Genomic DNA, 59,896 nt, shown 5'->3' with positions numbered 1-59,896 from the left:
AGAGAGGAGAGAGAGGAGAGAGAGAGAGAGGGAGAGAGAGAGGAGAGAGGAGAGAGAGAGGAGAGAGAGAGGAGAGAGAGAGAGAGGGAGAGAGAGAGAGAGAGAGGGAGAAAGAGAGAGAGAGAGAGAGAGCAGATGGGGCAAAATGAACCCAGGTGAAGGCACATCGATGTTTGCTGTATTATTCTTCACACCTTGAAAGTTTGACATTTTCCCAAACAAACAATAAGCAAAGCTTTTGGGGACACCACATCCAAACCATAACAGGACATCAGACTTGTGATTCTGTTACATCCTGAGGGAGCCGATCTGACCCGACTGACTGGAAGTGAGTGGCCAGGATGAGGGAACCCGCGTGGCCAGCGACCGCGGGCTAGTGGCCTCCAGCCAAAGCCAGGGCCCCCAGCGATCCCCCTGCAAGGAGAGGAACCCTGCCCACACAGATGAGCTTGGGGGAGAACCTGACCCGTCCAGCCACCAGCTGGTTCCACAGCCCCGACTGAGCTCCTGACTGAACCCGTGCGGACCGCACAGAGGCCCCGGCCGCACTGCCAGACCCTGACCCCCAGCAGTGGGGAGAGGGCACGTGAGGTGTCGAAGTCCACTGCTGGACCGAGGCCTGCGCTGGGCACACCTGGCCTGTGCCTTCCCACACTGATGGACTCCTGGGCGCAGGCCACAGCGGCCGAGCTCTGACCGGCCTAAGCAGGAAGGAAACCCGTGGGTTCGCCTGCTTCAGTCGCGTTGGACACCGGGGCTGGACCAGGCGGTGCTGTTGCCCTTCCTTCTCGGCTCCCTTCCTTCTGTGCCAGCTTGATCCACAGGCGGCAGCTCCCCAGAGGTGGCCACGCTGCTCCAGTCCACATCCCAGCTGCCTCTTCCCCACAGGCCCGGGGGGAAGTCCGCCGGCCTGGGGACCTGAGCCTGCGGGCCACGACGGAAGGAGAGCGGTGAGTGCCCAGAGGTAACCAGGGGCTGCCCTTGAAGGTGGGCTGGGCCGGGCTGAGGTGTAGCACCGCAGGACAGCCCCTGCCGAATGCTCGAGGCCCTGGGTCCAGTCCTGTCCCCCGCAGCCCCCAAAATACGAATGGAAGCTGAAGGACAAAAACAGCAGCCATCCGCTGTGGAGCCTTGTCCAAATGCGCATGCAGTGCGAGAAGCTTTGGAGGAGAGGTGACTGGGCGATCGCCCCACGGGATTGACTGAGTGCTATGGAGGCGGGTGGGTGTGGCTGGAGGAGGGGGGTCATTGGAGGCGTGACTTTGGGGTACAGGTTTTGTATCTGACGAGTGGAGTCTCTCTGCTTCCGGACCACCCACCATGTGAGCTGCTCCCCTCCACCACACTCTTCCGCCATGATGTCTGCCTCACCTTGAGCCCCAAGGAGTGGAGCCTGCTGTCTGTGGACTGAGACCTCTGAAACTGTGAGCCCCCAAGTAAACTTTTCCTCCTCTACAATTGTACTGGTCAGGTCTTTAAGTCACAGTGTTGAAAAAGCTGACATGTCCCCTCACCTCTGCCATGTGAGGTGACCAAAACGTAAGAGTAACCTCACCTCACATTTGACAAGTCAACATTTAGTAGGCTGGAAGCAAGTCACAGGGTCCACCCTACCTCACAAAGACAAAATTGCACCAGGGCCCAGCACCAGGGGACAGGAAGTCACTGGAGGTTGGCTGTGGGTCTGTTCATCATGACGGCATGGGAAGAATTTGTTCAAAAACCACTATGGCTACCCTTGCCTCCCACTAAACACTTTAAAAAAAAAAAAAAAAACTGAATATTTACAATGAGCACTAAAGCAGTATGTGCTTTATCCTGTGCCTGCCTAATTCAACTCGAGTTACCCCTGGGAAGTGGGGAGAAGGGCCAGTGGTGAGGACATCAGAGCTTTCCACTCTGCATTTGGTATTGGAATTTTTATGATGAGCATGTATTTGGATACTATATAATTTAAAAATGCAATTAAAAATGAACATTGTAGACTGGGGGTAAAACTCAGTGGTACAGTATGTGTGAGGCTCTGGGTTCCATCCCCAGAAAGAGAGAGGGGGAGGGGGAAAGGGAGAGAGAGAGAGAGAGAGAGAAGAAGAAGAGGAGGAGGAGGAGGAAGAGGAGAGGAAGAAGGAAGGAAGAAAGGAAGGAAGGAAACAAAAAAGGAAGGGAAAAAGAAGAAAGAAAGAGGAAAGAGGCATGGAAAGAGAGAAAAAGGATCTTAATTAGAATAAGTTATACTTTATGTATGTATGTCAAAATATGCTCTACTATCATGTACACCTAAAAAGCAAAATTTAAAAAGAAAAAAAGGAAAGAAAGAGAGGACGGAAGGAAAGACTTACATACAGGATGACTTCACCAAGGCTCCTCTCTCCTTGTCCCCGGCTTCCTGCACAAACAAGACTGCAAGGAAAGAAAGGCCAAACGTGACGACGGATTCGTTTGGAGGATGGTATTTTCTTCCTTAAACTGTATTTTTCACACTAAGGAATATTGCTCTAATAATCAGGGAAAATAAACTAAAGTGCGTTGAAATGTTTTTAGTCCAATGTTATAACTAAAATGAAAGCGAACACTCTTGTTTCCCTCGGCAGAAGCAATTTCCTGCTCAGGTGGCTGGCGGCGCGGCTGCTCCTAGGCCGACATCAGTCAGATGTAAGCGGGGGACACACACCTGCTTCCTTTCACGCTGACAGAGAACAAGTGCCTCCCATCAGCACACCTGGCCTTGTCCCGGACGGAGTGTTACTTGAAAAAAACCTGGCAGCTGTTCTCCACGCCGGGACGTTAGCCGAGACCAGGAGTAGGAGGCCGTGTGCCAGACGGGGTGGAGGAACTGCCTTGTTTTGAAACCAGAGTCCGAACCCATGGCTACGTGAAAGCAAACAGAAGACATGTGCCATCCGCTGTAAGGAGTCGGGGGACCGGGGGACCTCAGGACCTGTCTGCTCGTCTGTGAGATCATCCAGTGGAACAGGTGGCGCGTCTATCTGAGTCAATGGGCCAAAGAGCGGGCTTGACCCGCGGTCCACGCCAACAATACGGAAGGCGACTCCTGAAGCCAGGACCCCCGCGCTGGACCCAGCACGGTGCGGGGGCCGCAGGGCTGTGTCTGGTGGTGGTGAAGGAGGTTGGGGAACCAGGAGCCAGTGCTGGGTGGACGCTGTCCAGCAGGGGCAATCGGTGACTGAAGACCTCAATAATTGTCCCTTAGAAAGAGGGTAAATGTGCGGGTGCTCCTCCCGCGGAGCAGTCGCGGTTACCCAGGAAGGAGTGCTGCGTGGTGGGTGCTGAGTGACTTCCGTGCTTGCGGAGTGGCCTCGTCAATGTCCTGTTCTGAGTTCTGCTCACGTTCTGCGGGCAACGCAGCTGGCTGGTTGTCAGCAGGGCTGTTTTCACCTTCTCAATCCCAGGTTCCACTTTAAAATAAACTTACCAATAAAACCAATGCTGAGTACACTCTGCAGCTTAGAAAAAAGCCCTTTTTACCCTGGTGGCCTTTTCTCCAGTTCCGAGGAGGAAGCCAAGGGTGGGAGATGTCGGGTCTCCTGCCTGGCACCACAGCTAGAAAGCCAGCCAGGCAGGACGGCAGCTGCCAGCTTCAGATTTCCTTTTTGTCACGAATGACTGTTTCTCATTTGTCCTGGTTTTGAAAAGTGATCATTCATTCCACAAATTGGTTCTTACTAAGTGGCTTCTACTCTTCTAGGTTCCAAATAGAATCGTGTTAAGAGAGATAATGCTACAAGCCTAGAGTCCAGCAGAGTGACAGAGAAGGAAGAGGCAACTACTGAAGCACAGGTTTTACGATTAGGGGGCTCCTGTGTGCTCAGGGCACTGAGACCCTGAGAGGGACAGTATTGGTACCCTACTGCTGCTATAACAAATTACCACCAATCCTGGCTTGCAACAACACAGACCTCTCAGAGTTCTGGAGGTCGGAATTCTGAACTGAGTCTCACTGGGAAAGAGCAAGGTTTGGGCAGAGCTGCATTTCTTCTGTAGGCTCTAGAGAGACCCTGTTTCCTCTCTTTTCTAAATTCTAGAGTCTGCCTGCATTCTTTGGCTCCTGGCCCCTTCCTTCCTGTTACAGTTTGGGTATGAGATGTCCCCCAAAGTTCCTGTGTTAACGCAGGAATGTTTGGGGTGAAATGGTTAGGTTGTGAGAGCTGTAAGTTTGTCCATCCTAGTTGGAATGGCCTGGTAACTGTAGGTGGAGGGGTGTGACTGGAGGAGGTGGGTCACAGTCCATCCTCCCTGAGGACCCTTCCCCTCTCTCTCTGCTTCCGAGGCACCACGTCCTGAGCAGCTTCCCTCTGCCATGGCCTTCTGCCATGTTGTGCTGCCTCAATCTGGGTCCAGAGTCATGGACTTGGCCGACCATGGATTGAGACTCTGATATTTGAACCAAAATGAACTTTCCCTCCCGAGTTGTTCTCATCAGGCATTTCAGTCACAGTGGTGAAAAGCTGCCTAACACTCCACCTTTAAGCCAGCCACATGGCTCCGCCCTCTGCGTCCCCTGTCACATCTTCTCTGGCTCTTCTGCTGCCCTCTTCTGTGTGTTCCCAAGACCACGGAGGACAGAGCTTCTGCTTGGAAGGGCACACATGGCTTGGAAGGGCACACATGGCTATTGGAACACAGTCCTCCAACCTCAGGGGCCCCCAAGCGTGAAGACTTCCTTTTTGTCAAGCCGTATGTCCACTGTGGACATGCCCCAGGACCCGGGCGAGGGAACAGCCCCTCCCTGGGGCATGCTGGACTCCTGGAGAAGGGACAAGTTCGGTGGTGAGACCTGAGAAGGCCAAGCCTCAGCTTAGGAACGGTGCACGTCTCTGCCTCTGTCATCTCACTGGCTGTCCTTCACGTGGCCCAGGCTGACCTCAGGGACAGGAGGCAAAGTCCCTCCAGGAGAGGCAGCGCATGATTGCGACCCGAGAGACTCATATGGTTGGTGAGAGATCTGAGTGTAGACCAGGAAGTGGCGTGTGGCCCATGCTAGGCCACACTCGGCGAGGCCAGCAGCTGGGTCTCTGCCTCAGCATTGCAGCCTGTGTTTCTGGGCGGTTTTCCATTGGTACTGTTCTCCATGACCCTGAAGCCACAGACACAGTGTCTGCATGCATACCCGCACTTCACATACAATAGCAAGAAGGTAGTTTTGCCCTCCTAAAAACAAACTTTCATCCACTTGGGGTGGCCCCTGTAGAGTGCCTGTTCTATACTTGATTATATTTAAAGTTTTAATTATGTCTTGGAGTCCACTGACTTAGACCATGTTTGTGAATTAAAGAAAATTACTAGTAGTTGCTAAGTTTCCAGCACGAATCTAACTATTTTATATATAATAATAACTCAGTAATAACTAGTGCTGGAAGGCAAAAAGCGAAGAAGAGAGATGAAGTGTGGGAGAGAGGAAACTTCATAGGACATTAGCAAATAGCTGCGTTGTATCCAGGGCTTTCGAAAATTCAATGTACATATCTCGTTCTCAGATGCCTTCTGCACCAGAATGCACCCTTGCCTCTTCTGGAGGAGTCCAGAAAGCCTAATGGAACTTTATTGGATGCCTTAAGGTTTCACTATTGCTAAGGTCTCCATTTAGGCCTCCTCAAAATTTGTATGTTGAAACCTCATACTCTCCTTGGAGTTGGGACCTTTGGGAGGTGATTCAGGTATAAGGGCAGAGCCCTCATGAATGGGGTTAGTGCTGTTGAGAGGCCCCGGGGAGATCCTTTGCCCCTTCCACTGTGTGGGTTGCAGGAAAAGGCAGCTGTCCATTAATCAAAGAGTGGGCCCTCACCAGACACAGAATTTGTCTGCACCACCATCTTGGGACTTCTTGGCCTGCAGAATTCAGAGTCATAACCTTTTGATGTTGATAAGCTACCTGGTCTGGATTTTCTCTTTCTTTTTTAGTTATCAGGGATTGAACACAGGAGTGCTTAACCACTGTGCCACATCCCTTTTTATTTTGAGACAGTGTCTCACTAGGTTGCTTACAGTCTCACTAAATTGCTGAGGCTGGTTTTGAACTTTGATCCTCCTGCCTCAGTCTCCCGAGCCACTGGGATTATGGGTGTGTGCCTCTGCACTGGGCTTTGGGTATTTTTAAAGTAGCAGCCTGTACAGACCAAGACTACTATAAACGTCTCTGACCAGTAATATTTTCTGGTCAACCACTGAGCAACACCCCTAGTCCACTAGTTCCACATTTTAAACTCATATGGCTTTTCCCTCTCAGGGAAGTCCTAACAAGTTGCCCAATCTAAATCCACGCTACTGAGCTTTGTGCTTTGCCCAATTCAGTAGTGAAATTCAAAGGTCAGTGCAGACCTGCTAAGTGCCAGAGCATTCTGGGCCCTGGAGACTCAATGGTGGCTAAATAACATCTTTCCCTCAAGAGAGCAGAGCTAAGGTTGCTGGTCAAAGGATGGGAGACACTGGCCCTCAGATGTGAAGGGCTCTGCTACTGGATTTCATTTTTTTTTCCTTGACGTGAACAAAGATGAGGAGTTAACTGTGAATGTGGTGACCAAGAAGTTTTGCAGGAATGTCCAAATTCACTGATTTGGTCACTACACAGGAAAACAGCCCCCCTGAGGTGTAGCCTGTCTACTGTGACAAATTATCAGAATTCAACATTTGCTGAATATGGTGAATACACCGAACAGCTGAGTCTGTGGATTCCTAAACATAAGACTTCAAAGTTTTTCTGTGTTTCAAGGTGATGGTTCAAAGGCAGAGGGGGTTACCATGCAGAAACAAAAAGGGAAGCATCGAGTCCTTACCCTGGTGGACCCTCAGTCATTCCCTTCTGACTACACTGGTCTTGCTGTCCCGGTCCCCGAGCACTTGAGCAAGCATGCTCCCAGAGGATCGTACTTCTTTCTAGAAAGCCCATCCCATATTCTGCATGGCCCACCCCTTTACTCAGACCCTGCACTGGGGCCATCTCCACAGACAGGACTTCCCTGTCACCTGCTGTCTCACCCACATCCTTACCCATTTAACTTTTCTTCATAGTGTTTCACACTGAGTGAGTGACAGGCTAAGTGCATTAGTCTGCCCTCCCCACCTAACTGCAAGCTCTGAAAGGGAAGGACCTCTGTCCACCACTCTGTCCTTGCCCCTAGCATGGCCAGTGCTCAGGGCACTCAGAATTCAGATCACTCTGTAGTCTTATTATGGTTTAAAATTATTTTACCACTCATCTTTTTTCCTTTCAGTATCTTCATAGATGTGGCTCCTACGTGTGACACAGTTGATGCTCCAGTGCTTGTTCTGAGGGACAGCTGAGTCTGTCAGGGAGGCACATCATTGAAGTATGGCGCTCAGAATCACTTGATCCACATTCTCACTCAGGAACCAGCAGGAACACTGTTCTCAGTGTGCGCGGAGTAGCCCCTGGGGCAGCATCTCGGCTCTCTCTTCTGGCCAATCAGAGCTCAAAGTCCCTTAGTCCTCGACTAGTTCTTTCCTCCTTCTGGCCAGACCAGGAGGCCTACCCTGGTCTGCCCCAGCACTCACAGGCCTCTCGCGACAGGGAGCTGGAGCCTGTTGGGTCCTGGTTGAGCAATTCCCCCGTCCATCCCACAGGGTGGGCTGGACGTTGGGCTTCTTAACACAGGGCTGGACTTGGGCCCTGCATTGTCCTCCCTCACCTGCAGAACTAACAGGATGAGCCTACTCCCACCACATTTTAACAGAATCCATGCTTGGTCTGAGGTTTTTGTTCCACAGCAATAGAAACTGTAGTTTTCACGAAAGGAAATTTTATTGTATTTTGCTGTGGTGCAGAGGTTTGAAACCAGAGCCCTGTGCATGCTAGGCAAGTGCTCTGCTACTGAGCTACGTTCCCAGCCCAAGAAAGGGAAATTTGAAAATAATCTTACCTTCCAACTTTCACCTGTATACACAGAGCTGTGGAGAACTCTGCCTACAGGTACTAGTGTGTATGTGTATGTGAACATGTTATTTTACATGCCTTTCAAGGAATACACTGGATTGACTCTCATGTAAGCCCTTAATTAGGTCAAGGTTTCATGTGCTCTTGAAGATAAGTGAATGGTAATACTTTAAAATTCTCCAGTTCATTAGTGGTCAAGAATAATGAACTGAAATTAAAGATTTAAGTTAAGTGCAGAAAAATAATCCTGGAAACAGTTAAACTATTTCCAGTGTCAAGAATGTGCAAAGACTGAACAAGATTCACAAACACCCCAACAAAAGCCAGGAGGACACACAGAGATGGCCCGTCTGGCAGCACACAGTGCCGAAGTGTGTTGTTTTCCATTTTAAGTATGTCACATTCCATTTTCAAGAACTGTTTCCAAATTAGAAGGGAGAGCAAGAGAGAAAACCCTTCAAACTACCAATAGGACTGAACTCTTGCTTTACTTTGTTTGAAATGGCACCTGATTTCCCAGCTCAGACTGCTGTCATTCCCAACCAAGAATCTTGACACAAATTCTATGCAGATTTATGAGTGTTCTATGCCAACCCCTAATATTTACTTTTATATGGTATGGAACCTTTTCATTCATGACAAGTTGAAGAAAAGCCCAAACACACCTACCCTGACCTTTAAAACTTCATTTTATGATGAAAAATAAGAAACACACAAATGCCATAATGCACCAAGACTTTTAAAGGATTTACAGGGCTTCTGTGTGGACTGAAGTCATGGTAGTGATATGGTTAGGAATAAACTGGTCAGGTTTTCAGTTAGGTACTATGTGATTGCATCAAAGTTATTTCCCTGATGGGGAGAAATACTCCTCACACAGCCCAAGAGCCACATGTATTAGTTACATGTGAAGGGTCATCAAGCCTCAACTGACAAAACACTTAAGAATTTGGATGGGAAGACGAAAAGCAAAGTCAAACAGGTATTATACTAGACTTAAGGAAAATGGCTCTTCTCAGAGAATAACTCTATTATCTCTGCACTGTAATTAAAATGCACAGATGCTAGAATAGATTTGTTCCTCTATGCTACAAATGGGCCGTGGATGCCATATGCTCACCCAAGGCACAGGCTGGAGAAATGGAAAAGAGGAGGAAGACAGTGGTGTGCAGACAACAAGATGGAGGTCAGCTGGGATGGAGGGGCCTCTGGCTCTGGGTGGAAGAAGGCAAGAGCCAGGGTTACCAGTCGAGAGCTTCCTCAGGAGCAGCAGCAATCCCCTAAGGTCACCCATGAGGGATTTCAGCTGTGATTTCTGGCACCACTCACTGAAATTCATCTGCAAAGGTCTTATTTATTTAATGGGGATGAAAAACCATTATTTAAAAAAGAAAAAATGCACAGGAAATTTTATTTATGTATTTACAAAAAGATTTACACCAATCGGGCCTTTAACATGTAAAAAGTAAATCTGCAAAGTTAAATATATGAAAATACAAAAGCAGACTGAATTACCAAAAAAGAAAACTGTTTATTTTTATCACTAAATACAATTCATTTCCCTGATTACAACCCATAATCAGTGTCACCTAAAATACAGGGAGGTCTGTACAAAGGTGAACAACCCCAGTATCTATATATATTAAGACCACTGGACTCAGAAAAAGCAGAGTTGAGCTTGTTAAATTATTGTTTGTCTGTTTTAGAAACTCTTACCATTTGAAGGAAATAAGAGGGAGATTTAGGTAGCAGAGTAGTTGTATAATAACTTAAAAAGTTAAAAGCTTGTAGTGATAAAATCATCATGTGCACCCTTCTTGGCAGTTTAGGCAACTGGCCTTCCCACAGATTCCAGGCCTAGTGAGACAATCATCACAACGACCAGGCTCAGTTCATTTGCCATACGGTTGGTCATGGTGCATTTCTGGTGTATAAGTCAACAGGACAATCATGACCCAGAGGTGAAGCAAAGCCTAAAAATGGGGGAAAACAACAACAAATTTATGAATTAGTCAATAAACCAGTCTTCCCCACAGGCCTGCTGAGCAGTGCGCTGAGGGCAGGGGCGGTGCCTCCTGTCTCTAAATCCCCTATGGGAGGCACCAAGTCTCAATGGGAGCTCTGCACATGCTTCCTGGATGAAAAATGAAGGAACAACTGAACGACTGCATGAGCTCAGTGCAGGCAGGGTCATCAAGAGTTGTCCTGCCCACAGAATTCTCTGTGGAGAGGAGTCAACCCATGAGCTTCAACACCCTCCTAACATGCACACCAGAACATAGACGGCCAATCAGGTGATCATGCAGAGCAGACGGCAGGATTAGTCATTAGATATACAGGGAGTTGATGGGAACAGCTATGGCTGGTGTTTTGAGAGAGTTTAGCAAAGACTTGGTAAAGAGGATATGGGGAAACACTTTTTTTTTGGTTCCAGGGATTGAACTCAGGGGCACTTAGCCATTGAGCCACATCCCCAGCCCTTTTTGTGTTTTATTCCGAGACAGGGTCTTGCTGAGTTGCTGAGGGCCTCACTAAGGTGTTAAGGCTGGCTTGAACAAGTGTCCTTCTGCTTCAGCCTCCTGAGACATGTGCCACTGCGACTAGCTGGGAAAATATTCTTTGATAGGTGTAATGCCTTCAGTGTCACAGGCTGACTTAGGGCTTCTGTGCGATCCAGGGACAAGTCTCTTCTAATTCCCTCAGGGTAATGCTGAAATGAAGTGAGAGTCCCTTAGTGCCTTGCCACCTTGCAGTGTTCAACATGCGGCGTCATGTGCTGACAGATGGTATCTGTGTCTCAGTCTCCAACACCTGGAAGGGAACTGGTTGCTGTGGGGTGTGTTCTGAATCCTTTCTGATGCCACTCTTCTTTTTGGTTCTCCCCATCCTCCCTCCTTAACAAGTTTTTATTTAGAGGAATAATTCTTCCCTCTAGTGGTTCATATGGAAATTTCTTTTAAAGTAGATTTTTAATACTTTTCAAGAAAACAGCCCATCTTAATTCAACCCATCCATTAAGAGACACACCCACCCGGCACTGTGAGTGGGCTTTTGAGGCACACAGGACATATGCAATGGCATCCTGAATTACTGTGACCGTTTTATTAAAGCTTAGAAATCTGGAAGGAAGGACTGGGATTTGGCTCAGTGGTGGAATGCTTGTCTAGCATGTGTGAGAGCTCCCGTTTCATCCCCAGCACCACAAATAAGTAAATGAATAAACAAACTTAAAAAAAAAGAAAAAGAAAAATCTGGAAGGAAATAAATGAGCTTTGACATCTGTTTGGAAAACAAAGCAAAACACATGAAAATAATTAAAGCAACTTTATTACATGAAGATAAAAATGGAACTAATCATTTTTACTGTACTTTTATCATTAGAGAGGTTTAAAATGGAGGTAACTATTAAACTGAACTTAAATTTATTTGTTGTAAAGCCTTTGAATGGTCTACTTAAAAAGAAAGTACTTTTTCTTTTTTTTGGTACAGAGCTGGGATGGAAGCCAGGGCCTCAGGCAGCTGAGGCAAGTGTTCTACCACAGTTACACCATAGCCCTAAGGAAAGAAAACTTACTACAAAAAATAAGAGTTATTCTCTTTTAAAACTGACTGCTAAAATATTAACAAGATTTGCACCTAGAAAAATTTAAAAAACCCACATCAAGTGCGGCACTGTTACTTACCATATATATGATTACAAACACTCGCGCTATGGGGTATCTTCGGAGGAAAATTCCCAGACGAATACTAAATGGGTGGGGAAGAGAGAGAAGAGAATTACACGCAAGACAAACCTTTCTGTGTTAATATTTAATTATTTTTTTTTTAAATTTCACAAACTTAAACTACTTATATGGTCATCATAGAAGAATGATTTTTATAGTAGATTGTTAAATGGTTACTTCAGATAACCATATAAAAATGTTGCAGTTGTTATTTGGGCTTGGCTGTTAAACTTTAGCACAAGGCATTTCTTTTAATTCTATGACCACAAATACAGAAGATAAACTTGGTCCCTCTCTAAATAATTTTTCTGTTTGGAACTAAAGAAGTTACAAAAGATGAGGCAAGCCACATGAACAGGGAAAAGGAGTCTGGTTGGCATAACTGGTAAATAGCTCATCTGGAAGCTTTTGCATGGATATGAGCTTTTAAAGGACGAGGCTGTAGAAACTCAGTGAACATCTGAGTAAATGGGCTGGAAGCGTGTGGCGTCCTGACCATATTACTTACACCTGGCCTGTTCAACCTTCCTTCCCTATGAAGATGGACACATGTATGCACACCTTCTGATTCTCTCACTGACACCACACAACACATTGCGCTATGCATGCTGAGTAAGTGAAGAGCCGAAATTCATGCACTCAGTTTGGAGATGATGACTGTGGCATCCTTCTCCCATCCTACTTCAGGAATCTTAGTATATTATTCTCATTATTTTCAATAATATAGCTCTATTCTGACACAGAAAGGTCAGAGAGACTATTTTATTATGTAATAATTCATTAAAACTGTCTAATTATAAACATCAAGAGGCAAAAGAGCATAGGTTATTTAGACATGAACTTTATCAAGGCTATATATGCAAACTGCTAAAACATTTCTCAATAAGGTAAATGTCTACTAGCACAAAAAATTTACATGCAAATATAATACTACACAAATTCTATGTATTATGTGCTTTGAATAAAAATATGCTGTTCAGTTAGATACAGCAACATCTTTTCTTCTATTCATACATAGAGTACTGGGATAAGACAATCAAATGGATAATTTTACATGAGGTAGAAAGACTTCTCAATGAGATTCAATGAGAAATAGTTTGTTGTACAATGAAGAGAAATGGTCAGGGTTAGTAATGTTCCATAAAGTGTAGGCACTGGCAGACCTCTTGAAGCAACCTCCTGGCATTGAAATATTGCAAAAGGAACAAGGTTAATGTCACTTTAAATATCAGCTCGGCCAGATGGAACTCACTGTGATTGTACCTACTGGAAGGCATTCTAAAAAGAGCTGATCACTCATCCTGACAGGTACTGCTTACCTAAATTGGTCAATGGAACTAGCAGCTTTGCGAACTTTCCCATACATTCCTGCTAGGTTAGTTTCTGCATCATTAAAAAGAACAGGAACATTTCGCAAACGTGTGCCTATTTAAATAAGAAAACAGATTAATGTACTGACACCAAAATCAACTTTCCATATCCACAAAAATAAAACAAATAAAAATGAAGAAAATAATTTTAGCAAAAGTCGAAGTTTACAAATAACTGGTGTGGCGAGAATCAGTTCGAATGACCTCTGCTCCTGTGCAGCAGGACTGAGGCTGGACAGTCGTTGTATGACGCTGAGGACTTTGACTCCCAAATTCCTATCTCTAGTCCTGACTCCCCCGCTCAACCCACCCTTGCCTGTGTCCCTCCCTCTGGATGTCTAGGACACCTCAGATGCTGCAGGTCCAACACTACAGATGTGACTTCTTACACCCCCTGCCAACCTTCCTCTCCTGCTGTTTTCCCCAACCCACTGTGACAACATAATCCAAATGCTCAGGCCCAAACCCTTCACTCCTTTCTCTGCAACTTCGCACCCAGTCTGCCAGCAAACAGTCAACTCACCTGTAAGTATGTCCTCAACTGACCCCCCTCCAGTCCCACTCTGGTCGAAATCACCATCTCTCATATGAACTGATGCAATGGCTTTCCTCACCTCCCTGCCTCAGCCCTCAGCCCTCTGCAGTCCATTCCTGATTTAATCTACTTTTACACAGCAGCCAGAGGCACCCTGATAAAATGTAACTTAGATTAGAGGCTCTCAAGAGCCTCAATGGCTTCCTGCTTTATTCAGAGAAAGAGTCCTTATGCAGGCCTACAGAGTTTCATTCAAGCTCTCTGAATTCTTACCCTTCTTTTTCCCTCACCCAGTCCCCTCTAGCTGCACTGGCTTCCTTTCTGTTCCTGAACATTCAGGAACACACCTGCCTCAGGTCCTTTGCACCTGTTTTTTTCTCTGCCTGTTCTCTCTAGGCGTCCTCATAGTTCACTTCTTTTCCTCCTCTGGGACTTAATTGTCACTTTCCAATGAGTTCTTCTTTGACTACCCTACTTAAACTACAATTTCTTTCCCACACTGGGTACTCTGTATCTCTTTAAAAATTTCTTTTTGTTAAAGAATTTTTAAGTCATAGAACTGAAAGGTTTGCTGAATGACTGCATGTAGAATTTATGAGGTTCAAAGATTAAAAATCTGATCTCTGATACTTATACTAGCACATTATTTTTGAATATGTATTCTGGAAAATTATAAATTTCTCTTTTAAAATTATAAAGCATGGATGAACTACTGTGAATTGCATATCACCTTTCATACTCATAATTATTGGAAGATTACTAAAACAAATTGTGCTTTAAGTTTCCCGACAGCTCTTCTCTATGAGTTATCTACTTTGTCAGCATCATCTGTTAAATACCTTACAGATTTCAGCATGATGACCAGTGTTCAGGATTCCTTCCTCCAAGCCTAACACCTGTGAGGACACTCATTAGCCCACTATCCATCTTACTATACTAACACTCCAGCACATGGCCCAGGTCTCACTTCAGGAGAATGCTGGGTTCTTCACGGAATGAAGTTTCTTTTCGAACAAAAATGGTCTTTCTATAGCTTTTCAAAATCGTGTTTGAGTGCTGTGTTCTTTTTGTGGGTTACCTTCTCCATTCTCAATTCCAGACATGTTGACGGGACTTGTGGAGGCAGAGCTCATCTGCTGCTCTAGGCGCTCCAGCTGAAAGACCAGGGAGTTCTTTTCCGTGCTGAGACTCTCCAGCATGGTCTGCTTCTGGATGAGGGTCTCTGTTAGCTGATGGAGTCGACTTTCTAACTCAGACTGACTGCTGTTACTTAAAGTTTTATTGGTAAGCTGAAAGACAAAGTGTTCATAAAATTATTACAGAAAATTAAAGTAAAACAATATACAAATCATATTACTACATTCTCACATGTATACTGTGGCATTATTTTTTCAAAACTTGAATGATTCATTAATGTCTACAGAAGAGATTTTCGAACTGTTTCTGTCATAAGATGAATTTGGTAGCTCAAAATGAGCCCTTAAAAAATGTAATAGAACAGAATGGAATGTTTGCTGACATTCAGATATCACTTAGCCTGTGGAGGTATTATACTATGAAATTTCTGTTTTGGTTTTGTGTGTGTGAATGCACATGATATTGACATAGCTACAAACTGTATTTCCTACTGCTATAGCATGGTCAAAATGTTCGAAAGCACAGGTTTCCAGGTCACAGTTCAAACTTCTCAACTAGGGTCCAAAACCCTCCATAAATCAACAGTTGTGGTGTAGGTGCAAAGGGCACACTTCCAGGTTCTCATCTCTCTTCTGCAATTTTCTAGCTATATGACTTTAGACAAAACAAAAGAATATTTCTATCACCACAGACAACCACTATTCTGATTTCTATCATCAGAATTTGGTTCTGCCAGGTTGGGGATATAGCTCAGTTGGTAGGGTGCTTGCCTTGCAAGCACAAGGCCCTGGGTTCAATTCCCAGCACCAAAAAAAAAAAAAAAAAAGAAAAAAAAAGAAAAGAAAAAGAAAAAAAGAATTTGGTTCTGTCTATTCTTGAATTTCCTATAAATGGAGTCATAAAGTGACTAAGTTGTTACATGAGTTATTTTGTTTGTTTACTGCTGAGTGCTTCACAACTTGCTTATCAATTTACCTGCTGATGGACGTCTGGAGTATGTCCAGTTTCTAGCTACTTAAAGACATACACATTATGACTACTCATGCTTTTTTGTGGATATCCACCTTCAGTTACATTAAGTTAGTACCTAGGGTCATAGGGAGATGCATGTTAACCCCGTCAGAAAGAACCACCACTCCACAGTGGTCATGCTGCTGAGTGTCTCCAGAGCATGTGCGAGTTCCAGTTGCACCATATCCTCACCAACAAGTGGCACCTCCAACCTTTAATTTTTGCCACTCTAAGGGGTGTGCAGTGGTGTATCTAACTGATGACTTTGATTGAGTACCCACACATGTGCCCCTCTGACCCTCCATGTACCTGCCTTTGTGAAGGTCTCAATAGCTTCCATCAGCTAAAAACAATGGTTGTGTGTCTTATTAGTAGTAGGAACTTTTAGCCTGGTTACAAATCCTTTGTCAGACAGATGTATTATAAATCTCTCCCAGTCTATGACTTGCTTTCTCTCATTTTTGTACTGATGTCTCTTGATGAGCAATTTTAATTTTGATCATCCAATTTATTTTTTTTTTAATTTTTTAAACTTTATTTTATTCGTTTATTTTTTTATGTGGTGCTCAGGATCAAACCCAGTGCCTCACATGTGCTAGGCAAGTGTTCTACCACCAAGCCACAACCCCACCTCAAGAAGAAAAATCTTTAAGAGAAATTCTTCTAAGGCTAATTTTTGATTAGCCAAAACAGCACAAGTTAGAGGGTGTAGCTCAGCAATAGACAAATGCTTAGTATGGAAATTCTTCTAAGGCTAATTTTTGATTAGCCAAAACAGCACAAGTTAGAGGGTGTAGCTCAGCAATAGACAAATGCTTAGTATGCACTAGGCCCTGGTTCAATCTCTAATACCAAAACAAAACAAGAATAAAAACCGACTGATTAAACAAACACCTAAAGCCAAAATAACACAATAATATTTTAGACCTACTAAGCACTCAAAAATATTTACTACATACAGAAACACTTATCTAAGGGTTAAGCCATGTAGTCTTTGCTCCTTTTTTCATATCTTTGACTTTCTGCTAGCAAGATCCTTTATATTTAGATAGACTTAATGTATAATGGACTCATCAGTTATTTAAATAATTCATATAGATTATCGATTCTTCATTTTTTAGTCAGCTAATGATGTAATTTGAACCATGAAAAGTAATTTCAGTTTACGTTCTCAGACTTGAAAAGCAGTTCATAATTTAAAAATGTTTTAAAATATTTTGTCTCAACTTTTATAAGATTTGGGAAGAGCTGATTTAAGTGTTCCCTCTTCCCTTGCCTACATTTGTGAAGTGTGTAAAGGAGGAAAGGACAATGTACAATCACAATGATAAAGGCTTTGGTAGATCTGGGTGGTAGGCACATGGGGGTCATTTTCTTTAAGTTTAGATTTTTAGAGTTTAAAAATGTCTTAGTGACTTTTTTATGGACATTTGATCAATCATTAATAGAAGACGTATCACTGTTATTTGTGTTTTCTTTTTTTTTTTGGCGGTGCTGGGGATTGAACCCAGGGCCTTGTGCTTGTCAAGCAAGCACTCTACCAACTGAGCTATCTCCCCAGCCCTATTTGTGTTTTCTTAGGAAAAATAATCCACCATTAGAAAACTGACAAATCAGCACAATCACACTGAAATCAGAAGGTATGAAATTTTGGGGGTAATTCTAACCTCAGGTGACTGTACAGAGAGGCAAGTCAGAGCATATAGCAAATGTAGACTTAAATGGCACAAGATATTCACCAGTCTGAAAATAACTTACAACAGAACTCAGATAAAAACATGGAAAGAGAATATCTTACTGCATCTTTTTAAAAAAAAGGCAGCTTTATTATGACATTTTCCCCAAGTTGTGAATGCTAATTCCTACCTGATTCCTGAGTTTTTGAATTTCTTCTTCACGATCTTTAATTCTGCTTTGCAATGTGTTCTTTGTTCGATACAGATCTTCTTCTATATAGTGGAATTCCTACAAAATGAGGCATAAATGGAATAAAGCTAAATCAGTGTCCCTATACCATCCCCAATACCTAAAACAGTGCCTGACCTATAGAGGGGACCCATCAATAACATGCTAATTATACACTGAATGATAAATACAGAGATCTGGATGGCTCTGATGAATAGCTAATATTACAACTTGATGTAAATACAGGTCCAAGCATATCTGTTAACAGGATAAGTTATCATAAAACAAAATATTTTTATCTTCCAACAATGTATGCAGGTATGTAATAATACTAATAATGATGACAACAAACTGGAGAAAATATTCATTACATATATGACAAAGCAAAATAAAAGACCTGTGCAAACTAAAAAGCAGTTGATAAATCATTTTTTATAATTCATATCTTAGAAAAAAGGCTAATTGGGGCCGGGTCGTGGCTCAGTAGTAAAGTACTTGCCTAGTGTGTGTGAGGCACTGGGTCTGATCCTCAGCACTGCATATAAATAAATGAATAAAATAAAGGCCCATCAACAACGAAAAAAATATATATATATGTATATATAAAAAGAAAAAAGGCTGATTTCCTCAATATATATAGAAATTTCAAACTGTTTAGAAAGATCAATATACAACAACAAAATGGATGTTTGAAAGAGAAATAGTATCCTTTTCTCCAGCAATATCATTTCTACTACCAAACACAGGGATAAGGTTCACTCTACTAATAATCAAAGAAATGTAAATTAAGCAATAAGTTAGGAAAACAAATGTTTAATTATATCTAATGTTATCTAATGTTATATTTAATATATGCGAGGATGGAAAGAGAAACTTTATCATTATTAACAAATTGATACAAACCCCTTCTGAAAAACAATTGGCAAAATATATCATAAGCCTGAAAGATTTATAGTTTTTGATCTAGTAATTCCATTCTCATATATCTAATTTAAAGAAACAAAAGATTTAAAGTTAAAGATATTCATACTAGGACAATCAGCAAAAATTTTAGAAAACAATAAAAACAGAAATGTTAAAAAATAGGAGTTCATTGTTTAAGTAAACAAATGATAGTCCATCCCTACTGCGGAATATTATACAGCCATTATTATTATACTTTTGGAAAATGTGTAATAATATTCAGTGATTACAGAAAAATAAAAATTAAGATGTATTTTGACTTTTTAAAAATTTATATATAAACATAAAAAATGGAAAAGCTTAACCCAATTTTGCTGTCACACTAAGTGGTAGGGGATATATTTCTGGGAAGTAGACAAAAAAAAAAAAAGTCACCTTTTTAAAGAAAATTAAAACGTACACAATCAACTGGTGGTAAATTCAGGTCATGGCCTCTTAATTTTTTCTTCTTATCTCACTGAACTATGTAAAAATCGGTTATATGGAGGTTTAATTCTCCAAATCACAACCATGATGAACATTTCCATCCCCTCAAGAAGTTATGCACTGTTTTTCAATCCCCTCCTGTCCCCTGGCTCCTGATAACCAGTGGCCTATTTCTATCACTATAGTTTTGTCTTTTCTAAAGAATGCGTTTTGAAATGGAAACTTACAGTATTTTTTAAAAATATTTTTTTAAATGTTGATGGACATTTATTTTATTCATCTACTCATATATGGTGCTGAGACTTGAACCCAGTGCCTCACACACAAGTGCTCTACCACTGAGCCACAACCCCAACACCTATATTATGTTTGGTGTCTTGCTTCTTTCACTTAGCATAATGTTTCCACGTGCAGCTTATATCGATTGATCATTCCTTTTAATTGCCAAGTACTATTTCCTTGTATGGGCATGCTATAATTTGTTATTCTTCCGATGGATAATTAGATTCTTTCTAGTTTTCAGCTTTTCTGAATAAAGTTTCTACGAAGACCCAAGCACAAGTCTTTATGTGGTCATATTTTAATTTTTCTGTGGTGGATAACATAAAGAATAGAACTTCTGGACCTTAAGTATATCCCCCTTAAAGGAAAAAAACCTGCCATACTGTCTTCTGCAGTAAGAGCTCCAGCCTCCCACACCTTTTCAACACTTTGTCCAGTCTTAATGAGGAGCTATTCTAGTGGGTATGTACTGGCATCTCATAGTGATTTCAATTCACATTTCCCTAATGATTAATGATGCTGAGCAGCTCTTCACGTGCGTCAATGTATCAGGCAATATTTTCCACCTGTTTTGCTCAGGCTGCGAGTGATGTGGGGGGGGGACACCTCTGGATTCACTCATAGCTGCACTAATGCATGATTTGTACAATGGACAGAAGGCCAGTTGGAATCTAAGAGCCAAGTATATGCCAATCCAAAAATGTGCCCAAATCACTGAAGTACAATGTAGAAGGGGGAAGAAAGAGGAATTAAGAGTTGCTAAGAACTTTCAAAAGCACTACGTCTCTATGCAACAGAGTGATAAAGCAGCAAGAAGAGAGCTATAGGAAGAAGCCCCAGCAACAAGAACTCAAACTGCAGGGGACTACTTCAGATACTCAGCTCAACCTGCTCCTTTCAGACTGAAAAACTGGATCTAAGTAAAAAGAGACAATTTGAGGGGAAATCAGGGCAGGAGAATCACAACTGGTAAAGTGTGCTTTTACCCCCCTCTAGGCAAGCACCAAAAGTCAAGGCTGAAATCAATTACTAAATAAATAGCCTAGAGTTAACTTTAGTACATTTTCCTATGTGGCTCCCTCATTTTAAAAAGGGTACTGGGGAGAGGATGCAGTAAAACCACCTGCCCTACCAGGATGAAAATGATCCTAGGACCACCAAGCACGTCACACTGTTGCCTTTTAATATGCAACAGCTCCTTGAATAAAGTGCAATTTCTGAAAGGACAGCTAATCTTATGATGAAATGAAATAAAATAGCCTGTGACACAACCTGAAGGTTGCTGCTTGGTGACTTTTACTACTCAGGAAATAGATTTTAAGTGCTACATTCATGATAAATTGTAATAAAAAAATTAAAGAATCTAAGGGGCTGGGATTGTGGCTCAGTGACAGAGCACTTACCTAGCATGTGTGAGGCACTGGGTTCGATTCTCAGCACCACATACAAATAAATAAAGGTTCATCAACAACTAATAAAAATATTTAAAAAAAAAGAATCTAAGAATCCACAGAATCAGAATCTAAGAGCAAATGGCATGAAAAATAATAGAAAATTTAAATAGAAAGCTGAAATGTTATATGTAATACACTGAGAATTATAAGAACAATTTTCTGTAAAATGAAGAGAACTATAGTGATTTTATTGTATGAAATAAGATACTATCTACTAAGTGCCTGTAATAATGTAGCTACTTAGTGTATTAGAAATATTAACATTAAATACAGAATCTCATTCTGAAAATATAGCTATAAAGGTGCTTAATATTAACTCTCTTAATATAAAAACTAAATAAATACATATACAGTAATTTGGCTTAGAGAACAAATTACTGTTAACTGAACAATGAAATACAATTTTAAAGAATGGTCTGTATAAGGATGTTTTCTCAAACAGAAGAACAGTTCCTGGGGCACTAACACAGTGTTTCTATTAAATAGTATCTACCAGAGTTCCTAGAAAGTACAAACATAGTCAACTATGAAAATCAACAATCTGTGTGTTTTAAGTTTTCTATTCATACATACCCCTGACAAGGAAATATCACAAAATAGAGACAAAGGGTAGTAGAAAGAATTATGGACTCTGAGGTAGGAATTCTGGGTTCTATTCTATTCTCTAATTAGTTTTACAATCTTAGGAAAGTCATATTTGCCATTTTGTGCCTCTATTTTTCATCTGGTAAATCAAAAAACAAGAAGGGTGGTAAGTTACGGTAGGGGAAGCTATAAGTCCCCATCTACAATACACATCTTGAAAGCCCACACTCTAAGCTCTCCTGAAAGGGAGTCCTCTCATCTGACCATTAGAAGACAGAGCCTTCCTTAAAAACCGTCCATCTCAGAATCTCACAGAATCTTACCTGCTTTAGTCGCTCCAATTCTGTTTCTAGCTCTTGTTTAGAGGTTTTCTGCCCAGCTATCTGGTCTTGCAAATCTTGTAACTGTTCTCTTGCTGATTCTGCTTCACTAACCTGCTGAGCCTCCATGTCCTAAAAAGAAGAACCTTACATGTAGAAAGCAATAATTAACCATTCAGTGCAACATGTATGGAGCAGTCATCGTGAGTCATGAACTGGGCTCAGCAGGCACCGGAGGGATAAAGATGAATGAGACATGTTTCAGCCCATAAGACGCACCCACCCCACACACCTTCACTGTGTAATACAGCTAACAGTGGGCCGAATGAACAGGATGCTGCAGCTGCAACGGCACATAAACCATGGGATTTCATGTGTGTGAATGGACAGTGGCTTGCTGAGAGATTTATGTCTCTACTCTAAAGCTAAAACAGTTTCAAAAAGAACAGAAACATAAGACCAAAAAGGACTTCACGGCATTAGTTCTCATTATTGTAGGTTACAATTTGTGTGTGTCTGTGTATATGCACCAGGAATTAATATACAGAAAGAATAAAATTTTTACCTCACCTGAGGTTAGCATATTATTTTCTTCTTTTAGTTTTATTACTATTATCTGATTTCACATCTTCCCTTCTAATACTTTCACTTCTTCAAACTCAAAACCACTTTCTGGATTTCCTGTCAAATCTACTAATGCAAAGAACATAGCTCTAGGTTTCTACATTTTTCCCACATGGGTTAAGCCAAAGTCCATTCATAATGATTCTACAGGAGATTGAAAGCATCTTATTTTTGTATTTTACCTCTTGGAACCTTCTCTTTTAAGCTCGTCTGTTACGTCCACAAACTCTTGAACTTCAGATATTATTTTAAAGTCCTGAGACCAACCTTCCAGATAATCAAAGTGCAGTCCTTTAAGCTCATACAACTTTGTGAATTTAGAGGAAAAAACAATAATTCTTTTTATTTTTTCCTGAATTTTGGGGGTTATCAGAAAGTAGATTAATCTTTGTCATCAGTCTGACTAAATCAGGCAAACTCTTGAAAGGCAGAATGTACAGTGGTTAAGAATATACATTCTGGAGTTAGACTACAGTTCTAATCCTGGTTCTGCCACTTTACTGTCTGGTGGCAAGTTACTTTCCTTCTGGTACCTAAATAGCCTTGAGTATAAAAGAGAATAATAATCACCCTCACAGGGTTATGGTAAGGAATAAATATATGGTCACATGTCAAGTGCTTGGTGAAACATCAGTAACTGTTATAATTGTTATAATTGTTGACACTTCTATTTTGTTGGACATAATACTTTTTATTGTAGATTTCATAAACTTCAAGGGGTAGAAAACTAGGTCAATGATGTTTATGACTGGTATAAGTTATTAAATAAAACAGATCATATTTTTAATCATCTCACCCAAAAGACATGGAACAGTTATAAATTTATTATCTACCCAATTTCTAAGTCATAGAATTGAATTCTTTGGAATTCAAAATTATTTACACATTAAGAAAAAGAATCCTACTTTAAGGAATATAAAAAAAAATCTAGAAACACTAGCAGTTACTATTTATTGAAGGTCTATTACATATCAAAAACAATGCTAGGCCCTTTATGTACTATCCTCACTTTTTTTTTTTTAATTCATTTTTATTGTGAACAAATGGGATACATCTTGTTTCTCTGTTTGTACATACCATTTGTGTAATCATACATTTACCTAGGGTAATAGTTTTTGATTCATTGTTATTTTTTTTCTCCCCCCCACCCCTTCTACCCCTCTTATCCCTCTATACAGTCCCTCCTTTCTCTATTCCTGCCCCCTTCCCACCCCCTATATGTGTCATCATCTGCTTATCAGTGAGATCATTCATCCTTTGGTTTTTTGAGATTGGCTTATCTCACTTAGCATGATATTCTCCAACTGTATCCATTTGCCTGCAAATGCCATAATTTTATTATTCTTTACGGCTGAGTAATATTCCATGGTGTATATATATATATATATATATCACAGTTTCTTTATCCATTCATCAATTGAGGGGCATCTAGATTGGTTCCACAATCTGGCTATTGTGAATTGAGTAGCTATGAACATTATTGTGGCTGAATCTCTATAGTACGCCGATTTTAAGTCCTTTGGGTATAGGCTGAGGAGTGGGATAGCGGGGTCAAATGGTGGGTCCTTTCCAAGTTTTCTAAGGAATCTCACACTGCTTTCCAGAGTGGCTGCACTAATTTGCAACCCCACCAGCAATGTATGAGAGTACCTTTTTCCCCACATCCTCTCCAACACCTATTGTTGCTTGTATTCTTGATAATCGCCATTCTAATTGGGGTGAGATGGAATCTTAGTGTAGTTTTGATTTGCATTTCTCTTATTACTAAAGATGGTGAACATTTTTTTCATATGTTTGTTGATTACTTGTAGATCGTCTTTGGTGAAGTGTCTGTTCATATCCTTAGCCCATTTGTTGATTGGGTTATTTGTATTCTTGGTGTAGAGTTTTTTGAGTTCTGTATATAATCTGGAAATTAGTGCTCTATCTGAAGTATGAGTGGCAAAGATTTTCTCCCACTCTGTAGGCTCGCCCTTTGCATTGCTGATAGTTTCCTTTGCCGACAGAAAGCTATTTAGTTTGAATCTGTCCCAGTTATTGATTCTTGTTTTTATTTCTTGAGCTATGGGAGTCCTGTTAAGGAAGTCTGATCCTAAGCCAACAAGTAGAAGATTTGGACCTACTTTTTCTTCTATAAGATACAGGGTCTCTGGTCTGATTTCAAGGTTGTTGATCCATTGTGAGTTCATTTTCGTGCAAGGTGAGAGATAGGGGTTTAGTTTCATTCTGTTGCATATGGTTTTCCAGTTTTCCCAGCACCATTTGCTGAACACGCTCTCTTTTCTCCATTGCATATTTTCGGCCCCTTTGTCTAGTATGAGAAAATTATATTTATTTGGGTTTGTGTCCGTGTCCTCTATTCTGTAACATTGATCTACCTGTCTATTTTGGTGCCAATACAATGCCGTTTTTGTTACTATTGCTTTGTAGTATAGTTGAAGTTCTGGTATTGCGATTCCCCCTGCTTCACTCTTCCTGCTAAGGATTGCTTTAGCTATTCTGGGTTTCTTATTCTTCCAGATGAATTTCATGATTACTTGCTCTATTTCTGTAAGGTACGTCATTGGGATTTTAATTGGAATTGCATTGAATCTGTATAGCACTTTTGGTAGTATGGCCATTTTGACAATATTAGTTCTGCCTATCCAAGAACATGGGAGATCTTTCCATCTTCTAAGGTTTTCTTTAATTTCTTTCTTTAGTGTTCTGTAGTTCTCATTGTAGAGGTCTTTCACCTCTTTTGTTAGATTGATTCCCAAGTATTTTATTTTTTTTTTGAAGCTATTGTGAATGGGGTAGTTTTCCTAACTTCTCTTTCTGAAGATTCATCACTTATGTATAAAAATGCATTGAATTTATGAGCATTAATCTTATATCCTGCTGCTTTACTGAATTCACTTATGAGTTCTAAAAGTTTTCTGGTGGAATTTTCTGGTTCCTCTAAATATATAATCATGTCATCAGCAAATAGGGATAGTTTGAGTTCTTTTCCTGTTTGTATCCCTTTAATTTCCTTGGTCTGTCTAATTGCTCTGGCTAGAGTTTCGAGGACAATGTTGAATAGAGTGGTGAAAGAGGGCATCCCTGCCTTGTTCCAGTTTTTAGGGGAAATGCTTTCAGTTTTTCACCTGTTGATGTCTTCGAGATTTTCTATTTTGTTGGAGTATAGATTTTCACAATAGCTTCTAATTATGTTTTATATTTCAATCATGTCTGTTGTGATATTTCCTTTAGAATGATATTGGCCATGGGCTTAGTATAGATGGCCTTTACAATGTTAAGGAATGTTCCCACTATCCCTATTTTTTCCAGTGTTTTGAGCATGAAGGGATGCTGTATTTTATCAAATGCTTTTTCTGCATCTATCACAATAATCATGTGATTCTTGACTTTAAGTCTATTAATATGGTGAATTACATTTATTGATTTCCAGATGTTGAACCAACCTTGCATTCCTGGGATAAAACCCACTTTATTGTGGTGCACTATCTTTTTAATATATTTTTACATGCGATTTTCTAAGATTTTGTTGAGAATTTTTGCATCAATGTTCATTAAGGATATTGGTCTGAAATTTTCTTTCCTCGATGTGTCTCTGTCTGGTTTAGGTATCAGGGTGATATTGGCTTCATAGAATGAGTTTGGGAGGGTTCCCTCCTGTTTTGTTTCATGAAATACTTTGAGAAGTACTGGAATGAGCTCTTCTTTAAAGGTTTAGTAGAACTCAGCTGAGAACCCATCTGGTCCCAGACTTTTCTTTGCTGGTAGGCTTTTGATGATTTCTTCTATTTCATTACTTGAAATTGATCTATTTAAATTGTGTATGTCCTCCTCATTCAGTTTAGGTAATTCATATGTCTCTAGAAACCTGCTGATGTCTTCGAGATTTTCTATTTTGTTGGAGTATAGATTTTCACAATAGCTTCTAATTATGTTTTATATTTCAATCATGTCTGTTGTGATATTTCCTTGTTCATTCCGAATTTTAGTAATTTGGGTTTTCCCTCTTCTTCTCTTTGTTAGTGTGGCTAAGGGTTTATCAATTTTGTTTATTTTTTCAAAGAACCAACTATTTATTTTGTCAATTTTTTCAATTGTTTCTTTTGTTTCAATTTCATTCATTTCAGCTCTGATTTTAACTACTTCCTGTCTTCTACTACTTCTGGTGTTGCTCTGTTCTTCTTTTTCTAGGGCTTTGAGCCGTAGAGTTAGGTCGTTTATTTGCTGATTTTTTCTTCTTTTATTGAATGCACTTCATGAAATAAATTTTCCTCTAAGAACTGCTTTCATAGTGTCCCAGAGATTTTGATATGTTGTTTCTTTGTTCTCATTTAACTCTAAGAATTTTTAAATTTCCTTCCTGATATCTTCTGTTATCCATTCATCATACAATAGCGTATTATTTAATCTCCAGGTGTTGGAGTAGTTTCTGTTTTTTACTCTGTCATTTATTTCTAATTTCAATCCATTATGATCTGATAGAATACAAGGTACTATATCTTCTTGTATTTGCTAACAGTAGCTTTGTGGCATAATATATAGTCTATTTTAGAGAAGGATCCATGTGCTGCTGAGAAGAAAGTGTATTCGCTCTTTGTTGGATGATATATTCTATAAATGTCTGTTAAGTCTAAGTTATTGATTGTGTTTTTGAGATCTATGGTTTCTTTGTTCAATTTCTGTTTGGAGGATCTGTCTAGTGGTGAGAGAGGTGTGTTAAAATCACCTAGTATTATTGTGTTGTGGTCTATTTGAATTTCTGGCATTGAGAAGGATTTGCTTGACATATATGGATGAGCCACTGTTTGGGGCATAGATATTTATGATTGTTATGTCTTGCTGATTTATGCTTCCCTTAAGCAGTATGAAATGTCCTTCTTTATCCCTTCTAACTTTGGCTTGAAGTCCACATTATCTGATATGAGGATGGATACTCTGGCTTTTTTGCTGCTGTGTCCACGTGCATGGTATGTTTTCCCCCATCCTTTCACCTTTAGTCTGTGGGAATCTCTTTCTATGAGATGAGTCTCTTGTAGGCAGCAAATTGTTGGATCTTTCTTTTTAATCCAATCTGCCAGTCTGTGTCTTTTGATTGATGATTGCAGGCCATTAACATTCAGGGTTATTATTGAGATATGATTTGTATTCCCAGTCATTTGGCTCTTTTTTTTTTTTTTTTTTTTTAACACCACTTGATTTCTCCTTTATTTGGTTGTTCCTTTAGGGTAGTTCCTCCCTTTGCTGATTTACATTGTTGTTTTTCATCTCTTCCTCATGGACTATTTTGCTGAGAATGTTCTGTAAAGCTGGTTTTCTTTTTGTAAATTCTTTTAGCTTTTGTTTATCATGGAAGGATTTTATTTCATCGTCAAATCTGAAGGTAAGTTTTGCTGGGTATAAGATTCTTGGTTGGCATCCATTTTCTTTCAGAGCTTGAAAAATGTTGTTCCAGGCCCTTCTAGCTTTTAGGGTCTGGATTGAAAAATCTGTTGATATCCGTATTGGTTTCCCCGTGAATGTAATTTGATTCTTTTCTCTCGCAGCCTTTAAAATTCTGTCTTTATTTTGTATGTTAGGTATTTTCATTATAATGTGCCTTGGTGTGGGTCTATTGTAATTTTGTGTATTTGCAGTTCTATAAGCCTCTTGTACTTGATTTTCCATTTCATTCTTCAAATTTGGGAAATTTTCTGATATTATTTCATTGAATAGATTGTTCATTCCTTTGGTTTGATTCTCTAAGCCTTCCTCAATCCCGATAATTCTTCAATTTGGCCTTTCCATGATATCCCATAGTTCTTGTAGATTCTGTTCATGATTCCTTACTGTCTTCTCTGTTTGATCAACTTTGTTTTTCACTTTGAAGAGAACTATTGTTTAGCTTCATTTACACATGAAGAAACTAAGGGTCAGCTAGATAAAACACCTCATGCAAATTAACATCTATTAAATACCAGAGACTGTGATATTCAAGCCTCTGCTCTAGACAAGATAGCCTGTCAACACAACCTCCATACTTCCTTTGGAGTTCACAAGTCCTACACGTCAACAACTTGCACAGTGAATGCACAGATGAATATTCCTACAAAGTTTATTTTTTTTTAAAGAAAAGAAAGTTCACTACCCTGTACTTGGGTAGTGAACTACCATTCTCAGACACTTGCTCCTACGATATTTATGTCAAAAATCCCATGTGTAAATATGAAAGAAACAGTCCAATTTTATTTTTCGATTAAATACAGTAATTATACAGACTATGAATTTGAAGATTACACATAACCCTATAATTAAAAGGGCATCACTGAGCCCATGATAATATTAGAAAACATCCCAGTTTTACAGACAAGCCCAAATCTGTTTTTAACAACTACGATGTCAAGATTTGCAAACTTAAAGCTTCTGTCTTGTTCCCTGTTATAACTCTTAAGTCTAGGTACATGGCAGTACCTGCTAAGTATTTGTGAAAGGAAATATGTTTGTTATTCCCTTACAGTTATAGTCATTCAATGAATCAGAACCCTTTAGATTCACTTCTATATCGTAAGTAATATTCCCACAGAAGTTTCACACATTGTTTCAATAATGCTCTTTCCTCCAGAGTACAGAATCCATCACCTCTCACACTGACAATATCTGGGGCAAATGGCTGTCTGAGAAACTGAACCATAGTCCATCTTACCTGTAGCTCAGACCTGAGCTGATGTATCTGGCACATCAACTTCTGTATTTCCTCCTTCTGCATCTCCTTTTCATGCCGAAGTTCTTCTAGCTCCATGCTGTTAGCAGTACTGCTATCTAAACCTTCAAAACCAGAGCCTTCCTTTAAGCTGTTAATCAATTTTTCTTTAGACTGTTATAAAAAAAAAAAAGAAATATATCTAAGCAAGGCAGACATTAGAGTGCATACAGATTTTTATTTTATTTTTTTCTTGGTGGTATAGGAGATGGAACCCAGGGCATCATGCGTTGCTAAGCACACACTACCACTGAGTTATATTACCTATGTCTGTTATGCTCTACACTTGTATACTGAGTAAACCCCACCACACAAAAACTAACCAACTATGGAAATAATCCAATCATTATATCCAACAAAGAAAGTCCACAGATCATTAAATCTATGGGAATAAAAATCCAATAGATCCTTGCTACACAATGTCCTTGGATTTTAGTTCACACAATCATATTATAGTTGAAAATTTCTCATCCAGAAGATTTTTCTTGCTGGGCATGGTGGTACACGCTTATAATCCCAGGAGGCTAAGGTAGGAGGACACTAATTTTGAGGTCAGCCTTAGCAACTTAGTGAGACCCTGCTTCAAATAAAAAATAGAAAGGGTCTGGGTGGGGGTTGTGGCTCAGTGGTAGAGCACTTGCCCAGCACTTGTGAGGCAATGGGTTCAATTCTCAACACCACATATAAAGAAATGAATAAAATAAAATCACTTCTACTTTAAAAGAAAAGGGGGGGGGGGTCAGGGATATAGCTAAGTTTTAGAGCATCCCTGCGTTCAATCCCCAGTACCACAAACAATGATAACAAAACCCCAAGGTTTTTCCTCATTTTTTTTTCTCATTTTATCCCCCCTGTCACATTCTATTCAACAAATAGTTATGGAAACCCTATCACAAGTTTAGTACTGTGCCTAGTGTTCTGTGTAATGAAGATAATGTCTCTCACCCCAGACAGTACCCTCTTGCCTCATCAACTAAAAAGGGAAACTACACATATCCAGTGGAAGGCAAAAAACTCAATGCAAGAGGGATGTGGTCAGATCACTTGTAGAGTGCTGAGCGAGCAAGAGAAACCACCTCAGGAGAAGAGATGGCATCGCTTGAAAGAGCTTTTATGCTGGTCTTGATATATAGCTGGGAGTTTTGAAAGTGTAGAGAAAACCCAGAATGAAGCATAAGAATGCAAAAGCACAGAGGTTCTGCAAGAAGGTACTATACATTAGGATCAACTTCAGAGGGCTCCGGATACCAGACTAAACTTTTAATTTTATCTGATAGGCTATAAAAAAAAAATTACCAAAGGTTGATAGGGGAGTGATATGACCAGAGATGTATCTCATGAGGGTTGGTCTGGTAGTTTCATGAAGCAGATGTTCACAAACCATGGTCCATGGGTCAAATCTGGCCTATGGCCTGTTTATTTTACAGTTCATATGCTAAAAACATGTTTTTTGAACATTTATCAAAAATAAAAAGAGAATGAAAACATACAAGTCCACAAAGCCTACAGTATTTACTACTTGGTCCTTTATAGAGAAAGTCTGTGGACCCCTGGCATGAAGGATGAAATGGAAGAAGAGATATGCCATATGAAGATCAGTTAATAAAGGGCCAATTCTAGACCAGCAATAACCAAGACCAGTAATAACCAATAACAGCTTTCATTTTAAATATGTTATTATAAAGTCATTTTCCTCCATCAAAGAGAATTTTTCCTTCTTTCAGTGGTATAATTAAGGTGATTTCTATTGCCTTCCTCAAACTTTGTGTTCTTCAAATTTTCTGTAATGAACATGATCACTTAAATGATTTTAAGCTATTTTAAAAACAACAACAACAACCCAAACCTCCTGTCCTCACATCCCCATCTGGCTATGGTCCTTTCCTCGTGTCTATAGTCAAACTGTCACTGTCTTCATTTCTTCACCTTCCACTGAAGCCTGGAACTCTCCTTTGTGAGATCCCCAGGGACCTCCCAGTGCCAAATCCAAGAACTCTGGTGTCATCACACCAGAGCTGGCTGTGCAGCTCTGGTCACCTTCGCTGGGTTCTCCCTTTGCTTGCCTTCCTTGAATGGCAAGTGTCAGTCTCTTTCTGTTCTCTCCAATCTCTGACCACTTCCCTTCCCAGGGTCTTTCTTCTGTGGGCTCTTTTCCTTTGTTCTGTAAATGCTGATGTTTAAGACTGTTATTAGCCCCTGGTCCTTCTCCCCTCTCAGGAACATACTTTTAAAAAAATATATTTTTTGTTGTTGACAGATACAGTGCCTTTATTTATTTATTTATTTATTTTTATGTGGTGCTGAGGATAGGACCTTAGTGCCTCTATCACTGAGCCACAACCACAGCCCTACATACTGTACTTGATTAATTTTACTGTGTGCACAACTTACAGGTCATTTTCCCATGGCTAAAATGCTCACGCTTCAGGTTGTGTTTCTAATTCCTTCCTGATACTTATAGTACAATGTCACATCAATTTGCAAATTCACCATAACTTGTCATAATCTCCTTCAATCTAACCTGCCGCCATTCCTGTTTTTCCCTTTTACAATACAGGGGAACAACATTCCTATATGCAAACCAGAAATCTGCAGTCATCCTGGATCCATTTGCTGCCTTCTCCTTCCCTCTAATTCAGTGCCCAAGTCTCCTGTTTTCTACTTTCTATGTATCAGCTATCCTCTTTGCCAGCCTAGCTGCCACAAACAGCTCAGGTCCTTATTCTGTCTTATGATCACCTCTTTATCATCTCCTGCTTCTGATCTCACCAACCCACCCTTTGTCTCCTCAGTGCATTCAATAATTTCTGGTATACCAGGCACTGTGCGGGTATATAATTGTGAACAAGATGGAGGTCCACCTCTCACCTAACCTCTTCACTGCCGCCATAGTTATTACACTCAACTCTGACCATACTACTCAAATTCTTTAACATCCCCCCCATTCCCTACAGGATAAAATCAAAACGTTGCATGGTATACAAAGCCCTTCACAATCTGGCTCTTGCCTTTCATTGGGTCTTTTCTCCCATCTCTTAATCTCTAATACTTTATGCTCCAATAACAGGGAACTAGCTCTACCAGGTATGCCATGTTCTCTCAGGTCCCCTGGCTCAGGCACAGGCAGTTCTGTCTGAAATCTCTTCCTCAGCATGAGACTTCCTATTCATCCTTCAAGCTTCTCTTTACACAGTATCTCCTCAATGCAGTGATCCCTGACATCCCCAGGTACATTGTAAGAGTATTTTCTCTCAAGTTCCCATCGTACTGCATCAGTAACTTTATTTTCTTCCTTAGTTTGAACTTTGGTTTCTTCCCACTAAGCTGAATGCATGATATGTTTTCTGAGCTTTGTCTCCTCAGCACCTGTCAGGTGCCTAGAGAATGATCACTCATAAGTCCCTTCTCAATGAATGAACAAATTAGAGTGATACAACCCAAATAATTAGAAAGATTTGGAGGAGAAGGATATGATCTTTCATGGAGATAGAATCAAAAAGGTGTTTTGGAGACTGGGGCTAAAGGAAAAAGGTAGAGTACAAAGTGACCCTGTGAAAATCTGTAAGTGACTGTGTAAGTTCAAGCTTTCTTGGCAGGTGGCAAAAATATTACCAGGATAGCAGAAATTTTGCAAGTGACTGTGTAAGTTCAAGCTTTCTTGGCAGGTGGCAAAAATATTACCAGGACAACCCATGCCTGTCAGTAGGCAGCTAGACACTGGGGTCAGAAGGTTAGGGTTAAATACATGCTTGAAGGTACAAGGAGGTGACAGACAAAAGCAGTGAGTACATGACAATGAGAGGTAAGAAAAAGGGTTTAGGACACACTGTAGGAAGATTTTTACTCTGTGAAGAAGAGGGCCTCACAGAGGTAGAAACAGCAGCAGGACAAAAACAGAGCCAAGGTGGTGTGAGTGGCATTGAAGGTAGGAGTTTCTAGAAGGTAGGAAGGAGACAATGTCAAACACCCTACCAAAATCTAAATGTGCAGAAACAAAGAAAAAGTATACATACTTAGGTCACTATGGGCTTTTGAGAAAGCAAACAAATTAAATGAAGGAGTTAAAGTTAACAAGTTCTAAAGACATGAAACAGCACATATATAATCCTGATACACCTGAACTTGAAAGAAAGGAGGATGACAGGGAAATAGTGTAAAGTAGTAAAAAAGTTAAAAAGATTGGCTTTTTTCTTAGACAAATGCCCCAAGATCTAGTCTTTGTTCTTCCACTAAGTAACCATGTGTGGTCTTTCATAAGCTAAGCCAGAGGTAGCAGCAGAAGGAGACAAGCAGGAAGAAAAGAGACAGACCTATGGAGGACGGGCTTCACTGAGGAGAAGAAATCAATGTATGGGGGGAAAAACCTGAGGAAAAAACTACAACACGTTTTCTCTCTGATATGAGAGGCGCAGGAAAAAGAAGTTGTAAGACTACATTAGGTAACCATGGTCTTTTTTGGCAAAATAAAAGGTAAGGTTACCTCAGAGCTAGGGGAGGGGCAAAAAAGCTGGGTGAGGTGATTCTGAGAGCTGGATGAGACTGAGATCAGTCGCTTTGAAAAATTCAGTGAGGGATCAATGAGGAAGAATAAAATGGCCCTCAACAAGACATTAATATCATCACAGTGATCAGGTATAAGCTGACCTAGGTAGTGGCAGAACAATTTTTTTTAAAAAAGCAGAACCAGATGACATTTTATCTTTTTTATAAAATTTCTAAGTAGAACAAGGCAATTCGGCCAAACATGAACAAATTACTCAGAGAAGCTGTAAGACGTCGGCGTCTCTCAGGTAACTGGCACATCGTAACATTCAAAAGTGCACATTTCAAGCTTACTTGGAGTATTCTGGTAGCTTTCTGTTTGTAATCGATTAGCTCCTGCTTAGAAGACTCCAAGTTTGACTTGTACAGCTTGACTTGCTGCTGTAGTTCATCGACTCTCCTCTTTTCGTCAGAGTATCTTCTTTCTGCCAGAGTAACTGCTTCTGCCAAATTCTGACGTTCCACCTCCATTTTATTAAGGCGTGCTGCAAACTCACTCTGTAATAAATTTTTACATCATGCTTATTACATCATTTCTTTTTGAAATCTATTTTACAACTGTTCGTTCAGAAATCTTATGGGATTTATTAGCTCACTCCACTAACATAATACAGGGGGAAATTCTTCATTTGTTAGCAGCTGAAGAATAGAAAACCTAAAGTTGTGGTTGCCAAACACAACAATGCATCCAAATCAACTGGGAGTTTACGAAAAAACAGTCATCCCAGGCCTTGGTCAGGCCTTGTGAATGGAGTTTCCAAGAACAGGCTTGGGAATTTATTTTTAAAGAAATTTCCCAGGTGAATCTGGTTCCTTGAATGCAAGGGCTAGTCTGATAATAGCTGATCAATAGCTAACAGGTCTATAGAAAACCAGAAAACCTATTAGAAAATAAATGGAGGAATGAAGTAAACAGCTAGATCTTTTCTAATATCATGGCTAATGCCTGCTCCCCCATTTTAAACTTTTTAATAAGTTACCCAATGTAATTTTTTTTAGTTTAAGTAACTTTTTAAGCACACCCTAAAGAAACATGGCCTGTCATTTATTAGGCTATGTAGAAATAAATCCCCCAGAGCTATGGAGATATAGTACACACACCATAAAATTCCCCTTATGATACATAACACACTGGTTTTCAGTGTCTTCACCGAGTTGTGCAACAATTACTACTTTTTAGGTCAAGAACATCTTCATCAAACCCAAAATACATCCCACACCCGTCCTCCCTCCACAGCCCCTGGTAACTATTAATCCACTTGATTTCTCTATGGATTTACCTACTCTAGATATTTTACATTAATGGAATCACACAACCTGTGGTCTTTGTGTCTTCTTTAATTTTTAATATTTTCAAGGTTCACCCAAGTACTGATACTTGTTACAGCATGTATAAATCCTTCATTATTTCTTATAGCTGAGTTCCCAGTAAGGCTATCTCACAGTATGTATCCCATGAGGCAACTGATGGGTATTTGTGTTACTTTCAGTTCTGGTCTATTATAAATAATACTGCTATAAACATTCACATGCAAGTTTTCATGTAGGCATATATTTTCAATTCTCTTGGATATATATTAGAAGTAGAACTGCTAGGCCATGGGGTAACTGTGTCTTTCATTTCTGAGAAGACATCTGCTCTCAGAAATTTCTTAATATACTTAGATATCTACCTGTTCATCTGTAAATTTTATGAAATCTAAATACAGATCAAGTATAACTAAAAAAAATTAGTGAATGAATTGAAATGTGTGTAAGTATAAAATATAATGTTTTTAAGGAATCAGTATATAAAATAGAATATAAAATATCTCATTAATAATTTTTAATATTGACTACATGTTGAGATGATAATACAAGTTGACTAGCCTTTATCCAAAATGCCTGAGACCAGAAGTGTTTTAGATTTTGGTTATTTTTCAGATTTTTTGGAATATCTGCACCTACATAATGAGCTACTCTGAGGATGGGACCCAAGTCTAGACATGAAATTCATTTATGTTTCACCTTATACACATAGCTTGAAGGTAATTTTACATAATACTTTAAATAATTTTCTGCATAAAGCAGTTTTACAGTGTAAAATTTTCCATTGTGGTATCACGGTGCTCAGTTTCAGATTTTGGAGAATTTCAGATTTAAGGCTTTCACATTAGGGTTGCTCAAACCTTAGATATACTATGTTGAGTAAAATGTTAAAACAACAAAACATATTACTTGATATTTACTTTCAGGGCTGGTCTATTTTTACCTGCTAAAAAGAGGGCTCAGATCAGTGATTCAAAACCCCAGCTGCCTGCTAGATAGTAAGTAGTACTTGTGACTCTTGTAAAAACAAACTTCCTGGGCCCTGCCTCATACAGCTGAATCAGATTGTACAGAAGTGGAGACTGGGCATCAGGGAAGTATTATACAAGTGATTTAAAGTGCAGACAGGGCTGAGACCGAGCTAGAAATAAAAGTCCATTTAAGATGAAAACTACAAATAATATGATATATAATTTTTTCTTGAAATGAATGAATTAAACTGTTATCAGAAAAACTTAAACAAGAAGAATAAACAGGATGCCCCAAACCAGCATTTATTCACATAACAGTAATGGTTACTGCAATCTGAACTGAGTGAAATATGCCTATCACTAATGATTATTAACTATTTTAATTATATCTTGCATATAAAATAAATTTAACAAGGATCAAGCTAATTGTTTAATTATGTAGTTTTTGTCAGAGACTTTTTTGAAACGTACTACAGAATTTTATTGAGAAATAAATGGGTTATGAAACAGCAAGAAGTGATTTCTGTCCAAACATCAGAACCCTGTCATCTCCTTTCTTACCTGCATCTGTTTGTAGCTCTCTTGCTCTCTCTTCAGAGTGGCATCAGCTTCATGCAGTCTCTCCTGAAGAGTTTGCAGAGCTTGATTCTGTAGGCTACTGCCTTCATTGTGATCCTGCATTATTCTATAAGAAAACACATCACATGAACTAGCACATTTCCACAGTGTACAAATGAGAAGGCAGAATAATTTTTATAGCATCTGTGTGTTAAGCACAAAAAAGTTGGCTTGTCTAAAATATTCTTTGAAAAATCTTTTTCCTTTCTAATGGCATATAACTTATATTTTCAGGTTTCTAAATATAATTAGCACATACCATAAATCAAAGATTAATGACACTATGTCTTCAAATATTTTAAAATTCAAATTTGCTAACAATGCATTCCAAGATTCAAACAATAAATCCATTTTAATCATAAGTTTCCAACATTACCAAAAGAAATTTTTCCTTTTGCAAACTTCCAAAAAGCTTAATTTTCATAAGCTAGTATTCATAAGCTAGGTAATACTTACCATTACATGTCCTGGAAAGGTCACTCTAGCTTGTGTTTTTCATTATCGATAGAACTGCTTACCGTGACTTTTCACTCTGTAAGGCTTCCAATGCCTCTGTGCGAGTACTGAGCAGCTGGTCAGCCTCCTGGAGTCTCACTTTCAGTACGGCCAGCTGGGAGTCCTTAGCAGCCACTGCTTCAGTAAGGTCATCGACTTGGGCTCGGAGCTCTCGAGTTATTCGATCACTTTTTGAATGGTCAATATTCCATTTTTCAACTCTTGCTCTTGCTTTGTTTAATTCTAAAAAAAAAAAAAAAATTTCTCATATAAGCAAAACTACACACCTTTTTCATGATAAAGATCCCTGTCTCTTTGGTACTTATTGTCAAAATTAGGAGCTTACAAATAACTTCACTTTTTTTTTGCCTCAAATGGGACGACCATTTTTCAAGGTCAATATTCACACCTATATTACAGTGAGTAGGTTAGAAAGGGGCAAGAAATTAGTTGTTCCTCTACAATGTTGTTTTTCTGGAGATATAAAGTATTTGGCAGCCCATATTAGAAGTGTCAACAACAGCAAAATGATCAGTAAATCTGTGGAGTTCTGCTAGAGACAGGCAGAAGAATGGAAATTCAAACTGAAGGGACAGCCTAGGATCAACAACAACAAAAATAAAACCGTAAATACAGGGACTAGGGGACAGGTGCAGCTCAGTGACAGTGAACCTGCCTAGCAGGCTGAAGGCCCTGGGTTCAATCCCCAGGAACCACTCCCTCACAAAAGTAAATAAAAACTTCAAAATAGACACAGGAAAGAATCTGTTTCTTTCAATTCTTATTACAAAGAGATGCTTTTTTAACCTAGGATGTTGGTGCAAAAAACAGCAATGTAGAGCTGGGCATGGTGGCACATGTCTCTAATTTCAGCAGTTTATGAGGCTGAGGCAGGACTGTCAATACAAGTTTGGGTAATTTCAGCAACTTAGTGAGATCTTGCCTCAAATTTTTGAAAAAGGTAGGAGGGGTTGAAGATGCCCTGGTTTCAATCCCCAGTACTGATGAGGAAAAAAAAAAAGGCATTATATGGGCTGAGGTTGTGGCTCAGTGGCAGAGCACTTGCCTGGTATGTGTGAGGCACTGGGTTTGATTCTCAGCACTGCATATAAATAAAATAAAGGTTCATCAACAACTAAAAAAAAAAATTTTAAAAGGGCATTATAGTATTTCATTTCAGAATATAAGAGCATTTCTATATCTGGATATATCATCTGCTAACTGTAATTTGTCACCAAGAAAAGTGGTTTTTTTTTTTCTCTTAAATTGAAGCAAACTTTACAGGGTTTCAGAAGAAGCTCTGTATCTACATGAATCTGGGTAAAGTGAAGCTTTTTTCTAAAGTCAGTCTACTAGTCTTAAACAATCTTCCTATTCTGCTCTCCTGGGTCTCCTTCCATGCCTGGGCAAAACTTCTCCCAGTCCTCTAAGTCTTCTCACCGGGGACCATGGTGGCCATTTCTTCTCTCTTTTGCTTCCTCCTCAATCACACTTAAAATAACACTCACAACTTCCCCTGTCACTACCTCAGTCTGGAGATTATTTCCTTTTAAATTAGTCATTTTTGAGAAATTTAAGGGTTTTCTATTTCAGGGCAACCTCTCCACAAAATTTCTAAGGACACTGTTCAAAACTAGATTCCATGCACATTGATGCCTCCGGAAGTGACAATACTGTGACCCTGTCTACCAGTGTCCACTTTACGTACGAATAGTTCCCCTTAAGAAAATGAACTAGGCAATTATTGATGTTTGATCAGACTTAGGGGTTCCTAAATAAATGCCAAAATAGCAATATTCTGTTTTGGGCTAGTACCATTTCCAAACTTAGGCCCTCTATTTTAAGGCAGATACCATTTTACAAGTCTCATCTAAACTGCTTGTGATTAGACATAAAATTTTTAGTTTTACTTTTGGAAGTTACATTCCTAGTCCTGGAAAATTTAAATAAAGTTACCTTCTTGAGTTTCTTTGGATCTTTGAAGTAATGAGGCCATTTCCTGATTTAAAGACTGAACTTCATTCCTCAGCAGTTGATTTTCCAGTCGAAGATTAGACAGTTCATGGGATTTGCCATTATCGCTGGGTGCTGGGTTGTGATCAGCACAAACAGCACTTGATGATGCATTTTCCTTTGAAGAATCCTCTTGGCCTTCAGCACCAGAATCTGAATTATTAGCAGCTTCTGTATAAAAAGAACGCATTTGTTAGACTGGCATGGACACCATGCATACGTTAGTAACTTACTGTGGTAAAATGCCTTTTGGCTCAAGTTGACTGCTATAGCTAAAACAACATCAAAACACCACGAATTCTCAATAGACTGCCCTTCCCTCTGATGGAAATTCATTCCCACAAATAAAGCCTACAGACTTCCTCTGAGGACACTTAAAGTCTGGGCACACTGAATAAATGGGGATACAGAAGGTAAGAATACAGTTCTGGGAAGAAGAAATGCTGAGATAATTTGAGTGGCTGTGTTTTAGTTTCTGGGGGAAAAAAAAAAGTCTTGACACTAAAATATTGGGAAGGTACACCAGAACAGCTGTGGGTTTCAAGAGGAGGAGAGTAATAACTGGTCACAAAATCTGTTTATCAGATTGGAATCTAAAATGCCTTACCAGATACATGGCCTCATGAATTCAGATTCATCTTGTTTTAAATTGTTACTAAGTTAACAAATTCAGCAAGTACACTTTATTTAAAAATTATATGGTAAAAATGAACTATGTCTAAGTGATACGGGCAAAGGAATTCTTACAGGGTTAGATAAGCAAATGGTCAGTAATCAGTCAAAAAGAGCTCAACATCTTCAGTGATCAAAGAAATGTAAATTAAAATCACAATGAGAACCCATATATACCAGCTAGAGTGATTAATGCTGGTGAGGACATGAAGCAATGGGCACTTGCATACACGGCTGGTGGGAGTACAAAATGGCACAACCACTGTGGAAAAACATCTCTCAATTTCTCCTGAAATTAAAGCTGCACCTACTGTTCAACCCAGCAATTTCACTCCTAGGTGTTTATACAAGAGTAATGAAAACATTTGTCCAAAACAGGCAAGTACAAAAATGTCCATAGCTTCTTCATACTAACTAAAAACTATAAAAAATCCTAATGTCCATAGAGAGACCAAATAAACTATGGTGTATCCAAATAAAATACCACACAAAAAGAGAATGTAAAGGATCAACAACATGGATGAACGGCATGAATATAGTTGAGCAAAAGAGGTCAGAGTGGAAAGTGTACATATGGTATAATTCCACTTACATAAAGTCGTAGAATAAGCAAAAACTAAGGTAAAAAAAAAAATCCTAAGAGTGGGCACTCTCAGGGATGGAAACTGATTAACTGAAAAGGTGCATAAGAAACTTTACGGTGCAAATCAAATCTTTATCATGATAAAAGTGTGGGTTACATTAGTGCAGCATTTGCCTGTACAGCTAGGATTTTTTTATATTTCAACAGACATAAATTTTCCTGAAAGAAAAAATATCCCCAAAATTAATTATCAAGTATGGTAGGGAATGGATAGAGATGATGCTTTGAATATGGGCATGCTAGAGGATGCAGTTATAGCTCAGTGGTAGAGTACTTGGCTAGCATGTGTGAGGCACTGGGTTTGATCCTCAGCATCACATAAAAATAAAGATATACTGTCTATCTACAACTACAAAAAAAACTAAAATAAATAAATATGGGAGTGTTTATCAGTACTGAGGGTGGATGGCAGGTGTAGAGAGTTCATAATACTATTCTGCTTACTTGATATAGGTTTTAAAATATTCCAAATAAAATTGTTCTTAAAAATTGATGTAGCCAGGCACAGAGGTCCACAACTGTAATTCCAGCAGCTTTGAGGCTGAGGCAAGAAGATCATGAGTTCAAAGTCAGCCTCAGCAATTTAGGGAGGCCCTAAGCAACTCAGTGAGACCCTGTCTCTAAATAATATATAAAAAAGGGTTGGGGTTATGGCTCTGTGGTTAAGCACCCCTGGGTTCAATTCTTAGTTTTAAAAAAACCAAATTGACTGCAAAAAGTCACTGATCAAGTTAGCAAAGAGTGGTTAAAGAAGATCTGAAAGCATAACTTACAAATTTAATATGAGATCTATATTTCTATAACTATATATTGCATAGGATCTAAGTACAAAGCATATTTCCTTTTCAAAGATACACAGAATACATAAAAAAATCACTCACCAGCACATAAAACAAATATCAAATTTCAAAGAATTGGTATCATACAAACCATGCAACCTGACCTCAAGGCAATTAAGCTAGAAAGCAACATTTAAAACTAGGAAAAAATCTCATGATTGGAATTAAGGGGAAGTTTTTAAAAAAAAAAAAAATAGACAAACATAATTTTAAAAATACATTTGACAAAAATATTAAAATAAATAAATAAATTTAAATAAAAAGTGGCATTGGGGTACCCTATAGGTTAAAAAAAAATTTTCACCATAACCACAAGTAGTTCTCTGGTAGATATAAACAATATTAAGCAGATAAGTTTTGAAATGTACATGACGTTGAAACTCATTAAATTGTATGCTTTAAATATATGCATTTTACAGTATGATGATTACTCTTCAATAAAGGTGCTCAGGCATTTAGTACAGTCCAAGGCCCAGGCTAAGGTATGTCAGATACTGATATTCTTCAGGTAGTAGGTGTGGTCACATTTTGGTTTCTTCAAAATAATCATGAACAGATTAATGACTGTGTTCAAGTTTCAGCTGTGACAACTTATTTTTTTGAAATTAATCTTCCCAAAATGTACATGAAATAGAAAAATTCTTAAGAAATGAAAAATCAATTAAATTAATAGTTTAAAATTTTCACTAAGAATATCCCAAGACCTGATGGTCTTACCAGTGAGTTCTAGCAAATATTCAGGGATTAAGTAATCTCAGTCTTACACCAATTAATTAAGATGAGAAAAATGGGGAATAATTTCCAATTCATTTTATAAGGCAAACATAACTATAATATTAAAACCGCACTATTACAGGTCAATTTCACTTATAAAATAAATGTAAAAATCCTAAACAGAATATTAGCCACCTGAAAGTTAAGTTTGTTTTTATGTTTTAAAAAAACCAATTGAATTGAATTGTATACTATAGAATATTATGGAAGAAAAATCATGCTATCATTTCAATAGGTAGATGAAAAAACTGCTAAAATCCAACATGATACAAACCCAAAGTAGTTAGATATAGGAATCTTCATAACCTGATTAAAAAGTATCTGTGAAACATCTAACATGAAATCAAGGAACCCTTTAAGATAAGGGAAAAGATACAAAATTGGTGGTCAGGTCCTAGACAACGAAGTAAGGCAAGAAGGTTTTACCAAAAGATAAAAAAGCTAAGAAGAACCAAACTGCCATTATCCATATATGATATGACTGTTGTTGAAAACCTAAATGTACAGAAAAATATGTATATTTAGGTTTCAAAATGTATGTACATATTTTTCTGTACATTCATTTATGTACAAGTTGCTTAAAATGTATATACAAATGCCAACATACCAGCAATGACAATAAGAAGTTTTAAGAAATATCATTTATAATATCTTCAAAATATGAATAAGTTTAACATAAATTATGCAAAATCTTTGTGGAGAAAATAAATTAATGAAAGACATTAAAAATAAGTTGAAATTATACCACATTAATGGATTAGAAAACTCAATATAGTAAGAATGCTGATTCTTACCAAACTGTCTACATAGAAGTAAAAAGAAAAAAGACCAACAGAATTTTTATGAAACTTGACAAGCAAATCTAAAATATACATGAAAGTGCAAAAGTTAAAGAATGGCCAAAACAGTTTTGAATAATGACAAGGTAGAAGTGGCCCTATCAGATACTGAAATACAGTTAAAAACTACATTAAGACAATATGGCACTGGGATAGAATTAATTAAGTGTCCAGAAACACAAAGGAATGGATGGATAGTTTTGATGTATGACATAGGTGGTACTGAAAACTGGTAGGGAAAGGCTAGTTGCTTCGATAAATATTGCTGGGATAGCTGATTTTCATATGGAAAAAATCTGAATTTGGATGCCTATCTCACAATGTACACAAAAATCAATCTTCGGCAAACACCTAAATATGAAAGGCAAAACCATAAAAACTTTAGAAGATAATATAGGTAAATAGGGAAATAGTTAAACCATTAAGAAATCTGAAAAATTCATCCACATTAAGAACTTCTTTTTGAGACACCAGAGTCTGGGATAGGGGGCCAAGGTAAAACAGAGTGAGAAAGAATTAGCATTTAAAATATATAAAGGGGCTGGGGCTACAGGTCCATGGCAGAGCACTTGTCTGCATGTGTGAGGGACTGGGTTTGATTCTTAGCACCACATAAAAATAAACAATTAAAATAAAGGCAATATGTCCATCTACAACTACAAAAAAATAAATAAAAAAAAAGGGACTGGGGATGTGGTTCAGTGGTAAAGCACTTAAATAGCATATGTGAGGCCCTGGGTTCAATCCCCAACACTGTAAAAAATAAAAATAAAAACAAATAAATAAATAAATAAATAAAATCTATAAAGAAGGCTGGGGATATAGCTCAGTGGTAGAGCAACTGCCTAGCAGGTGTGAGGCCCTGGGTTCAATCCCCAGTACCACAAAAAATTGAAGGACACTTCCCAGAAAAAGCAGTCAAATATTTGAAAAAATGCTCAATCATGCTAGCAGTGAAGGAAATAAATAACAATGACAGACAAGATTAGTAAAACATAAAAAGTCAATGAAAATATCAAATGTTGGTAAGAATGTGGAGCAGAAGAAATTCCTAACCACCACCAGCCAGGGTGTAAGTGGGTATGACCTTTTCAGAAAACCACTTGGACTTTACTCCATGCCCTATGACTCAACATCTCCAGTTCTGGGCATCCTAAAGCATTGAGTCTCAATCTCGTGTGATTGTGCCCCACAGGGACATCTGGCAATATGAGGATACATTTCTGGTTGGCATTTAATGGGTTAAGAGGCCAGGGATGCAGGAATACCCTATGAAGGACAGGACAGCAACCCACAGCTATAAATTATTTGACCCAAAATGTGAATAGTACTGAGGTTGAGACTCTACCCTAGAGAAACAAACTTATAACTGATGTACTATTATAATTGGTTCTATTTCATTTCCCTGCCAACCAGGTTCCCTTTGGTCTGTTCTTTACAATTAAATTGAAGTTGTTTTCCTTAAAAGTATTAGAATTACTCATGTCAACTCTTGGCCTAAAGACCTCTGTAAGCATTACACTGCCTATGGCAGTCACTTCCAGCTTTTAATGGCCTACCAATCACATAGGAGACAGAATTCAGATGGCCTGGCACCATCCTCGGGAAATCTGATTCACTGAGGCTAGGGGGGGAACCAAAATCCATTTTTTCTTAGTCAACACAAGTGATTCTACCACAGGTCACTCAGGGGTCAATTCTTATCAGTGATGTACAGGAACCTATAAACAGGTCAAAAGTGTTTTACAAGGGCCTTCACGAACCACTCCCCTTTCCAGGCTTCACTTTCTTCATGGCCGTGCATCTCATACTCAGTGTTACCAGAACTTTTTTGTACCTTTTTTTTTTTTAACTCTACTAACCTTTTATGGACCTGTTATCTGCATGGAATGGAATGTTATCTCCAATTTCTTTTCCTTTTTTTTTTCTTCTAACAATCTCCTACTCATTCTTTAAGACCCAATTCAAAATATAGACTATGAATCCTTTCTTTATAACCCATTAAGTCCCAAGTTTTCAATTCTGCAAATACTTCAACACAATTGATGCATTAAAATAAGCTAGAAACAGTCAAACACAGTGGTGGATGCCTGTAATCCCAGCAACTGGGGAAGCTGAGGCAGGAGAATCAGAAGTTTGAGGCCAGCCTGGGAAACTTATGGAGACCCAGTCTAAAAACATAAAAGGGGCTGGGGGTGAGCACCCCTGGATTTAACCCCCAGTACAAAAAAAAAGTTGAAAATAATAATCTAAAACTTGTGTTATTATAATTATGTTCATATTATAATTATATAATTGTATCATATATTATATACCACAATTAAGTTTTTATAGGTGTTCCACATCTGGGACAATAGGATAAAATGGGTTAATATCTTAGGTGGCTTCCACAACACTCTGACAAATACTTTAATTACTTCATTTATTACACTATAATTATCTGCTTACATGTCTACCTTACCTACTAGACACTTCTTTATCCTTGTACTCAGTAGGTTCTTGATAAATCACGTATAATTAATCAAAAGATAGTTGAGAAGAAATTTAGGAATGTGTAAACATAATCAACTGCTACTGCATGCTTCTGTTTTCAAAGCTCCAAACCCATGATTTTATACAACTTTTTAACCTGAAGATACAGATTTTATTCACTAACAGCCAAAACAGTGAGACGCTTTAACATTTAAGAACATTTCCATTAATCTTGAATTCTATAAAGAACTTCTGCAAAAACCTATCATGTTTACTGCAATTTTATACTGCATAGTAATACTTCAATTAGCCACATTACCCTGTTAACCTTATTTTACAGATGAGATGTATCTGTAAAGGTAATTTTACAACTCATAAAACCACTGCAAACCAAAATTCTAACCTCTTACTTCACTAGTGGATCAATGCCTTTAATTCTTCAACTTGAATTGAAGTTCAGTCTCTCAGCTTTACTTCTGAAGAATGTGGAGAAAAAATTTACACCCCGTCCCCAACTAGAATATATGTGAAGTACAGTCTCCTGTCATTTTTTATGATCCCCATAACAAAAATAGGTTGAGATACTCTCAATCTAAACTACACTTTATTTCAGATTTCAAAATTTTCTTTTCTCTTAAAATGGGAATTAAATATGACATAATTTCCTAGACGCTGGTTTGGTAGTTACCCAACAGACAATATTCCGAGGTCCCTCTTATAATGGAATACTGACTGACAGCATTAAATGTTGCCTCCCTTGTTTACACCACACCTTGGCAGAGAGCCTGCTCTTAGACAGTGGGACAGACTGAAGAATAGATGAGAAATACTATGACAACATCTTAAGCTTTGATGACATATTCAATTTGCTTAATTCTGAAAGAATGGAGGACTGATGAACTACCATGGCTTTGGCTCCCAGGATTTTCTTCAGAGGTTTTGATGGTGGTTACACCTGTGTTCACAGAACTGACACTTGATGTCCGAGACCTTGAGAAGACAGGTGCCTTGCCCTTTTCTTTCTTGATTTCCACTCTTCCGGTAGGTTCCTTCTGTGAACTATTTAGAAAATCAAATAAGAGCTCATCATCAGGTTCTGACTTCTTCCTTCGAACAAACTGGGATGAAGGCCTAGGAAGAGAAGCATTTTCAACAGGATGGGAGGCCTCCCCGGGTGTCCTGGATCCTACTTTCACATTTGCAGTGCCAGCTAAAATGGTGGCTTTTTGATTTCGAATGTTATCAGCTGCTGTGGAAATATAAGTAGCTTTTGGTTCGGTCTGATAAGTCAAATCTGTGTTTTGCTGATGAAGTTCAGGATAGTCACTATTTTTGCTGTATATGATGCTGCTGGTGTTTTCCTTCCTATTGAGAGCTGTTGCAGCTCCTTGATCAACTCGGTTTAAAAGATCTTCAGCCTTCCCAGCAAGATCAACAAACCAAGACATGATGGTAGTAGAATAATCCTACTGGCAAACCTGAAAAAAGGATATGAAATATCAGTAAGACATAATAGCAGAATGTTATTGGTTCTGGAGTCAGACAGTCCTGGGTTGAAATCCTAACGCTATTTCTTACTAGCTAGGTACCCTTGAGCAAACCTAACTAAAGCTGAGAAACATTATCTAGAAAATGGTGAAAATAAATGTACTTACCATACAGAATATAGAGGAAATCTGGACACAAATAGACATAGAAAAGACCATGTGAAGACAGGAAGAAAGGAGTCATCAGCAAGCCAGAGAGAAGTCCCAAAAGAAACCAACTCTGCCAATACCTTAATGTTGGATTTCAGAATTGTGAGAAAATAAATTTCTATTGTCCAAGTCACCCATTCTTTGATACTTCCTTACAGCAGTCCTAGCAAATTAGTTTGGCACCTGAATAGCGAGTGGTAAGTCTGGCCAAATACCAGCCCAACCAAATAAAAACAATATCTGAAATTTGTTTCAAAGTGCTAAAACTTAGGTGCAGTGGCACACACCTATAATCCCAGTGACTCAAGAGACTAGGGCAGGAATTTAGCAAATTTGAGGCCAGACTCAGATCCTCAGGAATTTAGTGAGATACTGTCTCACCAAAACAAAACAAAACAAAACAAAACAAAACAAATACAGCTAGGGATGGAGCTCAGTGGTAAAATACCCCTGGGTTAAATTCCCAAAATAGTGGGGTGGGGTGGGGGTGTCTAAAACTTGAAAAAAACTACTTCTATTAATACAAGTTATCAATGTTAAACTGAAGCACTATTGTGGATAATTTAGGAGTGAACATACATAATATGTCTAAACTACATTTTCAATAATTCAAATACTGAGTACCTAACATGTGCACATTAAGTTCAGAGTAAGAAATATGATTACATATTATATCCATTCCACACATATATTTAAGTACTTAGAGTATGCCACAGTAGATCAAGGTGTTGATGAAGTCATTAACCCTCATTGGCATAGAAGAAAGAGGACTGTAAAAAAGTCTACAACCAGTTCTTGAATGTTAGCATCATCCCTTTTGCCTGGACTCTTTCATGGTTAACTCTTTCTTGTTCTTTGTTCACTTGAATGTTCTCTGCTTCAGAGTTCTCCTTCCTCCATCTAAACTAGGTCCTATCATTCTCTGTTCACACCCTTTCTTTGCCTCACACCCTTCATGCTTTATAATTCTGGGATGCTTTTTTAACATGTCTCTCCTGGTTAAGGAAGAGGGGAGGGGCTGGATAAACACCATGTCTGTTCTGCTCAGCAGTGACTTACCAGCCAGCGTCTAGCCACACAGGTACTGAATGAATTTTTATGTGTTAGATGCTGTGCAAACGTTATCACATTTAATCTTCACAACCACAGTATGTGACAACCACATGATACACCCACTTTACAAATGTAGAAAAGGTTAAGAGTTTTGATGGCACCTAAGACACGGAAATCTAAGTCAACCTGGAGCCATGCCCACCTTTTAACCCCTTCCTGCCCATATCCAGCCTCTCTCAATCTAAATAACCTCAGGAAGACACTCACCACTTAAAGCTTTTCCTTATAAAATGTGACTATTAGGGACTCTGTCAGAGTTTATGTAAAATCAAGGGAAAAGGGAGGCGAAATACTTTCTGACACATAAAACTCCAAACGAAGTGAAGTATCGACCTCGGGTGAACACCGGTGGTGACTGGGGCATTGACCTCTGCAGTGTGACAGCCGAAGCACTCTCACTCATTCCTTATGTCCTGCCTCCCATTTTCGTTAGCAGGGCTTCAAAATACCAGCATGAGCCTCAACGCTGACCACCTAGTGGAACGAACGTAAGATGGCCCTGGGCACTGGCCCCAGTGACACACACTGCCAGCGGCCTGCGCGGCCCGAGGCCCTCAGGAACCCTCGGGCGCTGCCCGGGACGCCGAGGGCCACGCTGAGGAGGGCCTGCACCTGGACCGCAGGGCCCGCCTCGAAGGCCGGGTGTCATCGAGGAGTGGTGGCTGCGGCCCGGCCGGCCAGGCCCGGGGAGCCCGTCGGTTCGCGGACCCCGGGCTGGTCGGACTGACCTCGGCGCTCGCCACCTCGCCCCCACGTCTGGAGCGGGCGGCGCGGCCAGCCCAGCCGGGTGCGCGGCAAGCCACGTCGGCTGCAGCTCAGGGGACTCGGCCGCCTCGACCCAGTCCCGACCCCGGCAAAGACCAGCGCGGTCCGCGGGAGCCCGAGGGATGGGTCTCGGCTGAGGACCGCGCCGCGCGCCTGGGGCCGTCAATGCCCAAGCGGACCCGTCCGGTCCACTGGCCTCCGCCGCCGCCTCACCTGAGGACTCCGGGGCGGCAGCACCGCGGCCTCGTCGCCCTCCCCGGCCGGGCCCCTCAGAAGCCGGCCCGGAGAGGGCCCAGGCTCAGCAAACCTCCTCCGGGACCCGCCGTGGCCGGTTGCCTCTTCCGGGAGACGTGGAAGGGCGGCGAGGACCCCAAACAGAGTGGCCTTCGAGCTGCCTGAGCGGCGGGGAACCGAGAGCCGCTAGCACCTGCGGGCGACTCAGGCGGCAGCGCCGGCGGCTGCGGGGGCCTCGCGCCTGGTCACGCCCCTCTTACGCCTGCCGGGAGATCGAGGGGGAGATGGGCCTGCGTGCGTGTGACGTAGCTCGCTTCCAGCCGACGGGGCGCGCACGCGGCCGGCACAACATTGGAGGCCACGCCCACAGGGGGCGTGACCTAAGAGCGGGCTAGTTGGGCGACAGAGGTAGTAAGGAGTGAGTGTAGTGGAGCCTCCCGGCTTCACCTTCCCAGGTTCTTCCTTCGGGTCTCTAGTTTTACGCATGTTGAGGCTCACAGCAGAGCGTGGGAACGCGGACAGCATGATCCCTGATTTCATAGCGCTTACTTTCAGATGACAAGAGTTACACATTACGTAAACCAACGAATGAACACGACAATTTCTGAATGTTCCCAGAGTAGCTAAGAAAACAGGAAGTGACTGGAGGCGGGGGAAGTGCTTTAAATCAGGTGATCGGGAAGTTCTCTGCAGAGGAGGCGGTAGAGGTGAGACAGAAGGATTGAAAAGACCAGGAAAGGACTTTCCAGACAGCAGTATTGTACGTTCTGCACACAGTTCATAGAATCTATGCAATTAATGTAAAATCCGCATTCAGTAATTCACCAAATACTCAATATTTATTGCGTGAACAGGTTTAGGTTAATTTGACCCTAAATACAAGATTAAAAGGTAGTCCTAGGTATCCTCAAACTACTACGTTAAGTAGTTTGTCTAAGATCATCTGCCTTGTTCCAAAGCTTGTGCACGTTGGACTCATTGCTTTATTGTCTCCAAATTAAAATTAGGAAACTCTTCCTTTTCCTTCTCTCAGGACAGGTAGCCCTGTCCAGTGAAAAGAAAAACTTGAAGCTGCACCAGATGACAATTATTATAATGGTGTTAAACATTTATTTAGCCCTTAATAACTGCAGAATGCTCTGTTAAGCGTTGGATGTGCTTCACTTCACTGAATTCTCACAACCTGAAGAAGGTACTAACTATCCTGTAGTAGGTGGTGATGTTGTTCTCAAGCATTAAGTTGCTCTTTCTGTTAGGGATCATACATCATCACTGGGTTCCTGACAGCACTGCATCCTGGAGGATGTGGGTCCTTTCCAGCTTCCCTGAGGTCAGGCTTGACTATGACCCGCTTTTGCCAATAGAATATGAGTAGAGGTATATTTTGCCACGTCTAAACAGAAGTGTTAAGAGTCCTGCTGTATTTCCACCAGCAATCTTGTTTTTTTTCCCTCTCTTGTGAGAATGTGTGTCCCAGATGGGGCTGTTTCCTCAGCCTGGGTCCTGAAAAGAAAGAGAGAAATGAATTAGTCTACATCTTGAATGTCACATCAAGTGAGAAATAAACCTTTATTGTTAGAAGCCAGAATTAGGATTTATTCCTCCACAGCCTTACCTAATGAAATCTGACTAAAGCATTCTGCCATTTTACAGATGAAGATAGAGCCGGCAAGTTTTAGTTACTTGTTCATGATCACATCGGGAGTAAGTACAACATTTGGGATTCAAACCTAGATCCGTGTGACTCCGGAACTTATGTTCTCAACCTCTGAAAGGCTGAGAATGAAAGAAGTTGAGGCAGAGCCAGCTCTTACGCATCAAAAACTTAAAGCATTCAAAAAAAGAGCATTCAAATTCCCACGTACACCCCCTTAGAGAATCAGTATAGATACTTGCCTACCCAGAAGCCATCGGGCCGTGCAGGATTAGCCATAGAAACAGCACAACCAATGGAAAGAGGCTACCACCTGGCCCAGAGATAAGAAAATTTGACACTTTCTAATCCCCTCTTCCCTGCCCTGATGCCACCAGTGACCCTAGTGCCTGAAAAAGGAAAGGGAAGAAGGAACCCTCCAGAGCAGCCACACTAGCCTGCTGTAGGGGCAGGGAGGAGAGGAACTCTGAATAGGGCTTAGGAATAAATTCTTAAACTAACAGACCTGGACCATGACTTCTGGAATGGCAGAGCGGGAAGCCTGGCAAATTCCCCAGAAAACAATGATAAAATTGGACAAAATTGTGAAAACCATCCATTTCAACTCCCTGGAAATTGACCACAGGCATGATCCAAATCAAGCAGCAGTTATTTAGAAAAAAAAAACAACTATTAAACCTTAGGTAACAATGAGAGTCTGTGACATTTAGTCTGGGATTCCTCTCCCCCAGCCCCAGGAGGGTAGGTCAATGATCAAGGCTGGATAAGCTGCAAAGCCCAGCAGCTTTGCTGGCGGGGAGAGGGGAGCTGACTTTGTTAGGAGTGGAGCTAGAAAAGCCCCAGGGCCCAGGGGACGGCTCAGTTGGGAAGGTGACACCACAGCTGCCTTGGTTGCTATCTCAGTTGGATAAACAACTGACCCGAATGCCTGCAGGGAGCTTAGCAGGGAGAGCCAGGCAGAGATGGCGCAGAGGGTTTGGGCAAGCTCCCACGTGCACTGGTCTAGAAGACGGCGAGCAGGCCGTGCAAGGTCAGCAGGCTGGCAGGAGCCCTAGCCATCTTCTCATCCCTGACTGAACATAAAGCCTTTTACACAGGTGCAGAGGAGACACAAGAAAGCCAGGGCTTTAAAAACCAGGGCGGTCTCATAAATTGTCTGGTTTTGAATATGTTCCCAGCATGCTTTTGTTGTTTTGGGCATGAAACCCAGGGCCTCAAGCATGCTAGGCCAGCGCTCTACCACTGAGCTACGCCCGTTCCCACCAGCCCATCTGGAAGAGGGGAATGTCTTCAGGTGTGTTCAACATTTGTAGTCATCAGAGAAATACGTGCAAATGAAAATCTCCGTGCAGCGCCTTTGAGCACGCATGCACGGTAGCTAAAGTATAAAAAGATGGAAAATATTGACGTATCGACGGGGCTGTGGAGCCCCTGGAAGGCTCTACATTTTTGAGGGGAATGCAGTAGAACCATTTGGAAACCTTAGACTCCAGCTGCCCAAGTTGAACCTGGGTCTTCTCTGTGACCATCAGGGTTCACCCCGTCAGCACTTCTGCTCAGCTGCTGCTCCGAATCCCCCAAACTCTTCATTTAGGCTATCTGTCCAGCCCCTGCAGGTTTCCTCCAGGGATTTTGTGACCCTCACGAGGAGATCCCTGCATCCATTGATCTCCTGGGTTCTGTAAGTCTACTTCCTTTTTGCCCCATCTCAAGAGTGAAACTGAGTCTCTTTGTTCATTTTTACCTTTCAGCAGCAGAGGGCGCTTAGGACTTAAAAATCTGCATGAACGGATGTGTGTCATACCTGGATGGACAGGTAACACGAGAACTGCTGTTTCCTTTTGTTTACGGAGCACAGGGCACAAAGTTCCCATGAATGTCCTGGATGTTCCGAGGGGTTTTACATTCCCTTGTCATGGGAGAAGAGACATCTCCAAAAGAGGATCCCGAGCCGTTGCAAGAGAGGGGAACTCAACTCAGGAAGAGTGGGGTCCTTGACATCCATGACCAAAAAGAATTTCAGCATGTCAGTAGAGGCATAGGAATTTATTTAGGAAAACAAGGAATATGGGGCTGGGGTTGTGGCTCGGTGGTAGAGCACTCGCCTAGCACGTGTGAGGCCCTGGGTTTGATCCTCAGCACCACATAAAAATAAAATAAATTAATAAAGGTATTGTGTCCACCTGCGACTAAAACAAAATATTAAATAAAAAAAACCCAAGGAATACATATTCAAGGGAGAACAAGCGCCATCTTGAGAGTGAGAGATGTGTTTTGGGGGTTCCCAGCTCTTCTCTTTAGAAGAAAATTGATGAGGGGTGGGTATGGGAAGGTCTGTAGAGTAGGTCTGACATCAGTCTGGGAATTACAAGATTTATGGTGACCTGGTCCTTCTCAGGATCTTTAGACTAACATGGTTTTTATTATCTGTTTCACAGAAAATGCTGGTTTCTCAAAATATCATATCTTTCTATACTTAATCTAGTGGTCTAATTAACACTGCATAGGTAATTATAATAATTGGGTGAATTTACAGTGACTTTAAGATTTACAGATTTCCTAGGAATTTGGAAATGACAAACCTGGGAAAGAGACTGGTTTGGGGAGTGACAAGAAAAGTATGCAGAACTTCTGAATTAAAATGGTACTTCCTTGTCCTGCTGTGTCTCCTTTCTCCCCATTTCTTATTTCTTCTATCCTGCTTCACCCTTACCTCTTTGAAATGTCCTCCAGAAGTGGTAGTTGGATTCTGTTGTTTTCCGTGTTACCTAGGTGGCAACGTGCTCCCAGAGATGAATCCCTCAGTTTGCCCCCCCCCACCACCACCCGCCACCTTGCTGGGAATCATACCAGGGCCTTGCGCATGCCAGGCAAGTGCTCTGCCACGGAGCTGTCTCTAACCTCCGCTGTGGTTTGAACGTATCCTTTGGAGTTCATTTATTGGAAATAGAATCCCCAGCATGACATGTTGAGAGGTGCGAGCTTTAAGAAGGGATGGAGCCATGAGGGTGGAGCGCATGGCCTGGTGCCATTATCTCACGCATGGCTAGTTATCACTGGAGTGGGTTCCAGATAAAAAGACGGGCTCAACCCTCTTCCTCTCTGGCATGCACATCCTCCTTCCCTCTGCCCTCTGCCGTGGGCCATCCCAACTTTAAAAATTTATCCCACAGATATAGTCACACTATGCAAATGACATATATGAAGTTATTATATGATGACTTATAGTAGCAAATGTTGGAAACAAATCTTGGTGCATTCATCAGTGGAGGCCTTCTCTGGCCACCCTGAGGAAACTAAGTCCCCAACCCTGTGGTTTTCCATATAACCATCATTTCCACCTTTACATTTGTAAGAATAAAATTGATTTTTCTCTATAATTGTGCAAATTTATCATTTGTATGATGTATGTTTGTTTGTTATGAGACATATCTGTTTATTTACTGTCCATCTGCCCTCTGAAAAGGCATGAACCACACCTGTCTGTGTCCACTGTGGTGTTCCCAGCCTAGAACAGGGCCTGCCGCATGGTAGGTGCTTATGTTAAGTGAATGAATGCCGTGGACCACCCCTGAGAATTGGAGAAGCTAGTTCCACAAGGTCAGTAGATGCCTTGGAAAGAACGTATTGCCTATGGAAGCACCCATCCACACTGAACTTGGAACAAAACGGATGCTTGGCAAATGCTAGGTGTGATTTTTATGTCTTCCTGAATTTTCTTCTTCCGTGTATTCTTCTTAATCCAAAGTCCACACTGTCCCCAGCTTCATCCAAAATGAATAGTTGGGACTTACAATGGTCTTCCTGGCCTGGTGCATTTAGCCTGTCCATCCCAGCATCTCCTCCTTTCCTCCCAAAACTCATCTCCATTTAGCTTTCAAGGACTGCAGGAATGTAGAGGTGGAGTATTCTGCTAAATGCTGGAAGCCTGCCTGGCAGAGTTCCCATTCCTGAAGGTCTTCGTCACCCCTGCAATCGTGGGAGTCTTTGGTGGACAGGAGCAGGGGCCAAGCAGTAGGGCCGACCTGTGTCCTTCCCAGAGGCAAAAGGAGGAAAGAACAGACATCCGAGTCAGGTGACAGGCCCTGGAAGGGTGCTGCCAGGTCATCAGTATCATCCCCTGTAAGTTAATTGTGATTCAGGGCTATGCCTCATGGGAGGCATCCACGTGTACATGGGCTCCTTTCAGCCTTTATGCCCGGTTGCTCTGCTTTCTCCTAGTTGGGGAATGGAGGCCATCTAGCAGAGACCTTGGTGTCTTGCTTTGCCTGTCCCATGTTCTGTCCCCAGCAGGTCCCCTCTGCTCTCTCCCTGTTCTGGAGACATGCCTTGTAAATTCCCCAGCGGCTGGCTCTTGCCCTGACTCATGCATCTGTCTTCCATCTGTCCATTCACTACCCCTTACCAACTTGCCTCGTCTGTGCCAGCTGCAGGACTGGGCATGAAGGGTACAGGTGAGAGGTCGTCTGCATGGCTGGGCAGACAAGCAAACTGACAGTTATGAGCAAGTGATAGTCCTACAGGAGAAGCCTGAGGAGTGAATGAGCTGGTGGATTAATAAAGGAGCTAATCTGGCTATTGGACTAAATTTCAATCTATTCCAATTTGGTAGCCCCAGCTGGAGGTCATTCAGTCTTTTGTTCACCTTATCACTGGGTAGTAGCAAAGACAGGCCTAGGACTGAACCCACATGATCATTTCATCTGTTCTTAGGATACCTGAAGCCTCCTGAGTCAGGGGCTACCTTTCAGAAAACGTACTTTGATTAACTTAACAAATACCTATTGAGCATCTACTATGTGCCAGGTACATCTGGATTCTAGGAACTAGCAGTGAACAAAACAAAGATCCCTGGTCTCAGGAAGCTTATGTTCTAGTAAGGAAGGCAGATAAGTCAAATCCTTGGTGTCTGAGATGGTGGTAAATGCTGCAGAGAAACACAAAACAGGGAAGGTCTGTGATGTTTGGGATGGAGCTTATGATTTTCACTTGGGAGGTTAGGAGGTCTGAACAAGAAGGTGATGCTTCTGTCAAGACCTGAAAGAGGGGAGTGATGAGCCCACCAGGTATGGGGGAGTGTTCCACCCAGTGGGCAGGAAAGTGCTGAGCCCTGAGCCACTGCCACAGAGGAGGAGATGAGATGGACAAGTAATTGGGGTTCAGGTAACATAGGTCCTTGTAGGCCATGCATTTTATTCTAAAGGTGTTGGGAAACCATCAGAAGGTTTTGAATGGAGAAATACTCTACTTTGTGTTGTAACAGGATCTCTTTGGGAGTATGTTGCAGAGGTCCAAGGCCAGCAGTTGGGGGCCATTGCATTGTACATGGACCATTGCAGTAACCCTGGTGAGAAGGGACAGAGGAAGATGGGCAAGTGGTGAGATATGGTCGGATTCTGGGTTCATTTGAAAGAAAACCAATAAGATCTGCCAACAGAATGAATGCAGGGTACCAGATAAAGAGATCATGTGACTGAAAGTGATTGCATCCTCTGCTGAGCACTCAGAAGGGTGGGCTTGACCGGAATCAGGTGGGGAAGGCTGGGTGAAGGTTGGTGTGGGTGGCAAGATCAGGATGTGCAAGGTCCTCAGCTCCATCCCCAGCATTGCAAATAAATAAATAAATAAATAAAATGGTTTTGTCCAGCTTTCCAGTTTGGTGGATGTTTAGTGGTATCTCGTTGTGGTTTTTAATATATAGACATATATCTCATATGTATTCTAGAATGTATGTGTATAAATATATATGTTAAATAAACAAAACAGATATGCAACTATGAATATATAAAATACATTTTAATATATAAGTATATATTTTTATGTAGTATTTTTGAGTGTTTTAATATGGACAGGGGTTAGGATATCACATTTGCAATTTTCTTGGGAGCAAACTTCCCAGGGGCTCTTAACCTCCTTTTTCAGTGAGAAGGAAACAGGTGCATCTTTCGGTGCACAGAGGATGAGGAAACTCATCTCACCGCCTCTCAGGCCTAAATGTTAGTTGCCAGGGCCTCCGAAGCCCCTAGCGTGCTTTCCTGTCACAACCCTCTTCTCCACTGATAGTAGTGACCCACCGATTTTTAAGGGCGAAGGACTTCTTTTTTGGGGGGGTACCGGGGATTGAACTCAGGGGCACTCAGCTACTGAGCCACATCCCCAGCCTTATTTTGTGCCTTATTTAGAGACAGGGTCTCACTGAGTTGCTTAGTGCCTCACTTTTGCTGAGGCTGGCTTTGAACTCTCGATCCTCCTGCCTCAGCCTCCCACTCTGCTGGGATGACAGGCATGCGCCACCACGCCCGGTGGACTCCTGGTTTTTATGCAGCTCTGTCCTGGGCCTTTGCAGAGCTACGCAATCTAGTTCAGCTTCCCCTTTCTATGTTTTCTGTGTCTGGCTGCTTCGGTTCAGTGTAGGTGTGACTCTCATTCACATTCTGGAGTGAGGAGGTCATCGCCATCTGCGTATTCCAGTGTGTTATGACGCAGCCATTGAGAGAGAATTGAGAGCAAAGCAAAATTGGAGGCTGAGTCTGAGTCTGACCCTCCTGTGTGTGTGTGGTGCTGGGGACTGAGCCCAGGTCCTTGTCATGCCGAGCAAGCACTCCACCACTGAGCCACTTTCCCATCCTGTTTTGTTGTTGTTTAGAAGTACTTTATCCTTATTTTTAATGTTTATTAGTGCATTAGAGTCATACATAATAGTGGGCTTCGTTTGGACATATCATGAATGCCTACAGCATCAGTTTCTCCAGCTCAGTGCCCAGGCCTTCCCCGTTCCCTCCCCTTCCTCTGCTCTACTGGTCTTCCTTCTGTGTATTTACTGTTTTTCATTGGTGCATTATAGTTATACACAAAGGTGGAATTCATTGTGATAGACACATACATGCACACAGCATGATTTGGTCAGTTTCATTCTTCAATTTCTCTTCTTTCCACCCTTCCCTCCCACTCCATCCCCTTCCTCTACGCCACTGTTCTCCCTTCTATTTTCATGAGACCCTCCTTTTTTATTCTTCCTTTTTTTTTGGTAACAGGAATTGAACCCAGAGGGGCACTTAACCACTGAGCCACATCCCCAGCCCTTTTCGTATTTTATTTAGAGACAGGCTCTCACTGAGTTGCTTAGTGCCTTGCTAAGTTGCCAAGGCTAACTTTGAACTCAAGGTCCTCCTGCCTCAGCCTCCCAAGCTGCTGGAATTAGGCATGCGCCACCTCACCCAGTCTTATTTCTTATTTCTCTCTTGCTTCCATATATGAGAGAAAATATTCAACCTTTGACTCTCTGAATCTGGCTTATTTCACTTAGCATAACGTTCTCCAGTTCCACCCACTTTCTAGCAAATGATATAATTTCATTCTTTTTCATGGCTGAGTAAAACTCCATTGTGTATACATATCACATTTTCCTTATCCATTAGTGTGTTGATGGGCACCGGGGCTGCTTCCCTAACTAGCCATAGTGAGTTGCACTGCTATAAGCATTGGCATGCCTGTATTCCTATAGTATGCTGCTTTTAGTTCTTTTGGACCAATCCTATTTAATTTTATTTTTGAGACAGGATCTTGCTGAGTTGTCCAGGCTGGCCTCAAACTTGCAATACCAAGTGGCTGGGGCTACAGGTGCACACCACCATGCCCAGCCTGTGACGGTTCTTCTAAGGCATTTTGTAGGAAAGATTCAGAAAAGAAATGGGCAGTATCTGGAGGAGATGGTGCAGTCAAGAGAGATGTACTTCATTGGTTTGTTTTTGTATTATTTTTCTTTTCTTTTGGAAAATAAATTTTTAGAGAAAGGTACAAAAGAGAAAGAAAATTGATGATGATGGTGATGATGGTGGTGGTGGTGGTGGTGACTGTGATGGTGATGGTGATGGTGATGGTGATGGTGATGGTGATGATGATGATGATGACGGTGATGGTTATGGTGATGGTGGTGGTGGTGGTAGTGACAGTGGTGGTGTTGGTGATGGTGGTGGTGATGGTGATGATGATGATGGTGATGGTGGTGGTGATGGTGGTGATGATGGTGATGATGGTGATAGTGGTGGTGATGGTGGTGATGATGATGGTGGCGGTGGTGGTGGTGATGATGATGATGATGATGATGGTGATGGTGGTGGTGATGATGGTGGTGGTGCTGATGGTGGTGATGATGGTGATGGTGGTGGTGATGATGGTGGTGGTGGTGGTGATGATGGTGATGATGATGATGGTGATGGTGGTGGTGATGATGGTGGTGATGATGGTGATGGTGATGGTGATGGTGATGATGGTAGGGGAAAGAGAAGTGGTTGAAGTGGATGGGAGGGTGCATACAGCCTGAGCTAGGAACACCAACTCGCCCTTCCTCAGAGGAAGGAAGGAGACTAGACTGGCACAGTTGCAGTTGGGGGTGGATGCGCTCATGGGAACTTACAGAAGTGCTCTTCTGCACTTCCTTTTTCTCAATGAAATAAGAACTGTGGCCACCAGGTGAAGGTGAGGGTCTGGGAGGGTGCACTGGGGGATGAGGAAGGAAGTGTGAAAGTGCCACTTAGCAAAGTGGGGACCCGAATGGAGGAGAGAAAACAGATGACTTCTGGGCCACTTGAAATTGTTGGCAGTCATAAGTGTGCAGTGAGATGGATCAGCCAGGTCACGTGACAACTGCATCTACTGCACAAGCCCAGGTGACGGTGGGTGCGTATTGTTAGTTTTAAATGAGGACGCAAGGCCTGAGGAGATTCGCTGTGATTCTTGCTTGTGCCCTCAGAGTTATCGTTACTTTTCCGTGAAAGATAGCCCGTTTTGTCTACTGCATAGTTTTCTTAGACTTCTTTCTGCCTATTGAATTTCGAGGGTCCAGAGATCTCTTAATTTTGTACTATCTTATTTCTACCAGTCCAAATTGGTGCTATTTCTGCTAATACAATTTTTTTAAAGTTTGGCAGATCTCCTATAAATCAGATTGTTGTTTATTAGATAAATCAGCACTTACAAATCTCTTGGAGATAAGCTTGGAGACGGAAAAGTCAATGTAACAGAAGGTGGGTTCTTGTACTCAGCCAGAGGGCAGCAGCTGCTGCTCCAAACCCAAGTTCACCTTTTCACTAAGGCTCATGGGTTGTGTGATACACATTTGCCCGGCTGCTCAGAATCCCCCAGAGCCCAACATAGTTATTTTTTTATATTAAAAAAAAATGATGGGCTAGGGAGATAGCTCAGTTGGTAGAGTGCTTGCCTTGCAAGCACAAGACCCTGGGTTCAATCCCCAGCACAAAAAAAA

General features: G+C 40.9%; 1 protein-coding gene across 1 annotated transcript; it reads right to left on the bottom strand.

Moving 5' to 3' along the window:
* Nucleotides 1-9,420: 9,420 nt before the first annotated feature.
* Golga5 (golgin A5) lies at nucleotides 9,421-49,201 on the bottom strand. Its single transcript, XM_047541256.1, has 13 exons — nucleotides 48,957-49,201; nucleotides 46,073-46,646; nucleotides 38,873-39,100; nucleotides 36,940-37,159; nucleotides 36,365-36,488; nucleotides 33,819-34,022; nucleotides 28,926-29,096; nucleotides 21,626-21,754; nucleotides 17,554-17,652; nucleotides 14,618-14,828; nucleotides 12,954-13,059; nucleotides 11,593-11,656; nucleotides 9,421-9,882 (listed from the first exon to the last, which is right to left on the bottom strand). The coding sequence occupies exons 2-13, from the start codon at nucleotides 46,614-46,616 to the stop codon at nucleotides 9,802-9,804; spliced, it is 2,181 nt and encodes a 726-aa protein (XP_047397212.1). The 5' UTR covers nucleotides 46,617-46,646; nucleotides 48,957-49,201; the 3' UTR covers nucleotides 9,421-9,801.
* Between the last annotated feature and the right edge of the window lie 10,695 nt (nucleotides 49,202-59,896).

The sequence above is a fragment of the Sciurus carolinensis genome, chromosome 2, assembly GCF_902686445.1.
Source record: "Sciurus carolinensis chromosome 2, mSciCar1.2, whole genome shotgun sequence".
Classification (NCBI taxonomy): domain Eukaryota; kingdom Metazoa; phylum Chordata; class Mammalia; order Rodentia; family Sciuridae; genus Sciurus; species Sciurus carolinensis.
Note: the sequence above shows the minus strand (reverse complement) of the source record. Positions and strands in the feature narration are given on the sequence as shown.

Coding starts and splice junctions, on each gene's coding strand:
- Golga5 (XM_047541256.1), bottom strand. CDS start 46,616: ATGTCTTGGTTTGTTGATCTTGCTGGGAAGGCTGAAGATCTTTTAAAC. Junction 34,023..36,364: donor AGAGCTACAAACAGATGCAG/GTAAGAAAGGAG, acceptor AATTTATTACAG/AGTGAGTTTGCAGCACGCCT. Junction 17,653..21,625: donor AATTGGAGCGACTAAAGCAG/GTAAGATTCTGT, acceptor CTCATTTTGTAG/GAATTCCACTATATAGAAGA.